Genomic DNA, 62,549 nt, shown 5'->3' with positions numbered 1-62,549 from the left:
GTCTCATCCTGTTCTTGGTGAGTTGAAAGCTTAAGGTTACTTTTCAGTTCAGATTTTCTTTTATATGTTTCTCTACATTCAAGGCAGGAAGGATCTTCCTCCATCTCGCTCTGCACATCTAGTGTTCCCCCAATGCAGTCCTGGCAGAAGTTGTAGCTACATGGCAGAGCTACAGGATCAGTATAAATGCTCAGGCAGATGGAGCAGGTAAGATCATCTCTTAGATCAGCAGCCGCCATTGCTGAAAGCAGGAAGAAAAGGAATGAAAATAGAAATTTCTGCTGTCACTCAGAAACTGGTGGGACTTGTTTTTCCTCATCCCAGATAAAGGGTAAGGGGTATTTCTTCTACAAGTGGATTCACTGTCACAAGAACTGCCATCAGAGTCAGACTGTTAATGGAATATTCCTCAGGGTTAAAATGTACAAAGTGTTCCTGCAGCAAATGTGCTGTTTATACCTTGTATACAAAAATCTCTCAATTTGTCAATGTTTGGCCAAGCAGGAGATTTAGCGCTCTAGTGAGCAGTAGTTGACCAGTGTCTTTAAATTGAACTGAGGTGCAAGATGTAATGAAAAAGGCACCAGCACAGTACTGTACCAGCACATTCATGGTCACTTTGAACCACTGATTAGTGGAAACAGGTCTGGACTGGGAATTAAAATAGGCCCTGGCGTTTCAGGTACACAGAGGCTCAATCAGTCTACACAGAGGCCCAAACAGCCCCTCTAGCATTTGCAAGAACCCACAGATTGCCAGTCCGGGCCTGAGTGGCAACACTGGCAAATGGAACCAAGCCAAAGATGCCTCCGAGATCCCATGGCAATGCTCATGTACTTTGGTAAACAAAATGGAAATGGATAGGAAATTTTGCATTTGCATTTAGCAGTCATTACAAAATCTCATGCAAAGGTGCCAGAAGATTGAAAGAATAAAAAAATGTTTAAAAAAAACGTTGTTATTCTGATCAGTGCCATTTCAGCCATGAGCCACCATGGGAGGCAAAACCCCACACCTGGTGACTGTATTTGCTGACTTTTTATTATTTTTTAACCAGACCTTTGGCTCTTTACTTGTTGAGACAAAACTGTGCCCTTTACACCAGTACATTTGCCACCTGTTACTCACTGGATGTAAATGTGAGCTGGGGTGATTGGGACATCATTAGTTCTGCCCCCAATTTAACCTTTATTTGTATGTACCAACCCCCTTGTCCATTTCTCATCCCCCCCCCCAATAAGGTTTTATGCCCATGCTTACAGAGGAATGTATTGCTTGGCTATAAAAATCAAAAAAAGTTTCCTTTAATCGCTCAGCACAGCTATACCCGCATATATTATACCTGTGCCCAGGACAGTGCCATCCTTCCATATATCTATTCACACTGCCAAACCCCCACCCTCCTCCACTGCTACTGGATCTATAATATCTGTTTTATATTAATCTGGTACTTGGCACTGCCCATCTTTACCCAGTCTGTACTTTCTTCTGCACCCTGTGGTGTTTATACAAATGGCCTGTAGATGTCACTGTGCTCAGACTTATACTGTGCATACTTCCTGTCACTGTTATACTCTACTCATCCTCGGCTACCCTAAACATAACAAATTGACGACAAAATGGCTCTTCTACCTCTGCAGCAGCCTGCACCTTTTCTTCCAAACCCTGGTGAGCCAACCATACCTTTTACTGCTTGGATCCGTATGTTTGAAAATTACATTATTGCTGCTGACCAAGGGGAGATTTCTGCTGCTAGAAAGCTTTACTTATTCACTGCCTGGGAGCAGAGGGACTGCATATATTCTATACATTACCTGATGAGACTTATGAAACTGCTCTTACTGCTATAAAGAACTTTTTCGTGCCAAGAGTAAATGTGGTTGCTGAAACTAAGATATAAATTCCGCCAACGTGGACAATGTAATGGCGAATCCACAGAACAATTTGTAGCAGCTTTGAGAGAGCTGGTTGTTACCTATGAGTTTGGGACTCTAACAGATGAAATACTAAGAGACCAAATAGTGGAAAAAACAAACTCACTTCGCATTAGAGAGAGACTGCTCCTAGAGCAGGATTTAACCCCTTGCAAAGGCTATTACAGTTGCTAACCAAATTGAAACAGCAGTGGCAGAGGCTAAAACTCTCAGTCAGGGAACTGCTGGGAATGTACAGATTGTGAATTCAACACTGTTGCCTAATAATGCACAGTGCAAAGGAACGGGATTCACCTACACTGCAAAACCATACAGCAAATACAAATAGAAAGTACTGTTTTCGCTGTGGTTCAACACAACACTCTGGCTTATTGTTGCCCCTTATTCCAGATATTTCCCTCCACATCCCGGGGTATTAGTGGAATAAGCAAAGCAGATAATACGAACTGTCCAACCTGCGACCTTGCAGTACTACAACTTATACTGCTCCTGGACAGCCTTTGCTCTGTATTTTGCACATTTCTACACTATGTACCCAGCCCCCCAAAATTAGATAACTGCCAATAACATTATGGTCTGAAACAGGAACACTCACAGAGGCTACATTCTCATGCGCTAGAGCCAGACTCAGCCCACTTCTTCCTGAATTAGAAGTCTCAGCGAACAGCTAGTCCTATGGGAATACTGGGATTTGGGGGAGGAGCTGTTTGAATAAAGCTGGTTGAAAATGAGGCAAGTTGCAATTGCACTCTCTGCACTAGCGATGCATCCCGCCCAACCCGGACCTACTCCTGCGCAAGAATGGAAAGCGATGGGAATAGGGTTGCCACCTGGCCGGTATTTTACCGGCCTGGTTGGTAAAAATGATGGTTAATCCCAATGTTATTAATAGGGAAAAAAGCTAAATGTTTAGGAAAGCCGGTATTTTTTTCCAGAAAAGGTGGCGCCCCTGGTTGTGTATCCAAAAATTATTAACTGGACAGGCCCCCAAAGGGATGACTCTTTGTTTCATTTATTCACCAGAGCTTGGGGGCCAATAACTGGATTATAAATCAGGCCCATGCTATAAAGGAGTAGTTATTCCCTTACATGTTCCATTACTGCACTTAGCCACAGGGATTTTCCACCTACCGAATCAGACTTTAATCCAAATTATGTCCACCAAACGTACTAATAGAATGTGAGTGCAGTCGAAAGTTGTCCATTGATAATTACCATTTATTATTGTGTTGCACAACATTTCTTTATTGTTGCTTTGTTCAACAAAAACAATTTTAGCTCCCCTTTAATATGGATAAACCTATCCCATTAAAGGGGACCTGTCACTTTAAAGTAGAACTAAACCCCCCAATAAGAAAGCCCCACCTACTAGCCTAGATCGCCCCCCTCCCTGCATCCTCCCACCCCCAAGACAGTAATCACTTATCGGTGCAGAGTAGTGATTTTAGTTCTCCTTTAAGAAATAATTCCAAATCCTAATTTATGATGTGAGTCAAACAAAATAAACTTCACTTGCAATTTACACTGTTATTAAGGCAAGCTTTGCATCATGCCAAAATCTTATGTGCCAGAATGGGACACTTGATGCCCATGCCCTGGCTACATTATTACATGGTGAGGAGGGAGGGGGAATGCGGGGGTGCACTGGCATTTAGGATATGCGGAAAGGAAAGTGAAAGTAATTGCCCGCCCTGCCTCTATGCCTAAGGCAATATATGATTGACAGCTGAGACTTTTAAACAAGTTTATAACCAGTATGGATGTTTTAATAAAAAAAAAAAAGAATTTGGATTTCATGTTTAATTTGAAAAGAACTTTAATTATACAGCTTTTTATGTCTAGGTGACAGGTCTCCTTTAAATGCCTCAAAAATACAGTGAGTACTCTCCACTACACATTAACAATATAGGACTGATTCCAATCGCAAGAGGCTAATGGCAAGCAAAGCAAATTGCACTGTACTCCTGTGTTTGTTATGCCAAGTTGTAGCACCTACATTTACTATAAGGCAGAGGGGCTAAGCAAAGAGGAATTTGGAGATGTCCCTGAGATACAAGTCAATACATATGTGTCCATATAAGGGCAGGTTACTTGCCAGCATATAACATGCGAGGGAATACATGAGATCAGAATGATTAACATTGTGCCCCAGAATTCTGCCAGAAAATGGATGTCATACAAGGAAGTCCATGGAGATTTTGACCATGATGTGAAATGCACAAGCCGACCTGCCCTGTGTCTCATAGGGGCAAATTCACTAACCTCTGAAAATTCGGCAGCACCGGCTTTGCTCACATTGCAACACTTCATCAGGTATAGATTCGCAATGGACAACGCTAATTCACTAAAATCCTAAGTTGCATCCAAGGCGCTGAACTCTGGGGAAGTTGCGCTAGCGTTACTGCACCATGCGAAGCAAAGTTGTGCTAGTGTTGGCTAAGTGTGGAAGTTAAAGTTGAATGGATGTATATGTTGCAGCAAATACTTTACACTACACAAGCCCAGGGAACCTTAATAAAATAAAATAGAGTTGTTATGATGCCCTACACATGTGCCCAGTGTATAGTTTATGTGCCATTTGTTTGGAAATGAATGGGGGAGCTCAGGTACCCTGAAAATTTTTTTACAGACTTTTGCAGCCTATCACCCTGGAAAAGTAAAAGACTACAGCGTTTTTTGGGACTTTGCAATTCACCTGGTCTGAGCTGGCGAAGGCAAGTCTGGCGGAACAGGCAACGTTCAGTAAAAGACGCATCTTAGTGAATTTGCGAAGTGACGCTCTTTCGCCAGAACGAAACTTCGCCTGGCGTAAGAGTGCAAAGTAGCACTATAGTCTATCTCCTTCGCTAGCGAAGTAAAGGCTGTGCCCGTTAGTAAATTGGCGAAGTCCCAAAATGACGTCACATTTCTAAGTTTAACATCTTTAAAGAAATGTCCTCTATGGGTTGAAAGGTTCCCTGGTAAGTGTGTTTAAAACCAGACTTAGGTCCCACGGAGGGATCTGGGGTCTAACAACTGGTGCAAGTTTTTTGGCCCCCTGGAAGAACTTCTTAACCAGTGTATTTTGAGACCATGGCACTTTAGAGAAATAGGAAATGGCTGTCATCTGACCCCTGAGGGTGGAAATACTTAATTTAAACTCTAAAGCTTTCTGTAAAAACTCCACAAGCTGAACCCCTGAAGTGGATTGACTTTAGCTTCCTCACACCACTTGCCAAATTTTTCCCAAGTGATGAAATACTTTTGTAAGGTGTTAGGTTTCCTTGCTGCCAATAGATAAATAAAGAGCCACGCCATCAAGGCCCATCTGCCCGGGTGAGGATAGATTACCTCGCCCTGTGTCATCAGATCCTGTCGATTGGAAAGTCTGAGCGGGAAGTCCTTTGATAGGAGCAGTATTTGTGAAAACCAGGGCCTCTTCGGCCACCAAGGTGTCACCAGAACTATTTACGCATGATCCTCTTTTATCTTCCTCAGAACTCATGGGATCAGAGGCACAGGAGGGAATACATATGCCCTGCGAAATTTCCATTGGATGGAAAATGCATCCATCATCCAAGCATCTTGATCAGCTGTCCAGAAGACATACTTCGGTAATTTCGTGTTCGCTCTCGTTGCCATAAGATCGAGACAGAACGGACCCCATTTCTATAGGATTACCTTGAAGACTGATTGATGGAGTTCCCATTCCCCAGATTGGGGCATAGCGCTGCTCAGTCTGTCTGCTATCACATTGTGGACTCCTGGAATGTATTCCGCTTTCAGTTCTTTCAAGTTCTTTTCTGCCCATGAAAATATATGTATGGTCAAGTCCTACAGACCTCTTGATCCTTGCCTGTTCAGATATCTGACCGAAGTCATATTGTCTGATCTGATCAGAACTGACTTGTTAAGAAGATGTCAGGTCCGTGAAGAGCGCCAGCCGGCGTGTCCGTCTTCAGCATCCAAGATGGCGGTGCCCATGGCTCACACTTGGGTATTTGCGGTGCCAGCGCATTGACGCAATGATGTCACGCGCATGTCATGCGCATGTCACGAAATTTGAACTGAAAAGGCCATCCGGGTCACAGGTTCAATGCCCGATTATAGGTTTTGCCTTGTACACTCCTGGGTGTTCTATTTCCTGGACTTTGACCTTGCCTGTATTTTGATTCTGCTATATATCTGCCTGCCTTTTGAACTTTGCCTGGACTTTTGACTACGATTCTGCCTGATCCCAAACTGTACTACGAACTTGGACTACCCCTTGGGCTTCCTCCTCAGTCTGGACTACTCCCCGCTGGGAGCTGATAGGCCCCCGTGACAGAAGATGACTCTTGAATGTTAACAGTCCCAGGAACACTGCCTTCAGCTCTTTCCATCTGAAAGATTTGGGGATTTCCGATAGATCCCACCTGCCCTGAGTCTCGAACCCCAGTATGTGGGCCCCCCAGCCCCACTTGCTGGCATCTGTGGTCAGCACCACCCATTGTGGCTGACTCAAAGACACTGGGTGTCGAAGGTTTACAGCTTTTGTCCACCAATTCAGGGACTGAACTGTAGTCGGCTCCAGCAGGATCTGTTGGTGAGGTCGGAGGTAATTGTGATCCCATTTGGTCAAAAATTCATATTGTAGCATTCTGGTGTGAACTTGGGCCCACTTCACACAGTCTATTGTGGAAATCAATTTCCCTATTATTCTCTGGCAGCTTACCGCTGTCTGCGTAGTTCTGGCTTGGAACTTATTTACTGAGTTTTGAATATCCTGAATCCTTCTCTCTGGGAGACTTAGATTGAAGTTCTCTGTGTCGATGATTACTCCCAGAAACTCTAGCCGTTGGGCCGGAATCACAATACTTTTCTCCCAGTTCACTATCCATCCAAATTTTTTGAGATAACCAGACACTTCTGTCAGATGAACTTCGAGAACCTCTTTCGACTGGGCTTTAATAAGGATATCGTCTAAATAAGCGAACAACTGAACACCCTGGAGCCTTAGATTTGCTATGATGGGTGCCAAGACTTTTGTGAATAACCTGGGAGCTGTGGCCAGCCCAAATGGAAGGACGGCATACTGATAATATTCGTTCAGAATCTTGAACCCTAGAAACTTCCTGTGAGATCTCTTCGCTGGAATGTGCCAATAAGCGTCTTTTATATCTTCACTATCTTCACGATCACTAGCCAGTCGCCTGGATCCACACACTGAGTGATTGATTTAAGGGTTTCCATCTTGAAAGAAGGAACTTCCAACTGTCTGTTCACTCTTCTGAGGTTGAGGATAACTCTGAATTCTCCATTCTGCTTCTGTCTGAGAAAAAGATGGGAATATATTCCTGAGAACTTTTGCTCTTGAGGGACCTTTGATATCATCTTGTTTTTCAGCAAGTCCCGAATGATAGATCTTAGTGCTGAAGAACTCTTCGCGGATCTCCGCTTGTCTGAAGAGATGTAGTGGTGAGGAAGATTTTTCAGAAGCTTTAGTTTGTAAGCTTTCGAGATTACGTCTAATACCCATTTGTCTGGGCAAACTCGAGCCCACATTGCACTGAATCTTGTCAATCTTCTCCCTACGTACAATGGGGCTCCCACACCTTCATGCTCTAGGCTTTTTGGATTTAACATTGGTAGGAATGTCGCGGACTGTTCGCCGGCGAACTTGTTCGCGCGAACATCGGCTGTTCGCGCTCGCCGAATGTTCGCGAACGTCGCGCGACGTTCGCCATTTTGGGTTCGCCTTACCTGGCGCTTTTTTTTGACCTCTCACCCCAGACCAGCAGATACATGGCAGCCAATCAGGAAGCTCTCCCTCCTGGACCACCCCCACACCCCCTGGACCACTCCCCTTCCATATATAAACTGAAGCCCTGCAGCGTTTTTTCATTCTGCCTGTGTGTGCTTGCAAGAGCTAGTGTAGGGAGAGAGCTGTTACTGATTTCACTGATTTCTTTGAGGGACAGTTGATAGTAAGTTTGCTGGCTAGTAATCTACTTGATACTGCTCTGTATTGGAGGGACAGAAGTCTGCAGGGATTTGAGGGACATTTTAGGGTAGCTTTGCTGGCTAGTAATCTACCTTCTACTGCAGTGCTCTGTATGTAGCTGCCTGCTGTGGGCACTGATCTCTTCTGATCTCATCTGCTGACTGCTGTAATAACCCAATAGTCCTTGTAAAGACTGCTTTTATTTTCTTTTTTGTTGTTTTACTTTGCTACTTTAACAGCCAAGTGCTATTAGTCTAGCAGTGTTGGGGATTGGGACTGGTGTGCTACTGTGCTGCTCCTAGTAGTTCAGCAGCACCAACCCGAGAAAATTTTTTTTTTTTAATATACATATATTTTTTTTTTTATTTTACTTATCTTACTGTTCTTTAAGGTGTCCAGTGCTGTTTGCTGTTCTTCATAGTAGTGCACCAATAGTAGTGCACTTGCAGGCATTATTTGCCCAGTGGCCATCTAGCTGTGTGAGCTTTTTCACATTCTGTCTAAATATCAATAATAATACCGTCTCCAGAAACACCACCTGAGTGACGTTTTTCAAGCAGCAATAATATATTCCGTATCCACCACTGCTGTAATGTATACGTTGACCTTGCAGGCATTATTTGCCCAGTGTGTTCTTCATTTTCAAACCACTGCCACTTAGCTGTGTGAGCTTTTTCACATTCTGTCTAAATATCAATAATAATACCGTCTCCAGAAACACCACCTGAGTGACGTTTTTCAAGCAGCAATAATATATTCCGTATCCACCACTGCTGTAGTGTATACGTTGACCTTGCAGGCATTATTTGCCCAGTGTGTTCTTCATTTTCAAACCACTGCCACTTAGCTGTGTGAGCTTTTTCACATTCTGTCTAAAAATCAATAATAATACCGTCTCCAGAAACACCACCTGAGTGACGTTTTTCAAGCAGCAATAATATATTCCGTATCCACCACTGCTGTAGTGTATACGTTGACCTTGCAGGCATTATTTGCCCAGTGTGTTCTTCATTTTCAAACCACTGCCACTTAGCTGTGTGAGCTTTTTCACATTCTGTCTAAATATCAATAATAATACCGTCTCCAGAAACACCACCTGAGTTGTTGTTGTTTTTGTTTTAAAAATAATGCCAGGCAAAGGCAGGCCGCCACGCAGAGGCACTAGGGGCCGTGCTGCTATGCTATCCTGTGGCCCTAGGAAATTGCCCAGTTTTAAAAAGGCAATGACCCTGAACTCCCAAAATGCTGAAGAGGTAGTTGACTGGCTTACACAGCACACCCCATCCTCTACCGTTTCTAACTTTACCACAACATCCTCCTCATCCTCCACTGCTATGGGCACCCCACGTAACACTTCCTCCACCACCGGCGCCCCTTCTTCACTGGAGTCAGAGGAGTTATTTTCACATGAGTTTCTTGAACTGAGTGATGCGCAACCATTATTGGCAGAAGAAGATGAAGGAGATGAGGACGTTACACCAGATTTAATTCTGGCAGAGAACACAACAGAGATGGACATAATGAGTGATGACGAGGAGGTCCCCGCTGCTGCTTCCTTCTGTGAGCTGTTAGAAGAAATTGATGCATCTGAGGAGAATGATGATGAGGAGATTGATGTTTTGTGGGTGCCCAGTAGAAGAGAGCAAGAGGAGGATAGTTCAGATGGAGAGACGGAGAGTCAGAGAGGCAGGAGGAGAATAAGACTTAGAAGAAGCAGGGAGGACAGCTCGCAGGGAACAGTAGGGCAACAACATGTATCGGCACCTGTGGTCAGCCGGCCAACGCACCCGCCATTGCCGCCAACGCCGCCAACTTCTACTGTTACCGCCAGATTGCCAGCTTCAAAAAGGTCAGCAGTGTGGGATTTTTTTAATGTGTGTGCCTCTGACAAAAGCGTTGTAATTTGCAATGAGTGCAGTCAGAAACTGAGTCTTGGGAAGCCCAACAGCCACATAGGTACAACTTCTATGCGAAGGCACATGAACGGCAAGCACAAAGCACTTTGGGAGCAATACCTCAAAGGCAACAGGCAAACTAAAAGCCACCCTCCTTCTGGTCCAGCATCTTACTGCTCTACCTCTGCTGTCCTTGACCCGTCTGAACCACCCTCCACTCCGCCTTCCACCTTGACCACCAGTTCCCATTCCCAGTCATCTGCCCCCAGCCAAGTTTCTGTGAGGGCCATGTTTGAGCGTAAGAAGCCAATGTCTGCGAGTCACCCCCTTGCCCGGCGTCTGACAGCTGGCTTGTCTGCACTCTTAGCCCGCCAGCTTTTACCATACCAGCTGGTGGACTCTGAGGCCTTCCGCAAATTTGTAGCAATTGGGACACCGCAGTGGAAGGTACCCAGCCGCAATTTTTTTTCAAAAAAGGGAATACCACACCTGTACCACCATGTGCAGAGCCAAGTCACCGCATCTCTGTCACTTAGTGTTGGGCCAAAGGTCCATATGACTACTGACGCATGGTCCTCCAAGCATGGTCAGGGCAGGTATGTCACCTACACTGCCCACTGGGTGAACTTGGTCATGGCTGGGAAGCAGGAAATGTGTGGCTCAACAACGACAGTGGAGTTGGTGTCACCGCCACGGATTGCACGCGGTTCTGCCACCACCTCTACTCCTCCTTCGCTCTCTACCTCGTCTTCTTCCTCTTCTTCGTCCTCTGCTGCTGAGTCCTCCTCCTCCACACCTGTGCACCCCCAGCTCCCCCTAGGCTATTCGACGTGCCAGGTACGCCGTTGTCATGCTGTCTTGGGGATGACGTGCCTGGAAAGCAAAAACCATACCGGATCTGTACTCCTGTCATCTCTGCAGTCACAGGCCGATCGGTGGCTGACCCCACACCAACTGAAGATCGGAAAAGTGGTGTGTGACAATGGAAGCAATCTGTTGGCAGCACTGAGACTGGGCAATTTAACACATGTGCCCTGCATGGCACATGTTCTGAATTTAATAGTACAACGTTTTGTCTCAAAGTACCCAGGATTCCAGGACGTTCTCAGGCAGTCCAGGAAGGTGTCGGCCCATTTCAGACGTTCCTATACAGCCATGGCACGCCTTGCTGACATTCAGCAGCGGTACAACATGCCAGTCAGGCGTTTGATTTGCGACAGCCAGACTCGCTGGAATTCAACGCTCCTCATGTTGGAACGTCTGCTGCAACAACAAAGAGCCGTCAACGAATACCTGTTTGAACTGGGTGGTAGGACTGGATCTGCAGAGCTGGGGATTTTTTTCCCCTGTTACTGGGTGCTTATGCGCGATGCCTGCAGGCTCATGCGCCCTTTTGAAGAGGTTACAAATATGGTCAGTCGCACCGAAGGCACCATCAGCGACCTAATACCCTTTGCTTTCTTCCTGGAGCGTGCCGTGCGACGAGTGACAGATGAGGCTGTAGACCAGCGTGACGAGGAGCAGGAAGCGCACGATTTCTGGTCGGAATCACCAGAACGAACCCAGGCACCTGCTGCAACGCAGGGAGAGGTGTCAGAAGTGGAGTCAGAGGAGGAAGGTGGCTTTGTGGAGGAGGAGGACCAACAGGAGCAGGCTTCCCAGGGGGCTAGTGGTGACCTTTTGGGGACCCCTGGTCTTGTACGTGGCTGGGGGGAGGAGACCGTGGATGATGCAGTCCTTGATAACGAGGAAGCGGAGATGGATACCTCTGCATCCAACCTTGTGAGAATGGGGTATTTCATGCTGTCATGCCTGTTGAAGGACCCCCGTATCAAGAGGCTTAAGGAGAAGGACCTGTACTGGGTCGCGACTCTACTAGACCCTCGGTACAAGCATAAAGTGGCAGAAATGTTACCAACATACCACAAGTCTGAAAGGATGCTGCATTTACAAACCAGCCTGCAAAACATGTTGTACAATGCTTTTAAGGGTGATGTCACTTCAGGAACTCATCAACATTCCAGGGGCAGAGGTGCCAGTAATCCTGCCACGAGCGCACCTGCAAGGACAATGCACTTTGGCCACTCTGTAACGTCAGACATGCAAATGTTTTTTGTCCAAGGCAGCGGCAGAACCCTTCTGGATCCACCCTCAAAGAACGCCTCGACCGGCAGGTAGCGGACTACCTGGCATTAACTGCAGATATCGACACTCTGAGGAGCGATGAACCCCTGGACTACTGGGTGCGCAGGCTTGATCTGTGGCCAGAGCTGTCACAATTTGCCATGAACCTCTTGTCTTGCCCCGCCTCAAGTGTCCTCTCAGAAAGGACCTTCAGTGCAGCAGGAGGGATTGTAACTGAGAAGAGAACTCGCCTAGGTCACAAAAGTGTGGATTACCAGACCTTTATTAAAATGAATGAGGGGTGGATCTCGGAGGGTTACTGCACGCCGGAAGACTTGTTCTGAGTTTCTGATTCTGACTCCCCATGCAGCTGTCCTTCTCTGCACGCCTCATGACTCCACATACAGCTGTCCTTTAGCGTCCTCCTCCCTCCACCACCGTTACAAACTAGGGTGCAAACCCTACTGGTTTAATTTGAATCCAGGTAAATCCTGAGTTTTTCTGGCCTCTGTGCTTCAGTGGCTGCGACCAAAAAAAACAGAATATTTTCAGCATTTATATGGCATATTTTTTCTGGCCTCTGTGCTGCAGTGGCTGCGACCAAAAAAAACAGAATATTTTCAGCATTTATATGGCATATTTTTTCTGGCCTCTGTGCTTCAGTGGCTGTGACAAAAAAATGAATATTTTCAGCATTTATATGGCATATTTTTTCTGGCCTCTGTGCTTCAGTGGCTGCGACCAAAAAAAACAGAATATTTTCAGCATTTATATGGCATATTTTTTCTGGCCTCTGTGCTTCAGTGGCTGCGACCAAAAAAAACAGAATATTTTCAGCATTTATATGGCATATTTTTTCTGGCCTCTGTGCTTCAGTGTCTGCGACAAAAAAAAATTTATATTGTTAGCATTTATATGGCATATTTTTCCTGGCCTCTGTGCTGCAGTGGCTGCGACAAAAAAAAATTAATATTGTTTGCATTTATATGGCATATTTTTTCTGGCCTCTGTGCTGCAGTGGCTGCGACAAAAAAAAATTAATATTGTTTGCATTTATATGGCATATTTTTTCTGGCCTCTGTGCTGCAGTGGCTGCCACAAAAAAAAATTAATATTTTCAGCATTTATATGGCATATTGTTTCTGGACTTTTGGTTCAGTGGCTGCGACAAAAAAAACATAATTTTTCAGGAAAGTACACATGCCTAATTTTTCAGGGTTCTGCAACAGTGGCAAAATCGCATCTTTTATGGTCACCGCAGGTGATCAATAAAGTAGACCAAAACTGGGCCCACACTGCAGAATCAGTGTTTTTTGGTTCACTTCACTGTACATTGAATTACCTCTGCCTGACCGTGCACGTGCGCACAAGCACGGTGACTGCTAAACACACCACTACAGAAATATTGCCACCAACAGGACGAACATCCTGGAGGTGACAAGCAACTAGTAATTAAAAACTATTATTTGCTCACTTGACGGTATCATTCATTAAAGCTCTTTGTGTCTTTTTGCGTTGCAGTAAGCACCGCGTTTCGTCTTTGCGTGTGAACAGGCTGTAACCTTTACACGACTTGATTGGCATGTAGACGCCGGACGTTTTAAAGCATTTTATTACACAGGTTTAGAAATGTAGTGTGATTTCTGCCCTTTACAGCACAAAACGCAGCGCTGTGTCAACAATGTATTTTTTAGAAACATTTTTGCCCTTGATCCCCCTCTGACATGCCACTGTCCAGGTCGTTGCACCCTTTAAACAACTTTAAAATCATTTTTCTGGCCAGAAATGTCTTTTCTAGCTTTTAAAATTCACCTTCCCATTGAAGTCTATGGGGTTCGCGACGTTCGCGAACCGTTCGCATTTTTGACGCAAGTTCGCGAATATGTTCGCGAACTTTTTTCCGACGTTCGCTACATCCCTAAACATTGGAACCCCAATCCCTTCTTTTACCCTGAAAGGACTGATTTCTGTTCTTCCACTGTCTAGAAAAAGATTTTCCGGGCTTGTACTGCCTGGCATCTATGTAGGAATCTTTAAAATACCTAGCCGGGTTGTCTCTACGTTCTTGCGGCAGAAAGGAAGACTTCCCTGTTGATACTTTAGAAATAATTTGATCCAGGTCTGAACCAAATAAAAAATTTCCCTTGAATGGAAGACTGCATAGTAAGTTATGCTTAGACTGGGAATCCGCGTGCCATTGTCTCAAGAATAATCCTCTTCTCCCCACAACAGGCCCATGGATCTAGCCACCAGTGTTATCGATTCCAGAGAAGCATCTGCAGCAAATTCATTAGCAACTTTCACATCTTAAAATAATTCAATTATCAGTGCCAGCCTTAATCACTTCCTCCAATTCCTGAAGCCATATCTTATTGGCCGTAGTGACTGAGGTAATTGCAATCGATGACTTACATGCTGCACCACCTGCCACATAGACTCTTTTCAATGCTCCACCTTGTCGCCTTTCCATTGCATCCTTAAGAGATACTCCTTCATCTACCGGAAGGGTAGTTTTTCTGGCAACCCTTGTTATGGCTGCATCTACTTTAGGAGGATTTTCCCATGGCTTAGACAAATCCACCGGGAAGGGAAATCATTTTTTGAACCTTCTAGGGTTCTACTTGTTTTCTGTCCGGATTTTCCCTTCAGACTGGATAGTCGACTTGATAACATCATGAACTGGGAATAGATATAAACATTTTATCTTGCTTAGCAGGAGATTTGTTTTGATCTTCTAAATCCAAAGTTGTCATAATTGCTTTAATGAGAGGTTTCACCATATCAGTATTGAAAGAAGAATCCCCATCATCAACTATATCCTCATCAGAGATTTCTCCTTCGGAACTCGACCAAGCCCTGGAAGATTCAGTTCTAACTGGAGTAGGCCAATCCAGACTACTTCTGCCCCCTGCAAAGGAAGATATGCTAGTGGTCTGACCTAAGTTTTTCAAAACATTATCCGTAACTTGCGACTTCATGGAAGTCACTGATTGGTTCATTGTTTCTTTCATCCAATTAATCATGTGGAAACTTGCATTGGAACCACTCCAGAAGCTTCCTGCAGACATTTAGCGCACAATCTTCTATCTGGAAGAACTCCTATTAAGAAAAAGGGCACATATTACTAATAGCAGTCCAAGATTTTTTTTTTTTAAACTTCTCCTTGTCTTGAATCCTGTGTTCACCTCTTAAAAAGAACACTCACTCCCTTGAGCCTGAGTGAGAACTTCTAGAGCTCATCATGCAGATAGGGATACACTCCAGCAGTTATCCAGTATTAAGTGAAGACGAACCTAAAATATTCCATAGCAAATTATAAATACCTGTCCAAGGAGGGTCCCTGCAGGCTCAGCATTAGTAGTCAGGAAAACATATACTTACAACAGTTCCCTCCTGACAGCACAAATGGAACAGAAACACCTTACCAGATTAGCAGCCAACAGGGGGAGAAGAAGGAACCTCTTTTAAGTCTGGGCGCTAAGCCTCAGGCGCCATTTCGCCAAGCACGTCACTGCTGGGTTTTCGCTACTGCACATGCGTCAACACGCCGGCGCCATCTTGGAGGCTGAATACTCTGAGTCTTATCGCACATGGTGCCAGAACAGGCTTTTGCGACTTACAGCGCCGGCGGCACACATGGCCCTAGCCTACACAGCTTTCCCAAGGACACCCACAAGGAACACCTCGGTCCTGGGACATCAGAAGGGGAGAGGTACCCATCTGGAACTAACAGGGTGAGCGACAGGAGGAAGATGGTGGCCAGGAGGCGGAAGCAGGATTTTTATGTTGTATTTCCTGTCCCATTGTATGTTGGGAGGGGATTAACCCGTTGTTGCCCACTGCCATGTGTAAGGAACAGGAAATAGTCCTTGTCTTCAGACTGACACCAGGCTCCTCCTTCTAAACTCCCTGCCATATTGTACAGCTCCTCAGTTCAGTGGATCTCTCTTTACTCCCTGCTGCTGGATTGGGAGGCATAGCTCCTCTCTCCCAGGGGGCAGTTACTGTGTAGTTGCTGTGTAGGGCAGGAATCAGCCCCGGACCCATGTGACTGTCAGATACCCAACAGCCCCATACCTCCCAACATTTGTGATTAAAAAAGAGGGACAGAAGGTTCTGCCGCGCGCAGCGCGCGCAAAATTTTTTTGGCCACGCCCACTTTATGGCCACTCCCCCATAAGTCACGCCCATTTAACAAAAACATTCACAAAAATGCAGCTTGGTATGTTTGTTACCCTTTAGATAAGACTCTATTCACTCCTTTATCCTGCCTGCAGGGCCGTAACTATAGAGGAAGCAGACCCTGCAGCTGCAGGGGGCCCAGGATTTATAGGGCCCCATGAGGCCCTAATTCATATACAATTATAATAATACTTGGTAAAACACAAATTCTAAACGTTTTCAGGGCCTGAAAAATAATTTGCTATGGGGCCCAGTAATATCTAGTTACGCCACTGCCTGCCTGCATACCTTGCTAAGATCTACCCCTCCAATTACGTTACTCAGCCTTCAAGTCTCAGTGTCTCTGTGAAACTCAATGAAAAAACAATATAACAGCACTGTCAGTGGTCAGAATATCAGATTCAAGAGTTAAGCTGTCAAAGAAACAGTTATATAGGCAAACAAGAGCCACTTCCCTAAAGCCACAGACCTAGGCACATGCCTTTAAGTGCCTATATATTAAAGAGGGATGTTCACCTTCAAATTCACTGTTCGTATGATGTAGAGAGGGATATTCTCAAACAATTTGCAATTGGTTTTAATTATTTTATTTGTTTGTTTTGAGTTATTTAGCTTTTTATTCAGCAGCTCTGCAGTTTCCAATTTCATCAGTCTGGTTGCTAGGATCCAAATTCCCCTAGCAACCATGCACTGATTTGACTAAGAGACTGGAATATGAGTAGGAGAGGCCTGAATAGAAAGATGAGTAATAAAAAGTAGCAATAACAATAAATGTGTAGCTTTACAGAACATTTGTTTTTAGATAGGGTCAGTGACCTGACCCCCATTTGAAAGCTGGAAAGAGTCAGAAAAAGCAGGTATTTAATTAAAAAAAACATAGAATATAAATAATGAAGACCAATTGAAAAGTTGCTTAGAATTAGCCATTCTGTAAAATACTTAAAGTTAACTTATAGGTGAAACACACATTTAATGCAGCCCTGGTAGCACTGCAGCTACATGCTAGGCAGGCAAATCATGGCTAATGATAACTGTAGAAAAATTATGATTAAAGAATGTTTCATAAAAAAAGCTACCTTTTTCCTCAATTTAACCACCTAAATACAGTCTAGTGAAATGAGATTAAATACTTCTTTCTGTGCTCCTCCACGCCCCCCCCCCCTTCCCCACACACAACTTCAGCTCTCTCCTGCTTCAACTCCCCAGACACTGAAAAAACAGACCACTAAATCTGCATTTTGACATACCCTTCTGGGGGGCGAGAGTCAAAGAAGAAGGCATGTGATGCGACTGTTCTGCCTTCATACACGTTCTCACAGTGTGCAATCCAACATTCAGCTTAACCATCCCTGTCTTCCAAATAAGCAGACCGTCTTGTAATCTAACTTGTTTATTGATAACAGGTTGTTTGACTGTAAGTGGTCAGTTGCAATTAGTAAACAGGAGCATCGATGTATGTGTGTCGATGCATGTTCATGTGGTAAAACAGATATGCTGGCTGTGGGGTAGTGGAGATTTAAGAAGCAGGAATGCTAGGAGAGCTATGCAAATGTGCTGTAAACAGTATGGTGTCTCCCTTCTCCTTCCCAGAATGCACTAGCCACCCACAATGCACTGTAGTTGCATAATTAAGAACTTTATTTATACAAATGTAAGAAACATAGGTTGCAGTGGATTTCTACTGCTGCTAGATGGCGCTGTTACGTAACTAGCTATACAGATTCTAGCTTGTTGAAGTAGTAATGATTCTTCAACCCTTGATGTGGGGCAGAACACTCCCCGTCTGGCGTCAACAGATGTCACTACTTGTCTTCTCAGGTGAAAACAACAACACGAGCTCTGTTGTTGGTCTGAGGAATAGTTTGCACTCGCCAAGCTTACAGATTTTGACCTCGGCCTTACGTACATTCCCATCCTTGCTTGGAAAAGTGTTGGTGATGAGGCCCAGTGGCCACTCATTCCGATGTGATTGGTGGTCTTTCATGAGCACGACATCCCCAGGTCTGATGTTCGGCTTGTTAGTTTGCCACTTCCTTCTCGACTGCAAGGTAGAGACATACTCTTTTCTCCATTTGTCCCAGAAGACATTAGAAAGACTTTGCACCTGCCTCCATTGACGTCTATACAGGTCTTTTTCAGTAAATTCTCCAGATGGAGCACTCAGGGTGCTGGTCTTCTGTGTGAGTAACATGGCAGGGGTAAGGATCATCAAATCTTCAGGGTCACTGGAAAGGGTAGTCAACGGTCTTGCGTTCATGATGGCTGAGACTTCTGCCAAGAATGTGACCAGACTTTCGTGTGTGAGTCTCGTACTCCCTACCTGCGAGAAGATGGAATCCAAGATTTTCCTTGCTATCCCTATCATCCTTTCCCAGACGCCGCCCATGTGGGAGGAATGCGGTGGATTAAAGGTCCATGTGCATCCTTGCTCATTTAGGTATCTGTCCACCTTGGCCGTATCCAAATTGGAAGGAATTTGGAGTTCTTTTACTGCTCCAACGAAATTTGTGCCTCTATCTGAACGAATACATTTCACAGGTCCTCTAATGGCGATAAACCGTCGGAATGCATTTATGAAGCTGGAAGCATCCATAGATTCGATCACTTCTATATGGACTGCCCTACTGGACATGCAAGTAAACATGACTGCCCAACGCTTTGCACCGGTGTGAACACCTCTTGTGTGCCTGGTAGCCACTGACCAAGGGCCGAACACGTCCAAGCCAACGTTAGTGAAGGGAGGATCTGTGCTGAGTCTTTCAGCTGGGAGACTGGCCATTTTTGGGTTCTGAGACACACCACGAAGTTTGCGACAGGTAATGCAGTTGAAAATGACCTGGCTTACACGTCTCTTCGCTCCAACAATCCATAGTCCAGTGACTCGTAGATTCCCTTCGGTAAACATTCGGCCTTGGTGTTTTGTTTGAAGATGGTGATGTCGTATGAGTAGGGTCGCGACATGGTGATGTCCCGGAATTACTATAGGGTGTTTTTCTCTGAAGTCTACTTTGGCTTCCTGAAGGCGGCCTCCTATTCTCATCAACCCACCTTGGTCAATGACGGGATCAAGTCTTCTCAAAGCGCTGTCTTTAGAGACTGTTTGGCCTTTCCTGAGGTATTCTATCTCCTTAGTGTAACATTCATGTTGAATTGTGTGGATTATTATGTCCTTGGACCTCTCCAGATTGGAAGCTGTAAAGGCGCTCTTGCAGTGATGCCAACCTTTACAAGGTTTCTGACTCACAGGTAATGTAGATGTGTAGGACTTAGCTATATGAATCAAGATGGCTATCGCACGGACCAGAGACATCCAGGTGGAGAACCTGCTGAAACGATGGGATTCGAGTTGACGATCTGAAGTCACTGTGTTAAGAACAGACACTTCGGGTCGGATCTCCTCATCTGCGTCTGGGTCTATCAATTCAAATGTGTCACATCCGATGTTGCAAGCCGTTGAACGGTACAGGAACGCAGGACCTGTGAACCATGTTGTGGCTTTCAGGTGGCAGGCTGCGACGGATCTGGTTGCGTAGTCTGTGGGATTATGTTGTGTAGGCACGTAGTGCCACTGTTGAGGACTAGTGGATCTCCTGATCCTCAGCACTCGATTGGAGACGTAGACATAAAATGTTCTGAAATTTTCTTTCATCTCTGGTGTCTTCTGAAGTTTGTGCTTGAGGGAGATAAATCTGTTATAGACAAGTTCTTTGTTGTCAGGTAAGCGTTGTCTCTGGGGTCTAAATGGTAAAGGCGCGACCCAGCTTTTTGAATTGTCCTTTGTCATTCCTTGATCCATGATCTCCAAGAACAGTCTGTCTTCTATGGACATTGCGACCTTGTTGTCTTCTCTTGACCTATGGAAAACTGTACACCCTAAGTGATCTCGTTCACCATCGCAGGCATGGTCTTCGCTGGAAGGATCCATGAAGGGACAAGGGACAGGATCTCTATGTGGCATTTCTTTTATCAGGAAACTGTTCTGACATGGTTGGAATAAGGAAGGACGTCTACTTTCAAGTGTGTTGGTGAGCATGCTGTTGACAGAGATCGGCTTGTGTGCTCCACCTAGACAGACATCTCCTATGATGACCCACCCTAGGTCAAGTCTCTGGGCGTATGGAGCGTTTTGGGAACCGTTAATCTGTCCTCTAGCCTTGTGAACATGTAGTATGTCTCTTCCTAGGAGTAAGGCTATTGGTGCTTCTGGATCCAGTTCTGGTATCTGGTGAGCTATACGCTTCAGGTGGGGGTGGTATGCTGCTACTTCTGGTGTAGGTATCTCAGAACGGTTGTCAGGAATTTGGTTGCACTCCAGTATGGTTGGCAGTGACAAGCAGGTCTGCCCATCTATGGACTCTACCTTGTATCCCGTTGCCTTCCTCCCCGCCGTCTCCACTGTACCTGCACATGTCCTTAAGGAGTAGGGAGAACCGGGTCCTGTGATGTTGAAGGTGTCAAAAAAGGTGGATTTTGCTAAAGACCGGTTGCTTTGATCGTCTAAGATTGCGTATGCCTTGATCGCCTTATCTCTGTGACTGGCCGGGTAAACTCTGACAAGGCAGATTTTCGAGCAGGACTTTCCTCCTACCACTCCTTTACAGATCTCGGTACACTGAGAAGTGACTACTGTGTTGGTTTTGTCAGTGTCTATCTGCTTCTTTTCATGATCCTCTGTTTGGTGTACTGCCTGAGAGGGTGGCCCAGGGTGTAAAGCCATATTGTGTTCTGTACTACCACATTCTGAGCATGACACACTGACCTCACAGTTCCTGGCAAAGTGTGATGTTGTAGTGCAGCACCTGAAGCAGATGTTGTTGTCTTTGAGGAACTGTTTGCGGTCTTCTAAAGTCTTTTCTCTGAAGGCTCTGCATTTTAGTAAAGAATGTGGTTTCTTGTGCAGGGGGCATTCTTTGTTAAGATCTCTGTGTCCGTTCCCTTCTTGAGAAGACTTAGACGGCTTGTATGGAGAACCTGTGGAGGCAATGTTAGTTTTATGGACTGCCACTGGTGTTTTATGAGGTCTGACACCAGGGGTAGTGGGGCATGACATTGTGAGATCAAAACTGGGATCATTTCTGATTCTTGCCTGTTCACTGACAAAGTTTACAAACACCTCGAAGGGGGGAAATGGTACATTATGAACCCGTTTATAAGTAGAACCATGTGTGACCCACTTCTCTTGTAGGTTATGAGGGAGTTTTTGAACAATAGGATTGACCCCTCTGGCGGTGTCTAGGAAAGCTAGCCCTGGTAGATCTCCTTCTTCTTGAGCAACCTGTACCTCTCTTAACAAGTCACTGAGCTCTCTGAGCTTCTGGTAACCCCTACCCACTATTCTGGGAAAGTTATCAATCCTTTTGAACAAAGCATTTTCAATGGCTTCTATGGACCCGTAACACTCATCAAGTCTTTCCCACACCATCTTTAGGCCTCTGTCAGGATAGTTTATGTTAATGTCTCTGATTCTTTTGGCGTGTTCAACGGACTCGCTTCCAAGCCACTTTACCAGGAGGTCTAACTCTTCCTGATGGGAAAGGTCTAAGTCTCTTATGGCATTTTGGAAGGAGGCTCGCCATGACCTGTAGTTCTCGGCCTGATCGGTGAACTTTGCAAGTCCCTTGGTAACCAGCTCCCGTTTAGCAAAGAACTTAGCAAAGTCCATGATGGCCCAGTTAGCATTAGTAAAATCCGGTGTGCTGTTATGCTGCACGTGTGGTGTATTACCATGCCTTTTAAGAGCTTCTGGCTTAGAGCAGTCAGTATAATGCCGTTCTGATGCAAAAGGTGTCCCTTTAATTTTGGGCAAAGGTTGTAGTCTCTGCTCCATAGGGCGGTAGTTGTCAGCATCGTTTGGTCGCATATCGTCCTGCCTAAGGTACTGTGGTTCAAGGTAAGATCTTTGGCACTCTTTATAAGCTGGCTGATGTCCTGGCTCATAGTTGCCCTCTGTCTTGGGGTGTTTCTCAGATCCGGAAAACTCCAGGGCTTCCAGGTATTCTGCTTTGGCTATTGCGGCTGCCGCTTCCTTCTCTGCGGCTAGTCTTTCTAGCGACGCTTGCAGATCTACTCGTTCCTTTTCTAATGATGCCCTCTCTTTCTTTAGTTGCATCTCTTGTGCAGCGAAGGAAGACTTTACTTTTGCAGCTTCAGCTTCTGCACGTGCGAGAGCAGCCATTTCTTTTATGGAGGATTTGCTAGAGCAGCTTGCTCGTGATCTGGTTTTGTATGATGATGCTCGGCTAACAGACATTGTGCCCGTTCTGCCGGCCGCTTAATGTCTCTTTGTGGACTCAGTCTATATAGGACCGGGCTTCAGCGTGGTCTGGATCGTGTTGAGCTGCACTCTCACTTCTTGTCACTGACCGTGTGGCAGACGCTGCAATCGTATACGCAGAACCGCGTGTGTGATGGCAGCTCCGTTTGATCACATCCACTATCGTTGCTGACCAGCATCTGTTTTACTGTTCTGCCTTCATACACGTTCTCACAGTGTGCAATCCAACATTCAGCTTAACCATCCCTGTCTTCCAAATAAGCAGACCGTCTTGTAATCTAACTTGTTTATTGATAACAGGTTGTTTGACTGTAAGTGGTCAGTTGCAATTAGTAAACAGGAGCATCGATGTATGTGTGTCGATGCATGTTCATGTGGTAAAACAGATATGCTGGCTGTGGGGTAGTGGAGATTTAAGAAGCAGGAATGCTAGGAGAGCTATGCAAATGTGCTGTAAACAGTATGGTGTCTCCCTTCTCCTTCCCAGAATGCACTAGCCACCCACAATGCACTGTAGTTGCATAATTAAGAACTTTATTTATACAAATGTAAGAAACATAGGTTGCAGTGGATTTCTACTGCTGCTAGATGGCGCTGTTACGTAACTAGCTATACAGATTCTAGCTTGTTGAAGTAGTAATGATTCTTCAACCCTTGATGTGGGGCAGAACAGCGACTGTGTTGAGAATGTGACTCATTTCTGAACCAGCAGCGTTGGGGAAGGATCGGGCACTAAAGTTTTCCAGTGCACAAGAGCGCATGCAGGCTGTAAAATGATATGTGCTCCTCGTGCAGAGCAATCCCCCACGCGCTGTGCTGCAGGAAAAAAACCTACAAATACTCCCGCCCAATTCCAAACCACTGGCTGCGCTCCCTCCTCAGCTCACTGCCCTCTCTTCTCCGCGTCTCATGAGATTTATGACGTCACCGAAGTCTCTTCTCGCGAGACTTCGGCGAAAAACACAGGAAGAGCGAGAGAGACACAGGGATGCGGGACATTTGAGTCCACTATCCGGGACAGCGGGACAGACAGCCAAAAACGGGACTGTCCCGCGGAAAACGGGACGGTTGGGGGGTATGCAGCCCCCTTGCACTGGTTACACACACACTCACAGTAGAGATACAGCAATGTTAGAGCAAAAGGAGAGAGTAAGTATTGGGCCAATCAGAAGTAACTGCAGGATAGGGTTGCCACCTTTTTCTGGAAAAAAAATACTGGCCTTCCTTTATATTTTTCGCCTTTTCCCTATTAATAACATTGGGATCAACCATCAATTTTACCGGCCAGGTGGCAACCCTACTGCAGGAAGAGGAACTTGCACAGGAAGGGTCAATATTATCTCAGTTCAGATGCTTCCATATCCAGGGTTGCCAGGTCTAATTTTCAAAACCAGCCAAAGTCAGCTACAAAACCAGCCCAAAACTAGCCAAGAAGCTCTTCAAAAGTAACCCAAAAATAGAATAATATGTGCAGTGAAAAAAAGTCTAAAACATGAAAATATGACAACTTTTTTAAATTTCTTATTGTTTCGATATTTTTCTATGAAGCAAAATGGGACAGATTTGCCTGTCACCAGGGGCATACATAAAGAGAGGGCAGGAAGTATAAGGGCCCCATAAGGTCCTAATACATATAGGGTTGCCAACTTTGTAAAAATATTTTACCGTAAGCGGGGGGCGGGAACTAAAGGGGCGGAGCTGCTATGCAAAAAGGGGCAGAGCTACGACGCAAAAGGGGCATGGCCACATCGTCAAGGGCAAGATGAGGGAAAAAATTACGCAAAAAGGGCGGAGCCGCAACAAAAAAGGGGCGGGGAGGGCAAGATGAGGAAAAAAAGGTACATTTCCGCCCGAGAACAAGGCCTTTTCTTAAGGGCATTACAAATTACCGGCAGCTACATTGCCGGTAAATTTGTAATACCGGCCCTGGCCCTGGCAGGTGTTTTACCGCCAGTGGCAACCCTAAATACATATACAATTTCAATAAATATTGGTAAAAAAACCTCTGGACATTTTGGTGGGTTTTTGCCCCAAAATTTTCTGAAATTGAGGAAAGTCACTGGAAAATGTGTGAATGCATAAGGGGGGCAGGAGACAGAGCCCAAAATCTGGCAAATCCTGATTTCTAAACATGTCAGTCTCATTGCATGCTGGGTAATGTAGTCTTAAATTAAACTTCGCAATTGGAAATTTGTTCAACAAAAACTACATTACCCAACATGCATTTGGGAAATGCAGGCTTGGGGATGGTTTCCAAAGTACAAACCAGCCAAAAGCCGAAATCCGTACCTTGGCTAGTTTGTTCTTTCAAAACCCTCATGGCCTTTAAATTAGAAGCCCAATTATTTGGCTGGAAAACCATCAACCTGACAACCCTGTCTTTCACAATAACAAAGGAAGTGGCCGGCCTGGGGGCGGGGTTACTGGAAACTTTAATATATAAATAGGAAGCTGCACACTGATAGTGGGCGGGGCCAGTTGACAAGGGATGGTGGTAGTTATAGTCCCACCACTACACAGCGTAGCACAGTAATGACATAGAGCGATACAGTAGTTAGTAGTCCATATCTCTACGGCCCCGCCCCACTTTGACTCAGGAGACATGCGCGGCTGATCAAAGCGGCGCTGCGCATGCGCTGGACAGGTTAAAGGCGAGGGTGGGAGAGAGAGTTGGTTCCTCCCAGTTGTTGTTGTCACTGATTTTACTGCTTGGGAAGATGTAACCAGGACTGCAAAGCGGTGAGTCCGTCGTCGCCGTGACTCTCACTGTCATATTGGGATCACGATTACAAGTGGAACCTGTGGGATTGGGGGGGGGCCCTGTTACTGGAAGACTGGGAACACAGGACTGACTGGGAGGGGCCTCCGACTGTAAACAGCAGGCTCGCGGGGGGAGGGGATATGTACTGTCAGAACCGCATTTTTGCTAACCAATCCCTTCCACCTTGTCTGCGATACAATCCCAGCCTTCCTGCGGCCTTATCTAGATTACCTATTTATATTCTATTGGCCAGTCAAGGTGCTGCCGAAGTGAGTTCGAATGGATTCGGAGCAGAACCACGTGACAATGTGCCTGTCGCCCGACTGGCATTTTGGTCACGTGTGTGACTCACTGGAGGGTTCCACTTGGGCAGGTATCCTACCTGTCCTCATCCCCCTCGTTTCCTGATAGTTACCACGTTTTGTACCCCCAGACTCCCCTCCCCTTATCCCCCTGACCAAAAACCACTTGAAGAATTGAGCCCCATTTGGAGAGAGTAATCATGTCTTTAGAGAAACAACCCCAACATTAGTTTAATTGCAATTGATCTCTGCACTCACTCCAGCTCATTAATATCCTTCTTAAAGGGGTTGTGCACCTTTGAGTTAACTGTTAGTAGGATGTAGAGAGGGATGTTCTGAGACAATTTGTAGTTGGTTTTCATTTTTTAATATTTGTGGGGTTTTAAGTTATTTTATTCAGCTGCTTTCCAGTTTGCAATTTCAGCAATCTGGTTGCTAGCGTCCAAATGACCCTAGCAACCATGCATTGATTATAAAAAGAGACTGGAATATGAACAGGAGAGGCCTGAATAGAAAGACGAGGAATAAAAAGTAGCAATAACAATAAATTTGTAGCCTTGGGGCAGAGACGCACGCTCAGATTCGGGGAGATTTAGTCGCCTGGCAATAAATCGCCTTTTCTTTGGGGCGACTAATCTCCCCGAACTGCCTCCTGGCGGATAGAGTGTAAATCACTGGCAGGATGGCACTCGGAGTGCTTTATTCTCCGAAGTTTCCTCGGGAGGCGACTTCGGAAAACGAAGCGCACCGATTGCCATCTATATTCTAGCTGGCGGGAGGCAGTTCGGGGAAATTAGTCGCCCTGAAGAAGAGATTTGTCGATGGGCGACTAATCTCCCTGAATCTGAGCATGTGTCTCTGCCCTTACAGAGCATTTGTTTTTAGATGGGGTCAGTGACTCCTATTTGAAAGCTGGAAAGAGTCAGAAGAATAAAATTCAAATACTGTAAAAAAAAACAATGAAGACCAATTAAAAAGTTGCTTAGAATTGGCCATTTTATAACATACTAAAAGTTTAATTTATAGGTGAACCACCCCTTTAAAGGAGAAGGAAAGTCATCCTGCACTTGGCGGTGCCAAATGCTAGGTGCCCCCAAGTGATTGTATTGACTTACCTGAAACCCCCGGGCTGGTGCTCCTATCAGCAGAAAACTGCACTGGCCTGGGGTTATATCAGTGAGCACCACAGAGAGATCGTCTTCTGCTTTCTTCGCATGGCTGCTCATGTGCAGTAGAACGAAAAGCCGAACTTTAACTAAAAAGTGGCCTATTTCGTTCAACTGCTCATGCATTTGCCCCCGGAAATTTGAAGCTGGAAGAGGATCCGTAGTGCCCATTGGTATAACCCCAGTCTGGTGCAGTTTTCTGCTGATAGGAGCTGCCGCCCTGGGTTTCCAGTAAGTCAATACAATAACTTGGGGTGCCTAACATTTGGCACCCCCAAGTGCAGGATCACTTTCCTTTCTCCTTAAAGGACTAGAGCCCACAGCTGCACTGCATCCTTACCAGGGACCTATAAAGTGGCAAATTTATTTTTCATCCCTCAAGTTAATGCCATTTTTTTATGCAAGAAAGTACTTTTATTTGCTTTAGTAGCCACTGAATTACACTGCCTAGAGTTACTCGGCTTGTTATCTACAAAATCCCCAGTGCCTTCTCGATTAAAGGAACAGTACCATCAAAAAATTAAGTGTCATAAAGTAATGAAAATGTTATGTACTGTTTTTCTGTACTGGTTAAACTGTTTGCTTCAGAAACACAACTATACTTGATCTAAACAAGCTGCTGTATAGCCATGGGGCATTCAAAGCTAAATAGAGAAAAGGCACAGGATACATAGCAGATAACAGATAAGCTCAGTAGTAACAATTTGATTCTTCGGAACTTATCTGCTGTGTATCCTGTGCTTGAATGGCTGCCCCCATGACTACACAGCAACTTGTTTATATAAACTATAGTTGTCTTTCTGAAGCAAAAACACTTAATTGTACCTGTGCAGGGCAACACTATATTATATTGTAATTCATTTAAAACACTTTTTAATTTTTTGGAGTTACTGTTTCTTTAAGTATATCCTCAACACTCTACCACTAAGGTCTATATGCACTGGGGGGGACAGGGGTTGCATTGTATTTATCGAACTGGCTTGGAATACACATACCAGATTTCTGTAACTGAGAGTTGATGGGGATATATATAAAATATATACCTGTAACAGTGTTATATGAGCTGTATGCAGGTATAATCAATAGTGGAGCTAAGGTAAAGAGGTGGAGCTAAAAGTTTGTAATGGGGTTACTGGATGAAGTTGGGGTCAGACCGCTTCACTGATAAGACGGATGGCTATTTTCCAATAAAATTAGATTGATTTTTGGATGTTATCTCTGCATTTTCCCAGACTTGAAATTTCAACATTGGCCTAAACACTTGCAGATATGGGGGGAGCAGTGAGCGCTGGCCAGGACAATGATGAGTTAATTGACAACCTAAAGGAGGCTCAGTATATTCGGACGGAGGCAGTGGAAAAGGCTTTCCGAGCCATTGACCGCGCAGATTATTACCTGGAGGAGTTCAAGCAGAACGCATATAGAGACTTGGCCTGGAAACATGGCAACATCCACCTGTCAGCCCCCTGCATCTACTCCGAGGTGATGGAGGCACTTGATTTGCAGCCGGGACTGTCCTTTCTAAACCTGGGCAGTGGAACGGGCTACCTGAACACTATGGCGGGGCTTATACTGGGTGAGTGTGGGCAATATACTCCTCTGAATGGATTTGCTCAACTTTGGGACAAATCAAGCAGCACAAGTAACTATTCCCCCAAATCTTAACCTAACTGGCCACTAGTTTGGACCCTCAGTTACTGCTCTATGCCTCCCTGGGCAGCTGCTCCACGGTTTCCGAAGCATTTTATAAATCCAAATGTAGCTTCTCTTTTGTGTGCAGAAATATCTGTTGCAGTCGCATTATGGGGCAAATTCACTAAGCGCCTAACGCTAGCGTGAATTCGCTAGCGTTGGGCATTTTCGTTACTTCGCAAATTCACTAACGGACGCTGGTTTAATTTCATGAGTGTTACTTCGCACCCTTACGCCTGGCAAATTTGCGCAACGGACGTAAGCGCAATAGAGTAGATAGGGATTGCTTCAAAAAAAGTTTTCTTTATTATGGGTGATAGGCTGAAAAAGATCAAAATTTTTTTTGGGGCTCCCCTCCTTCCCCCCTACATTTCCTAACTCATGGCAACTTAACTATACAGTGGGCACATGTGTAGGGCAAAATAAAAATTTTATTTGATGTTTTGAAGGTTTCCCAAGCTTGTGTACTGCTGCTACGAATACTTCCATTAAAATTTGAATTTGGCGCCATATGCAAATTACCTATCGCTAGCGTAACTTCGCTTTGCTTGGCGTATTAACGCTAGCGTAACTTTGAAACCTTAACGCTACCCCTGAGCACAACTACGATTTTTAATGAATGTCCGACTATATGTCTATCCAACAAGACCAAGGAAGCACTGAAGCAGCCATTCCAATCCAGCAGTTCTAGTTCAGCCAGGACAGATTGGGTGCCAGACAAAAGCACCTATTGGCTACTGGCTTTATACCAGTATTTTAATTTACTGATAGAATTACCTTTGATTTCCGCCTAGTGGCTAAGGTGTTGTTTAAAGGGATACTGTCATGGGAAAACATGTTTTTTTTTTTTTTTGTTTTTTTTTTCAAAACGCATCAGTTAATAGATAACCACTCCCTGGTTGATCTAAAAACAACACTCAATAGTAAAAGCCAAGTCTCACTGAGACACATTCAGTTACATTAAGTAGGAGCAATAACAGCCTGCCAGAAAGTAGTTCCAACCTAAAGCTGGCCATAGACGCAAAGATCCGATCGTACGAATCAACGTACGATCGGATTTTCCCATCTCCCGACCCTCCACTTACCATTCAGATCAAAGTTTTACCATTCCGATCAAATAAAGTAGTTAAAGAACAGATCAGCCAATGTACTACCTCTGACAGCAATCGTACAATAGTTATGTCCAACCAAAGCTAGTGACAGTCTCCCACTGAAAATCGTACAATTGGCAATACACGCAGAGATATTATCGGCAGGCGACAGAAATTTTCTAACCTGTCCAATCGACTAAACGACCGATCTCCGCCGGACGAAAAATGTCGGGACTCTCCACACACGGTCCGAAAATCGTACAAATCCACGATTTGTGCGATCGGATTGTTGCGTCTATGACCAGCTTAAAGTGCAGGCACAAGTCACATGACTGGGGCAGCTGGGAAACTAACAAAATGTCTAGCCACTTGTCAGATTTCAAAATTGAATATAAAAAATCTGTTTGCTCTTTTGAGAATTGGATTACAGTGCAGAATTCTGCTGGAGTAGCACTATTAACTGATGCGTTTTGAAAAAGAACATGTTTTCCCATGACAGTATCCCTTTAACTAAAACCCCCAAAAAACCCACAGATGGAAAACAAGCTGCCCATTGCAGTTTTTTCAGAACACACAAAGTCACAGGTTTGTCAGCCCTTCCCTTGATACTCGGCTTTTTATTCTGTTTGGGAACAGGGCCCTTTGGCATCAACCATGGAGTAGAAATCCACGCTGACGTGATTGAATACGCCAAGGAGAAGCTGGACCTGTTTGTGCACACCAGCGACAGCTTTGACAGGTATGATCATGTCACTGCTTAATCTGTATGGAGCTTAAGATGGCCATAGACATTACATTTCCAGGAAAGATCATTCATTTCAATACACACGTGTAAAGCTGAATCGTCAGATATACAGGTACAAACAATAGAATTCTATCTGATGATTCAGCACTAACAATGGCCGATGTTCAGGTTCCTTCAAAGGCGCCCGATCAGGCCATCCTGATCGACAAGCCGACTGATATCCAAGTCTTCTGCTGTTATCGGTCGGCTCATTGCCCATCATACACGCACCGAAAATTAGTTTTGCACGATACTATCGTTGCATCTATGGCCATCTTTAGAGAAGGCTGCCATACACTTTACCCTCATGCCATTTACTCTTTCCCATGTGTGCAGATTTGATTTCTGTGAACCTTCCTTTGTTGCTGGGAACTGCCTGGACATTGCTTTGGACTGTATGTATGACCGAGTATACTGTGGCGCTGGGGTGCAGAAGGAACATAAGGAGTATATGAAGAATCTGATCAAGGTTGGCGGGATCCTTGTTTTGCCATTGGAGGAAAAGGTAAACGCAGACCTTCATCCAACAGGTTAAACTACACTCTGCTTTGACCCACTTCCTCCTCCTTCACCTTGTGGTCTTGTCGCACCCATACGTAGTTTTCGAGCACTACCCTAATGTGGACACACATCACATACTGCTCCATAGAGGCTGCACTGTGACTCATGGGGGACGTGTCTTCTGTTAAGTTCTGCTGATAGGTAATAGAATGCAACAAGACAAAAGTAAGGCTAGTAGCTAAGTAGTAGCAATTCCAAATGGAACACATGTCTCCATACATATATACACATTTACAGATGTACCCACCCATCTTTAAAACCAATCACAATTGAGCAGGACTCTTATTGCATAAATAGCTCATTAGAGCATTCCAAACAGACCCGCTCAAATAAGAGCTATTAACTGTTTCCAAACCATGTTTTGGGGTAAAAAGTATGAGAATAAATACATAAAGTGCATCAAAGTATATATTTCATTACACAAAGCAAGTTACATCAAATATAAGTAAAGTAAAAATCCAATAAACTTCCTGTTTATGTGATCTAGTTATAATATCTCCTCCCCTTATGCCTGTTTTAACCTGTTCTATTGCTTGTACTGAAAAATATTTAATATTCCCATTATTGAATTCCATGAAGTGCCTGGTGATATTGGTTTTATTGCAGTACCTGATATTACTTATCTGATTGATGTGTTGCCTAATTCGTTCTTTGAGAGACCATGTAGTACACCCCACATATTGTTTGTTGCACTTGCCGCAGGTGATCAAATAGATTACACCTATGCTATTGCAGTTCATAAATTGTTTGAGACTATATGTTTTATCTGTAACCGTAGGATCTATCATCAATTCAGATCTACAGTTACAGATAAAACTATATTAATATGATGTAATAAACCATTTTTTTAAAAAAATGTATCTAGAGATTTTTTTTTTATTTATTTATTTTTTTTGAATTAGTAGTTTTACCTCGGTTCGGTCACTAGTGGTCTCTATCATGCTATAGCATCTACTATATATTTACATAGTTCTGTGATCCAACCTTTTTTTGTGTATGAATAGTAGCTGGGTGGGCCACATACAACAGAGCCCCAGAATGCTGCCAGCAAGCTTAATATTAACTTCTTTTTGTATTTTAGCTCACCAAGATCACGCGCACTGGGCCGTCCTCCTGGGAAACCAAAAAAATCCTGGCTGTGTCCTTTGCTCCCCTCATACAGCCTGACCATGTGGAATCCGCAAAGTCGAAGAGCCTGCAGCTACGTGAGTGATATATTCCATATCGGCACTGTCTCCCGAGATCCCTTTTCTCTTAATTAACAAAGAGTTAAGACACATTCCCATGTGAAATACTTAAGCCTCCGTACATACGTCCTTATGTACGTACATATTCTATTTTACAGGAATGGGACCTGTTATCCAGAATATTGAGGACCTGGTGGTTTTTGGATAACTAATCTTTTTGTAAATTGAATCTTCATGCATTAAGTCTAAAAATTAAAATATACGCTTGTTTTGTCTCCAGTAAGGATTAGTTAGTTTCTTAGTTTGGATCACTTTATTTTATTTTATTTTTTTAATTTATTTATTATTATTACAGACAAAAATAAATTATTTTTAAAAATTGTTTGGATAAAATTAAGTCTATGGGAAAAGGGCCCTCTTATAATTCTGAGCTTTCTGGATAACCGGTTTCCCCATAATGGATACTAATACCTTTATACATAGTAATACCCTGCAGATAAACGGGAATGTACAATGTGTAATGATTTCTTTCTTTTCAGCCCTGCCGAATATCCGCTCTCTCCAGGATCTCTCTCGCATCACCATCAGGAGGCACATTAAAAAGATCGTAAACCAAGTTCCAAATGGCCGGGGGGATGGGGTGATGAAGAACCCACCGCGCTACAAGAGGAAACGACTGCGCAGACGCCCCTTGCAGACTGTGGTTTATCTGGAAGAAGGTGGATTCGCATGCAGGATCCAGAATTCCTTTGATGATAATAACAACTGTGAAGGTGCAGGCAACTGTGAAGGTGCAGGGGATGATCTGGCAGAGAAGGAAGAGCAGGGGGTTAGTGAAACCAAGCCAAACCCTCCTGTTAACTTTCTTCGGGAGAAAATTCTGTGCCTCCCCCTTCCTGTGCCCCTGAAGTACTATCTGCTATATTACAGAGAGAAGTGAAGGTCCATGCTCACTGTAGTCTGGGGGTCACCGTTTCAGAGGCACTTAGAGCAGCACATTGGCAACACCCGCAACTCGCTCCCCTGGGTGCTACTTGTTGCTTTTCTTTATTCCAAATCCTGATGCACCGGTTGCTGCTTTCACTCTTGAGAAGACTGAGTGTCCTATAACTTGCCGAGGACGGAATTTCAGTGATTTTTTTTTGGGGCTTTGGATCCAATTGGGTTTTCCCACCAGAAAACCCATGATGTGCCTGTTACTGTACTGAACATGTCCAGCTTTCTGAGATTGTGCCGTTGCTTTGCAAGCTCTCTAGGATGTATTTAATAGGTCCTGCATGTAAACACCAGGCCAGGTTTAGGTGACGGGTGTGTATTGTGGTAAAACCGGGCCCATATACGTGGTGTGCTTTTTAACAACACAAGGCTAGGCAGCAAATAGTGACCATTCTATCTTGGCATTTATCTTTTTTTTTTTTGCTCATTTATAGAGAATCTATCCTCTGTTCTGGAGTTTGCAGATAAAGGAATCTTCTGTTATCTTTATGGTGAAGGGGAATAATGATGCTCATTCAGTATAGACCTGCTGTTGGAATGAGGGGATGCTCCGTATGATGAGGGGGTACTCAGTGTTCTAGAGTATTTGGGTCTCCCTTGCTGTGTTGTGCCTTATTTATGGTTGCTATGAGGGGTGGGCAAGTCCAGACTGAGCTCCAAAACACACTCTGACATTGCAAATACACAGAAGCCCAAACTGCCCCCCATAGGCCCATTAAATATCGACCGTTTGGCATCTCAGAGCAGCCCCTCTTGCATTTGCCAGTTCGGGGGGTGCCCACAGCATTCCAATCCTTGGTGAAGTTTTTCATAGAGGTTTCCAGACACTGTCACCCCTCTGAGTGGATACATTGCCAGGATAATTTAAAGGAACACGTATTATAAAATATCAGGAAAAATGTTCTGTCAGTCCATGTTTTTCAGTGAGTTCTAGTCTAAATCTCTCGCTCAATTAACAGTATTTGAAAATTCCGAGATTTAATGCTTTGTATCCACTGGAAGAGGTAGAGCTCCTGTCCTGATACATTTAATGCAATGAGGAACTGTTATGCTCCTTTGCTGTGACTACGGGGGGCCAGATCCTGCTATATACACACACACCTCCTTGGTGTAAATACCAAATTGTGATCAGTCTTGAGGAAATCTCCCAAACCCTACTGGTGTTATCATGTTTTGACATTGTTCTAGGAGCAACACAGCCTGATACCCTACAGGCACTCATTTTGCCCCTCCAAAAATAAATCTTCAAAGAAAATTCCTATACCAACTTCTTCCATTAAAGTGTATCCTGAAATTGCAGCCTTGCTCAGACTGTTGAGTTTGTGTTCAATATATTAATCGGTGTGCAAAATATAATATAGATTTGAATTTCTTTCTTGTTTGTAGTTGTCTGAAGTAAATAAACAGCCATTTTTTTTTTCATATAATCTCTGACTTTTTTTTTTTTTTGTCTTGAAATAAAAAATCTAGTTTTGGCAAATATGTCTTGTGTAATGACTAGGGATCAGTGCAGAGGTAGCACATACTAGGGAAGCACCGAATCCACAGTTTTGGATTTGGCCGAACTCCTAAATCCTTTGTTAAAGATTCGACCGAATCCTAATGCAAATTCGGGGTTCGGCCGGGCAGAAGGATCCTGGTGAAAGGCCTAATCCCGAACCGAATCCTGGATCGTCTTGAGCCCAGAACATAGTGGTGCCGCAAAGTAGTAAAGGTTAATTAGGGAAATCTTTAGAGTGATAGCACTTTGCCTCTTTATTGTAAAGGTATTGGGTATCGGGTACAGAATTATGGTGACAGGAGGGCATTATATATACATTATTTGGCTGCCATATATTAAATCCAGCCCTAGTTAAAATGTAATAATATGGATGTGCCTGTTGCATTATATGGTGCCGACAAAAAAGCAGTCATCTCCTTCAAACAGTACAATGAGGGTACAGGTATGGGATCCGTTATCCGGAAACCTGTTATTCAGAAAACTCTGAATTACTGGAAGGCCGACTCCATTTTATCCAAATAATCCAAATTATAAAAAATTATTTCCTTTTTCTCTGTAATACTAAAACAGTAGCTTGTATTTGAACCAAACTAAGATATAATTAATTCTTATTGGAAGCAAAATCCAGCCTATTGGGTTTATTTAATGTTTACATGGTTTGCTAGTAGATTTTTAAGTTATGAAGATCCGCATTAGGGATGCACCGAATCCAGGATTCGGTTCGGGATTCAGCCAAGATTCGGCCTTTTTCAGCAGGATTCGTATTCGGCCGAATCTTTCTGCCCGGCTGAACCGAATCCTAATTTGCATATGCAAATTAGGGATGGGGAGGGAAATCACGTGACTTTTCGTCACAAAACAAGGAAGTAAATTTTTTCCCCCTTCCCACCCCTAATTTGCATATGCAAATTAGGGTTCGGGTTCGGTATTCGGCTGAATCTTTCACAAAGGATTCGGGGGTTCGGCCGAATCCAAAATAGTGGATTCGGTGCATCCCTAATCCGCATCTGTTATCTGGAAAACCCCAGGTCCCAATCATTCTGGATAACCGATTCCACGCCTGTATATGGTTACTAACACGGTAAAATCCCTGCAACTTGACCCTTCCCTGGGATACTGGGTCTTGGTGCAATGGTACCACACGATTAGTAGGGGGGCAAAGTACTTGGTACCTGCCTAGAATATATTGCAGGGTGATAAGGTATATATTGAGCTATTAAGGTTCTCCGTGTATAAACTCTTCCCCCTATCCGTTATTTTCTATTCCTGGTTAGATTTGTATTTGTTGGGCCAAGCAAATAACTCTGAAATTTACATTCAAACTGGCAGTTTAGTTTAAATCTTATCTTGTACTAATCCATTCTGTAGACCCTGGAAACTTCACCATTTATAGCTGTTACTGCTCAAGTGACCTGTAATTGAACAATAGGTTATTCGAACCTTAATATCTGAAATGTATTTTTTTTTTTTTTTTTTACAATTTTTTTTTTTTCCTCTTCAGTAGCCCCTTCAGTATTGCTGTCTTTTTGCTAGGCTTATTCACCCTATCAACAAGGCATTGCTTTGTATCAGAGTGGGACGGAATTGAGCAATAACTAAGTAATGTGTGAAAAATGCAAATCTCACATTTTCATTTTTTTCTGATTTGCACCTGTAAAAACACACAAATTGTATTTCCTGGAGCCTGCACAGCCCTAGGCACCAGATCTCCACCTGTCCCCTCTCAACTGCTGCCCTGCTGGGACCCCACTATGATTAGGTATAGCCCTGCTTGCCATGGAAAAAGCCCTCTGTACCTACAGCAAATGCAAGTAACGGTTTATTAAGAGAAAAGTGCCGTTTGTATGTTTGCATTATTTTTCCTGGCCAAGTAATTCTTCCTTCCTCCTGTACCCAGAAATACCCCACCCTGGAGGCAAACAGGACCCATGTATTCCATTAGAGATGTGATGCATCACATGGTAAATCTGTAACAAAGAAATATAAAATATTGGTATTAATTCTGCCGCTGTTCTTGTGTACTGACTGCAAATATATATGATAAAGAGAGCGATACTGTAGATAGACGGACAGATAGAGAGGTGTGTGCGTATTCCACTACAATAAACTACTACTCTGTGTAAAACTTGATTATTCAAACTTATGATAGCATACAGTTCCCACAAGACATATCACATTCATAGTCCTATACTCATCTGATTGGTATCTTTTCATACAGGTTTGAGACCTCGTATCCAGAACGCTCAGGACCTGGAGTTTTCCGGTTTTCTCTAATTTGTATCTTCGTACCTTAATTCTACAAGAAAATAATTTAAGACATTAAATAAACACAATAGACTGATTTTGCTTCCAGTAACGATTAATTATATCTTTGGATCAAGTACGAGGTACTGTTTCATTAGATGGAGACAGCAGGACAAGATGAAGACAGCAGGACAAGATGGAGGAAGTAGGGCAAGATACCAACAGTAGGGTTAAGATTGATCAAGATAGCAAGACAAATATTTTATAACGTTATTGCACAAACAGTAGCCCATCCGATATTGTCAAAGTGCCACTACAATGGGTGTTGTAATTGTAAAAACAGATAAAGAGCCTTGCGTTGTCTCCGGCGCGATCACAACTAAAGGCAGTCCTGTTTGTGTTTTTTTTTCCTCTTTAGTATGACCATCACATCGCTAGACCTTCAGCTCATCTTGTTATCAGAGTTGGATTTACAGACTCTGGTAAAAGATTAATCGGTAATCAGAAAGTTCCAGGCAGCTGATAAAAAGGGCCAATGTACAACTCTGACTCACCTCACCCAAGGGAGACACACACCCAAGAAAACGAATTCATTTCAAATACCCTCATACCGTTCTGTCAGTTAAAGTGAATGTAATGCCGCCCTATATGATTATTTTGCTATACAAAGACATACACATCTAAGTCCTATGATGACACATGTATCCCTATCTTTCAGAGCTTACAGTCTGTGAGATGCATAGAGCACAAGTATGAGGAATCTCTGTTGCCTACCTTGTTTTCCTTTCTAAATGAGTCCTACGGGCCACTTGTTTTTCTGAAATGAGTATCATGGTTCTGTAGGGCAGCAGGTTGGGTCGCATTCCTAACGCATCTGCTTCTGGAGGAACGTAAAGAACGTCAGTCCTCGCTTTCTATTTGTGCAGCTAACAAGGAAGTTCTGCAGGTGAAAAATTGCTTTCTTCTCTCTCTCTCCTTTTCCTGGAGAACAAAGTTTACTGAGTCAGCTGCAAGGAGGTACATTCTGGAAGTGCCTATGTTTCTTGTTGGCTAATGGTGGCTAGGAGTTAGTTTTGTAGGAGAACTTTCCCTACATTATGGAGTCCTATCTAAGGGAACACTTAAACTGCATGAATTGCCTTTGGGACAGGATCTGGCCTCCTGGAAACCCTGCGGTAAATGAAACCATAATTGACTCAGTGGTTCAGGATTTTAATACCTCAAGGACAGACATAGTCACAGCCCTGTACAGTTTTGATGCCCGGAGTACAGATGAGCTGACAATTCAGCAGGGTGAAGAGCTGTGCAAGTTGAGTGATGAAGGTGACTACATCTTGGCCAGGAAACTAACAGGCAGTATGGAAAGTGGGTTGGTTCCAGCATCCTACGTAGCTCAGTCCAGTCTTCCAGGTGGTCACAACACCATCCAGGAACTGTGAGTATATAAAGCAGAGCCTCCAAGATGCCACTTTTGCTTTTCTCAGGAGCGGGTAAAGAAAGCAAGAACTGGGAATGCTAACTTCAGAATGCTCATTTCAAATGATCTAAGGATGTAGTGGGTAGTCTTCAGGGACCCCAAGGCCTTGGACTATAATGACGGAAGGGATAGATCCAATGATAGCTGTAGATCTATTGTCTACTGACTTGAGTGTTCATCAGCTCTTCCTACTGATATTAGTGCTATTCCTTTTCCTTTCCCTGGCATAAATATGCCATCAGCCTTGCTGCTGGTAATTCCTCTCCATCTACAGCTATCCTGTTTTCATTCTAGCTGCATATTCCTCTCCATCTACAGCTATCCTATTCTCCTTCCAGCTACCGGTACAGTAATTGTCACCCTCCAACTACAGCTATCCTCCCCTTCCTGCTGCTAATTTCCCTCCACCTACAGCTACCCTGCTCTCTTTATTGCTGATAATTGTATTCCATCTACAGCTATCCTGTTCTTCCAGCTATTACCCACCAAATACAGCAATCCTGCTCTGTTTCCTGCTACCAATTCCACTCCACCTACAGCTATCCTGATCTCTTTTCAGCTAACTTTTACCATCCATCTGCAGCTATCCCCTGCTGCTGCTAATCCTGCTCTCCTTCCTACTACTAATTTCCCTCCATCTAACTATCCTGCTCTCCTTCCTGCTGCTAATTCCTCTCCGCCTATGACCAAGTGTCCTGCTCTCCTTCCTTCTGCTATTTCTCCCCCATCTACACTATCTTGCTTTCCTTCCTTCTACCAATTCCCTTCTTTCTATAGCTATCCTGCTCAACCTCCTTCTGCCAGTTCCTCTCCATCTACATCCTGGTATCCTGCTTTCTTGCCTAATCCCAATTTTTCTTTTTCAACAGCTAAGTATCATGGAAGTTGTAGCAGGGGGTCAGTATATTGGAATTTATGTATCCTGTACCATAATGTGACATTATCTCTCCCATTGTTGTTATTACAGCTGGTACTTTGACGTCGCAAATCGCAATGATGCTGAAAGGCTGCTCTTGAGCCCTCCAAATGCTCATGGCTCTTTCCTTGTGCGCTCCAGTTATAGCACCCCTGGACAGTACTCACTATCTGGTGCGTTATTTCTCTCTCTCTGTGGGAACCCCCACATTTTTTTCTTTCTTTCTGTATATCCATTTTTTCTTTGAAAACCAAACACTCCAACCAGGTTGAAGAGTATAAAGGGCCTAGTGGGTGTCATGACTGATATGCAGCTTTAATTGGGGCATGTACACATGAGTACTATTAGCACTTCAATGTTCATTTGTGAGTACAGGTTGTGGGGAGCTCAAATGCCTTATTCTTTACAAAGGGGTGAAATGGAGTTTCTCCAGGTGCACTTAGATGTAACAAGATGTGCTCAAATGCCACAGGCTTAATTTGGATGCATCTACCTGCACCCAACATTTAGAGGGGAAGTTTGACTGTATAATAATATTGTTATTTTAGTTTAATTATGTCAATTCTCCCCTAATCATATGAACTGAAACTTTCTGTATTTTTTTTTTTTGTTTTTCCCACTCTCAGTGCGCAGTGAGGACAAAGTCACCCACTTCTGCATCAATGTTAGTGCCAGGGGCGAGTTTTATATTCAGAATGAAAAATGCTTTGACTCCATTAAAGAGCTTATTAACTTCTATAAAGTAAACTGGAAACTCATCAAAAGTCCTTTGCTCATGCCTTGTGTCTGGGTGAGTATAAAGCGTGAGAGAGTGGGTTCTTACTCCTTTACACAGTTAATAATATATAAAGATGTGCATTTTGTGCAGTTTGAAGACATTTTTGTGCTTGTGTAAGCACCGATAGCAACCAATGAGCAATTCATTTTAATTTTTCTAAAATAAATTGGGAAATTACATCAAACATTTAATTGGTGGTCATTTAGCACCTATTTATGTTAATCAGCCCCAGTGTATTCATTCTGAGGGGAAGGGATAAAGGGAAACCAGTCAATCACTAGAAAGGAATGTAGGACCCAGTGAAAGATGGGAAAGATACAGTGAAAGAAAATGTATAACCCAGAGAAAGGGATGGAGGATCCAGAGAAACATATGCAAAATCCAGAGAGAGAGAGAGAGAGAGATGTACAGGAGGACCCAGAAACAGGGCTATAGGACCCCGAAACAGAGATGTAGTAATGTAGAACCAAGAGAATGGGATGGAAGATCCAGAGAAAGAAAATGCATGACCCAGAGAAAGGGATGAGGGATGTAGAGAAACATATAGAAGATCCAAAGAAAGGGATGGAAAGTGGACCCAAAGACAGGGATGTATGACCCAGAGACATGGATGTAGAACCCAGAGAAAGGGATGGAAGATCCAGAGAAAGAAAATTTATGAACCAGAGAAAGGGAAGGAGGATGTAGAGAAAATATAAAAGAACCAGAGAAAAGGGTGTAGGAAGAGAAAAGATATTTAGGACAAGGCCTGTACTGAAAGGTATGATGCTGGTTTGTTTGAATGTAGACTGTAATGTACCCCCAGAAAAGCATAAAATGAAGAGTCTGTTGTTGAGTTACTTTTGGAAGGTATTTTTGGATTTCAATGTCACTGATAATAGAAGAGGGAAATCATTATCACCTCAGATTTCATTATAGACGTTCTTCTAGGTTGCCTATCAAAGAGACCAGTGGGAAAGGCCACGCAGTGAGTTCATTCGGATTAAGAAACTGGGAGCAGGGAATTTTGGAGAAGTTTGGGAAGGCCTCTGGAATAACAAAGATAAAGTTGCCATAAAGACCTTCAAACACGGTTAGTGCTTATTACCTAGAGAGTTTCTTGCTCTTCTACATCACAAGATTTGTAATTCTGTATTACTAAAGGCATGTCGTAGAGTTTATTAACTAAGAGAAAGGAGGGCTCATTTATCAATTTGACAGACATTGCTGGAGTCATAAGGGCTACAAAATTGCACGTCTTAGGTCATCACTATGGGTGCAACATATCCCTATACTGTTCCCCACTGTGCTTTGCACCTGTTGGCTCTCCCTAGACTGCAAATTTGTATGATGTAGGACAGGGGTCCCCAACCTTTTTCACCAGTAAGCTACATTCAGATATAAAAAGATTTGGGGAGCAACACAAGCATGAAAAAGGTCCTGAGTGATGTCAATAAGGGTTGTGGCAGCCCCTATGTGGACTGGTAGTCTACATGAGGCTCTGTTTGGCATTACACCTGGTTTTTATGTAACCAAAACTTGCTTCCAAGCCTGGAATTAAAAAATAAGCACCTGCTTTGAGGCCATGGAGAGCAACATCCATATGAAAAAAGGGGAGCAACATGTTGCTCACGAGCTACTGGTTGGGGATCACTGATTTAGGGGATGCCCAAAGGATGCTCACTAGACCTCCATGTAAGAATACAGCTCTACCAAAACAAAGTCAGCACTGGAATTCGGGAGTGCAAAGACCTGTGCCTATGATTCTTAGCATGGTACAATTGGAAAGTGCAAAAAATAATGCACCACCACCTAGGAGAGTGGTCAATGAACAAACTGCTGATCTGCTTTTGATTTTCTTTTAAAAATGAGAACAGGTGCAGAATAAATATAGATGTGGGATGGGATTTTATGTACAGTATAAGTGCAATACTACTCATGTATTTAAGTACAGTAAGTCCAAATGGGGGTGATTATATTTATGCCACCCTTGATCTTGCAGACAACATCAATGAGAGTGATTTTAAGAAGGAGGTTGATGCTCTCAAGAGCTTGTGTCACAGGAACCTGATCCAACTTTATGCAGTTTGCTCAGTAGGAGAACCGGTCTATATAGTCACTGAGCTCATGTCGAAAGGAAGCCTTCTGCAGTTCCTGCAAGGTCAGTGCAAACTTCTTCAGTGGTTTCCCTATGGAAAAACAAGATGGTTTCCATTCCACATGTTAGATAAGGTGGTTTCCATTCTGCTTGTCCTGAGTTATGTAACAAGATGACTTCCCTCTCACTTACCATCTGTACAGTAAAAAGTTGGCTTCCATCTCACTTTCCCTCTATAGAGTTCCCTCATTTTGGGGGACACAGGGAGAGGTGCGTAGTGTATAGAACAATCTGCAAGCACCTAACACTTTAAATACCCCTAGGGCTTAGAACCTCTGAAATATATTGACATTGTCCATCTCTACAGCAGTAAAACATTTCAACCCCCCAGTTTCAGTCAAAGAGGAGCAAATACTTTCTTCCCTGCTTCTGCCTACCTTCAGCCAAGCACCTAGACATGCCCATGCCACAGATGGAGCACCCAACTGGCCTTTTCTCTTTCTCTCCTTACATGACTACTGCAGGAGAAGCCATTTTTTGTTGCCATGTGAGCAAGTACAGCCAATGGGACCATTATAAGTACAAAGAAACATAAGTAAGTTGCTTGTGACAGAAATATGTGCATCAGTTTAGGGGTGTGGGAGATTTTTTGAGAACATATTTCTCCAGGGACCTGTCACAGGGCAATGGCGATGAATGGGAACCTTAAAAAAGGGGCTTGGAGAAAGTTCCATAAGAGCAAAAAGAGAGAGTGAATGAGGGTTAAGAATTGATATATTATGGATGATAAACCAGAGCCAGAAAGTGACTTAAGATTCTGCATTTGGAAAATATGGTTATTTTTTAAAACAATAAACATGTGTTATGTGCCATGGTGCCACTACAGACCTTACACACTTTCAGTTTTCTATTTGTGCAGGTAATGAAGGACGTCATTTAACAGATGCTAATTTCATGCACATCATCTCTCAGGTGGCAGACGGGATGGTGTATCTGGAGAGCAAGCATGTAGTGCATCGAGACTTAGCCACTCGCAATGTGCTTGTGGGGGAGAAATTGGTGTGCAAGATTGCGGATTTTGGGTTAGCCAGACTACTCAAGGTCAGTCACCATAGCCTCAGCCAAGCAAAGTAAAGGTTGCTCATTGTACAGTCTAGTAGAAAACAGAATGCCCCTGAGCCAAAGTTGACTTTTTGTAAGGGAGTCCTAACAATGTATGGAGTTGTGGGGTGGGGCTATAGAAGACAGAGGCTAGCCAATCAGGGGTGCTATTGCCATTGAGAAATTGGAATTTGGGGATATTGAACTCTCTTCACTAACTAATACAGCCCTCTTCGTTCCACTTACTGCTACTGTTGCTATTGTTGGATGAAGGGTGAGCTAGTCAATACTGAAGCTTAGAGCCAAGTATATAACAGCTTTACAGAATCCAGAATTAAAAACAAAGCAACAGTAAAATATTTTTATCTTCACTTATAACTTCACTTATTTTTATCTTCACAAATAACGACACAGTGGCCAGTTAAAGAATTATATCGGTTATGTTGTGGTGGAACCAATTTCAGTTCTATCACTTTTCTAGCACCTTATTCATCAATTGTTTTCTCCTGCATATCTTTTCATTTTCAGCTGTAAAATTTATATTTTTAAAAATTTTTAGGACGACTTATACTCACTGCAAGTTAACATGAAGATCCCAATTAAGTGGACAGCCCCCGAGGTTATAACACACGGAAAATACTCCACAAAGTCTGACATTTGGTCGTATGGCATTGTGATGTATGAAGTCTTTATGTTGGGAGAGATGCCCTACCCAGGTGAGCACCAAAATAACAAGGGAACTCCCATATTCACACAGTAAATTGTATCCTTCATTCTTGTTTACAGACTTATTTTTTGGGGTGAAAGAAAATTGTCTTTTTTTTCTAAAATTGTATTTATTCTGAAAAATTGTTCCAAGGTTCCTGGGCAGCACTTACACAACTCTCTCTCTAACTGGCCTTCCGGCTGGGCCAATTTAGTTTAAAACAAGGTTACAGATAAATAGAAATATTGGTGTCACCCTGCTATAGTTCCAGGGGTGCCCAGGGCACAATTAATCACTCACCCCAAAACTCACATTAAATTGGCTTCAGGCTGGCCCCTTTAGCTCATAACAAGGTTACAGATATATAAAAACATTCGAGTAACAATCACCCTGCTACAGGTCCAGGGGTACCCAGGGCACAAATAAGCACTCACCCCAAATCTCACCCTAACTGGCCTTCAGGCTGGGCCCCCTTAGCTCTTAACAAGGTCACAAATATATAGAAACATTGGGGGTTAGTCACTCTACTATAGTTCCATGGGTTCCCAGGGCACAAATAAGTACTCACCTTACTGGCCTTCGGGTTGCGTCCTCTTTAAATTCCATCGTATACAACAAATTTGCTTAAATGAAAAACAATTAAAATTTCTATACCTTAAGCAACTGGTTTCTATGCTTATCCTCAGGAATGAATAACCAAGAAGTGATAGCTGAAGTCATCTCAGGATACAGACTTCCAAAGCCAGATCGATGTAGCTCAGATGTTTACAAGTTGATGATGGAATGTTGGCAGGAAAAACCTAGCCAAAGGCCGAGCTTCTATGAAGTTGTGGAGAAACTGACTCCAATCCAGCGTAGCATCCGATGAAAATCATGGTGTATCTAATCAGGCTGCAATTTGTGGACTGCCTACATTATAAAACAGTATGTACGCTTAAAACTGAAAGTTGTATTCTAGGAGAAATACTCACACCCACGAATAATATATAAAAGAGAGTAGGGAAGGGGAAAAAAATAAAGTTCTCATTTTAGGAGAAGACAATGCACATCTGATGACCTACGGCATTCATTAAAACAAAATTACATTGTCAAGACAATGACTCAAAAAAATGTTTTTCTGGAGTTTGCATCCTTACTTCTGCTTGCTAAACTAGGCTCTAGGGTTCAGTAACAGCTGGAAAGTCAAGCATGTGTTGCACCATTTGGTTTAGCACCCGACAGATGTTGCATTTGGTTTCTTCTTTTTATTTTGCATTGTCAATACCCACTACCTATAGGCTGTGTTTTGGCTAGTGTTTCAGTCATGATCTGGAATTCATATAAAGTATGGGAGTTGGCTCCAGCCATGAGACAGTAACAGGCCCGGACTGGCAATCTGTGTGTTCTGGCAAATGCCAGAGGGGCAGCTATCAGGTGCCATAGAAAGTCACTATTAAGTGGGCTGCTGGGACCTGTTTGGGCTTCTTTGTACTTGGAATGCTAGGGCCTATTTTGGACAGTAATATGGGCTACAATTTTCTAGCATTAAGAGCATAATGATGAATGACATCTAAAAGCACAGATACAAAGCACAGAGGTATTGCTGATTCGAGAGAGGGAAGAGGCAGGAGAGCAGAGGTTCAGCCCTGTACATGGAATTCTGTACTGCTGCCAATCAGACAAAAATTTAGGAGCAAATTATAAGGATGATGAGATGCAGAAAGGAACATGAATTGCACACAGGGTGTTTAGTAGAGCAAAGAACACACACCACATTCAGGGGGTATTTAGACTCACACCATGCTTGCATAAATTCTAGATATAATTCTCGGGGTGTGCTATTTATATAAGTGACTAAACTACAGAGACACTGGTAGTAAATCTGCCTGGAAACTGGCACAGTTAGTAAAATTAAAAATAAATATGCACATTTTATTAGAATATGCTGTTTTTCACACAATCTTACTATATTCACACAGGTGCTTTATAACATAGAGAATGCACCAGCTTTTAGATGCCAATGACTTGTTGCTAATTCACATCCTTATAAAAACAGACTGTCGGGCTCCCAAGAGCAGGTCTCTGGTTCTTTATTTATCATTAATAATACAATACAACTATTTAACAAAGAATTATAGTGTTTTGAACCATTTTTGGGTTGCATTATGTATTTGCTTTTATACCATGACTGTAGAAATTGCCTCCTTCCTCTGAAATGCCTATATCTCATTTTATCAGTGTTTCTGACTGTGAAGCAGAATGTTAGGATATCACTATTTTCAAATAAAGACATATATTATTTCTAAAATGAGATTTCTTGTTTATTCTTTTGCCAGTGCAAAAAAGGTTAGGTAAAGTATCCTATGTAGCAAGCAATATAAAGGGGAATTATTGCCCCAGAAGGGTTATTAAAGGGAACAGGCCGCGTTTGATGGTTGAGGGCAACAGTGCAGATTGGGACTAACACAATTTTTTTAAATATACAAACTATTTACCCAAGGGGATCGGTCACAATTCCTCCCTCTACCAACAAAGATATTTGTAGGTCTAGGGCAGGGGTCCCCAACTTTTTTTACCCATGAGCCATGTTAAAATGTAAAAAAAATTTTGGAGCAACACCAGTATGCAAAAAGTTCCTGGGGTGCAAAATAAGTGCTGTGATTGACTATTAGTAGCTCCTATGTGGACTTGCAGCATACAAAAGACTCTGTTTGGAAGTACACATGGTTTTTATGTAACTAAAACTTGCTTCCAAGCCAGGATTTAAAAAAAAAACAAGCACCTGTGTTGAGGCCTGGGTCGGAGAGCAACATGTTACTCGTGAGCCACTGGTTGGGGATCACTGGTCTAGGGAGATGAGTTATTGCAGCAGGATGAAATAAATGTGCAGCACCTGGTTATCCAGAGTTGCCCTTCTTTTATCTGGGGTACAACCAAGCTGCGACAGAACACCTCTCCGCTGTGCTTCCCTGGAGTCTCCCCTAGCCGAGGCAGGGAACTCTCTCCAGCAGCTAATTTGATTGCCAACCACAGATAGGGACGCCTATTGCGGTAAGTCTGCAAGATGCAATTGATGTTTATTCGTTAATTTCAACTCTATAACCTTAATTTGTTTATGGAGCTGAAGAGGACTGTGTCCTGCTAACTCATGGAATATATAAAGTAGGCTCTGCCCTGTTAACTTGTGGAACTGACTAAGAAGGACACCACTAGGTGGCTCTGTACAGCTAATTTGTGGATTGCTAAGGGAATGTGATAATCTACACGTGGAGCTCAGATGGGATCTGCATGTCCCCATTTCCCAATCATTTTTACTGTGTGACCCCTGTTAATAAAGGGTGGTGATTTCCAGTTTAGGGGACCCCCCCATAAAAAAAGAACATCTAAAACATCTGGTTTATTTCCCCACCAGTGTCCACACCACAAGATATATTATGAGGGGGGACTGTGATTCTTTATGTGAGGGTCACCAGATAATTTTTTTAATGCTGTGACCATGGGAGTGAAAGATTCAGATTATAAGCATTGCTCCTCATTTAAAAACAGGCCGTGCTGCTGAAGATAAGTGTAAAAATGCACCTAGTAGTTAACACCTCACCAGTGTAGTGCAACCTCTCAACTTGAGCCAGAAGACTTGCACTGCAATATTTTCCTCACCTGCACACAGAACTATAGGAGGTTACTATCCATCTACAAATCCAAAGGCCTATGGTACTGAAACTAAGGGGAAGTTTTCCTGATGAAGGACCGAAAATCTCTGTATAGTTTTCAGGATTAAGACCATGTAAAATCTTCCATGTACATACTGTACATGGCCAAGAAGATTCTGATCATGATCTGTCCTGAGAAAATGTCAGCAAAATACTGACTGTTGTCTGTGATTTAAACCAATAACTCTTGGCGCTTGGAAAAGGGACACCTACAGTGATTGTACCGTACAATGTGTGGGGTGATAGATATGGGGAGGGGAGTATTATTACTGTTTATGGGGGAATTGTCTGGGAATCAGCTGGGGCAATATGGCAGAGTTTGCTAATATTTTCATTGTTTGAACTTATGGAAGCCTTCATATTTCTATGATGACGCTTTTGAGGGACCGTTAGTCCTGTAAAGCAGCTTCTCGCTGCAGGAGCAAACTCAAGGCCAAAGAGCAAGGCTGGGTATTATTAACTTTCTATTACTGCTTTTTAGATTTTGGTGGGGCTCCAATATAAGAAAGGGAAAAGAACAGGCCATCAGCCTTCAAACACTAAGGGGGTTATTTATCAAGGTCCGAACTTATCTCAATATTGGCTGCTACAAACCCCGATCTAAGCCACTCGTGTTTTTAATGCTTATGAGTTTTTACCCAATTTTCACGTGTTTTTTGGACTTTTCACCCGAAACCTTCGATTTTTGCCCTAAACCTCTGAAAACTTCGGGGTATGGCACGAGACCCAGCACACATCAATAAAATCATTGGGACTTCTTCCATTGACTTATATGCAACCTCGACAGGTCTGAGATGCCGGGATTTCAGATTTGGAGTTTTCCACTCTCGGGATAATAAATTCCGAAAAATTTGTGATTTTTTAAAAGTCAGATTTTATAAAAAAAGATCACAAATTTTTCATGATTTTTGCATTCGGGGCTTAGTAAATAACCCCCTAACATTTCACCACTTTTTGAGCAAGTTCACTTGTGTTGGACTTACTCCTACTAGATTACTGAAAATAGAGTTCTACAGAGTTCTCCAAAGTAGTTTACCAGCTCTCTACTCACTTGCCATAGAATTTTAGGGCGATATTTATCAAAGGGCGAAAAACAAAGAAAACCTTATGGACACCCTTCGAATATAATGCCTGTAATCATATTGTCATTGTTTATCAACTGAGTCAACATTTTGTGTGTGGGGGGGAGATGCTGTAGATCAGAAATAAATTAAAATGCCCCCTGTGCCCTCAGATAGAGTCACTACCCTGTTTAGGGGTATCAGGGAACAGGTGGAAGCCCTGGAGAAGAAAGTCAAGATCTCCAGGCAGAAAGTTTACATTTTCCTTCAGGTCTTTGATCTAATCCACCAACTGGCGGTTTACTCATGCCTGTTTATTACTAATATATACCGACTAGTATATTTTTGTATCATCAAGCAAAAATCCAATACCCACATCAAGCTACAATTCAAGTTTGTAGTAGTCACCTTCCTAGAATTTGTACTCCTTTCAATAGCTCCATCATTTAGCCAAAATCTATAATACACATGGTTATATGAAAAACAAGCTTTGAGCTCCACTTAGCTGCTTGTTTTTGTATTTGCAGCTACATAGTTAAAGGGAATGTCAACCTAATAAAAGAAAACATAATTCAAAGCAACTTTGCTATATACATTAATTACACGGTTTTTAAGTTGTATGTATATGTATTGTATGTTGAAGGCAGTGTTTGTCCTTTCTATTCTCTGCACTGTTGGCTCAGACTGTTGATACAATGTAAGACATGGCAGCTGATTATCAGGCCTGTCTTTTCTGGGGAACTAAGACTTTTGCAACATTGTTTAAAAAGTAACAACCAGGAGTTAAGCACATGCTGCTTTCAATAGTAATAGTATTTGCTAGTAACTCTAAAAGCACTGAAAATGTATAATGGAAAGTTGCTTAGAATTATGTTTTTTTTATTAGGCAAACTTTTAGTTTGGGTCTGAGTTACCCTTTAAATAGACACATATATACATACATACAGGTCTGTACTGAGAGTCAAAATAGGATCTGTCATTTCAGATACACAGAGGCCCAAACAGACCACACAGCAGCCCAAATCAGCTCCCCACCAGCCCAAGAAATAATGACTGTCATGGCATCTTACAGCAGCCCTTCTGGCATTTGCCAGAACCCACAGATTGCCATTCCGGACCTGCATACATATAGATACACAAAACTAAATGTAGCCAGAGAAACAACCCCAACCTCGAAAATCTTTCCCAATATTTTCTTGTTTTGTCCCCTCTCCCAGTTTAGTTGCCCGTCTCTGCACTCTCTACAGCTCATTAATATCCTTCTTAAGGATTACACTGCACACTCAAAGTGAGGCCTTAGCAGGAACATATAAAGAGGCAAAACTATGTTTTTATCCCTCAAGTTAATGCTGTTTTTATGCAAGACAGCATTTTATTTGCTTTAGTGGCCGCTGAGTAACACTGCATAGAGTTTCACAGCTTGTTATCCACTGATACCTCCAAATCCTTCTCAATTAATACAGATACCCCCAACACATTACCCTTAGTGTATAACTCGCATTAATGTTATTTCTACCCAAGTTTACAACTTTGTATTTATCAATATTGAACCTCATTTGCCAGTTTTCTGGCTAGTTTTCCAGTTTAGTCAAATCTCTCTGCAAATTAGCAGTATCCTGCATGGAACTTATAGTTTGCACAATTTAGTGTCATCAGCAAAAATAAAGGCAATGCATACAGTGCCCACCTTAATGTCGTTAGCAGTGATTTGAACTGTTTAATTTTTCTGAAAATTCATGAAATGGCTATAATTTGCCAAAATGCATTGAAGTCGATGGGAGACAGCATTAATTTCGCTCATCACGAGTCGTTAATAAACTCCTTGCTTTCATAAATCACTCTGATACCAAGGGTCCCCCTTACTTGCTTAATCTTTTAATTATTTCTATATTTAAAAATTCATTTGGGGTTTGTTTTTACTGCATTGCCCTTTTTGTTTGCTACATTTTCATCGCATTCCCTGAGACAGTCACTACTTATTGGGCTGGTGGGGGACTGTTTGGGCCTCTGTGTCCCTGAAATGCCAGGGCTTATTTTGACTCCCAGTCAGGGCCAGATTTTGAGTCGCGGCACCCAAGGCCGCATGGTCCCAGCGCCGGCTTCTTCTGTTGCGCACACCCCCGTGGCTACATGGTCCTAGCGCCGGCTGCGCAAAGCGGCATCAAGCTTGCTTTCGATCACAGGAGCACTGTGGGGGCTTTGAGTCCCCAGTGCCCCTCAGGGTTGCGGCTGGGTTGCATGCCGTCCCTAAATTTTGGCCACCATAGGCCCGGGCCAATGTGGCCTCACCACAAATCTGGGCCTGCTCCCAGTCCCATCCTGGCAGCAGGCTTAACTTTACTAATTATACTACCTAAAATGCCATCCTCCAAAATTTGCCAAAGCCACATTCTCTCCCTTCAAGCCCCGACATAAATATATGGCCTGGTAGGGGCCATCGCTCCATACATGTCAATTTTATGCTATGCTCTGTCTTTACTCTAAGCCAAATTGAATGTATTGGCGCACCACTTGGCTGTATACCAATGCATGGCAGCATGATCCACACCAGCTTGACCTCTCTATGCTGTCCCTATTCTAAACCACACCATGTGACTCGACCTCCCTACACTGTTCCTCCAATGAATGCATAGCACAATATCAACACCTATGAGCAGTAGCCTCCACCGCCCCAACACAATGGTAAAGCCTCTATATATGTCCCATGAATATCCTTGCCATTGTGTCCTCAATATTATCCCTGCTTCCTTCTCCGGTTCCTTAAAGGGATACTGTCATGGCAAAACATTATTTTTCAAAATGAATCAGTTAATAGTGCTGCTCCAGCAGAATTCTGCACTGAAATTCATTTCTCAAAAGAGCAAACAGATTTTTTTATATTCAATTTTGAAATCTGACATGGGGCTAGACATATTGTCAATTTCCCAGCTGCCCCAAGTCATGTGACTTGTGATCTAAACTTCAATCACTCTTTACTGCTTTATTGCAAGTTGGAGTGATATCACCCCCTCCTCCCCCCCCCCCCAGCAGCCAAGGTAACCAGATAGCAGCTCCCTAACACAAGATAACAGCTGCCTGGTAGATCTAAGAACAGCACTCAATAGTAAAAACCCATGTCTCACTGAGACACATTCAGTTACTTTGAGAAGGAAAAACAGCAGCCTGCCAGAAAGCATTTCTCTCCTAAAGTGCAGGCACAAGTCACATGACTGGGGGCAGCTGGGAAATTGACAAAATGTCTAGCCCCATGACAGATTTCAAAATTGAATATAAAAAAATCTGTTTGCTCTTTTGAGAAATGGATTTCAGTGCAGAATTCTGCCGGAGTAGCTCTATTAACTGATGTGTTTTGAAAAAAAACATGTTTTCCGATGACAGTATCCCTTTAATCAAAGCATGAATGGGTATATTTCCCTCTTTGTAGCAAAATCTACCAACACGACTGATATAAAAATTACCTGGCAGTGCCTCAAGGGGACACAACTTTGCAAAATGTACTGTAAATGAGTTGCAGGTATTCACAGGCCCACCCAGTTAATATGAAACCTACTGGGTTATTACTGTGAATTGTTTTACTGCCATTAATTCCCCTGTGAGGAGCAACTGAAGCAAGAGATCACATTTTAAATAACATATTAACATTTATAAACTTTGCCCAGGATAGAACCATTATTGGAGGATGGTAGAATGGATTTTCACTTAAACAATTTATAGTTTTACAGTTCCTTTAAGTTTCCCCGGCGATTTCTTACTTCCTTGTCCCGGGGCCACAAGTCCTGTTTGCCTGGCACTTTGCACCTTAATGGAAACAATAAATACTACTGAGGCACAGAGATAAGATTTCTAAGGTATAACAAAAAAAAACACGGTTTCTTTTCAGTTTCTGTATTTCTTTAAACCAGACTTTGCTATAAGTAGAAAAGGGATTCTTTGGCCCTCAAAATCAGCTTGTGGGCCACACATCAGACAGTGTAAAATGTTCTACTGAGTTTTATTAAAGGGATACTGTCATGGGAAAACATGTTTTTTCCAAAACGCATCAGTTAATAGTGCTGCTCCAGCAGAATTCTGCACTGAAATTCATTTCTAAAAAGAGCAAAAAGATTTTTTTTATATTCAGTTTTGAAATCTGACATGAGGCTAGACATATTGTCAGTTTCCCAGCTGCCCCCAGTCATGTGACTTGTGCCTGCACTTGAGGATGGAACTGCTTTCTGGCAGGCTGTTATTTCTCCTTCTTAATGTAACTGAACCAGTCTCAGTGGAACTTGGCTTTTACTATTGAGTGCTGTTCTTATATCTTCCAGGGAGCTGTGTTGTGGGAGCTGCTATCTGGTTACATTCCCATTGTTCTGTTGTTAGGCTGCTGGGGGGAAAAGGGAGGGGTGATATCACGCCAACTTGCAGTACAGCAGTAAAGAGTGACTGAAGTTTATCAGAGCACAAGTCACATGACTGGGGGCAGCTGGGAAATTGACAATATGTCTAGCCCCATGTCATGTCTCTCAATTGAATATAGAAAAATCTGTTTGCTCTTTTGAAAAATGATCTGCTGGAGCAGAACTATTAACTGATGTGTTTTGAAAAAAACATGTTTTCCCGTGACAGTATCCCTTTAAAAAAAGCAAACATGCGTCTGCAAGCAAAGGCCCAAGCTCCTTGTAGACGGTTCTTCCACGGTTATGTTGTGCAATGTTATCTGAGTTGTTTTCACGTGGATAAGGGACCTTGGTCACTCATTTCTTTTTGGCCCCACAGAAGCAGCCGTTGGATTCAGTAGAAAGTGCCTAGTAGATTTTCATTTTCTACACTTTTTTATTATAACAACTGTGACCCCTCACAAACAATTCTGCCTCAGGCCCCCTAGCCCTATGCTGTTACCAAAAAGCGCTCCTTTCATACCTGCAGAAAATGTGAATAAACATTTTATTATAGCAAAGTATGTCCTTATTCACACAGTTCCACTACTTCTTTTTTTCTTTGCTCATAAATCACCTTCCCCAGGACACACAACATATTTCATTGGTTACTCACTCCCTGCTGCCAAATGGCAATTAAAGTGTGGCGCATCATAAGGCAAATCTGCAAAAAGAATGTGAAATTAAAGGACCTTTTTTTTAACCCAGTGAAAAAATAAAACTGCAGCAAAAAAAACACATTGCTAAACCTACGGCTCCTGTTCTTATCAGAGTTAGATTTCACTCTGGTTAATCAGAAATCAGAATATTCTAGGCGGCAGATAAAGGGCCAATGTACAATTCACTTGCACCCTACAAAGAGGGAGGCACTCACCCTACAGAGCTAATTACCTCTTAATTTCCACCCACCCTGACTGAATAAACGATTGGATAAACTTTTTTCTGTTTGTATTCGTATTTCTAAATATATACGTAGCGCTATAGTAAATTGAGTGGCACCGTCTCTACTAAGAGCTTACCCTAATATATATTTGTGCTCCGGATAAGACCTTTCTCTCAGGGTGAAGCCCTCGCAATGGTGTGGAGGCAGGGTGTAATGCAACTGTAATAAAGTGCTATGCAGAATAATTGGGCACCAGTGCTTCTTTATGCATAACCAGAAAATAGTTTATTCTACATAGGAGTTCATAGAAATCAACAGGAACATAGAGCACAGAGGATAGCATATACTCACAAGCAGCAATGAACAGCTCAGTCCCTATAGTCAAGGGAACATACATAGCAGCAATTGAAGGTAAACCCAGCTTTCCACCTTTTCCCTAAGTGGAACCCAGGGGAATCTCTACATCCCTAAATCTATACCCTTAGTCTCTACTTTTGGGCAATTAGTAACCCGGGATCTTAATCCCTCTAAATAACATGTCTGTCACTCCTAGAGTGGCCTATTACAGAGTATAGCTTATCCTTTACTAGGCCTAATGTACCTAGGTTTCACTACCCATTCCCTTCCTGCTTGCTCAGGTAAGGGCTAAAGCAATGGACCCTGAGCACATGGTTACCCAGACCTTATACTATAGCACAGTGCCATCTACTGGACACTTGAGAACTCCAGGGGCATAGCTTAAGGCAAAATACAGGAATAGGTCCCTCAGTGTTTTAGGACCCATTTAGGCATCTATAACACTAGGGGACTGCTAGCTAAATAATACTGGGAGACTAATTAACCAGTTCCCTACATATAGTGTTATCTATAATCTCCTAATGAACTCTTAAATCTATTCATGACCATTAGGGGTGATGTTTTTTTTTTAAATATGTCTTTATTGAAAAAAAAATTTTTTATAACAAATAAAATAAATAAACAAATACAAAGGAATTTGGAATTACGAAAAGAAAAGAATGATGGATAAATCCATCATTAGTATATTTCGAACATACACACTCGATAGCCAGAGTACAGGTCTCCACTTAACGGTTCGTTGTAAAGCATACTAAGGTATTATACTACACAACATTATTTCTCTCATACATATCATTGAAAAAAGAAAAGAAAAAACGATTAAGAATACCTTGTTCTTAACATCTGATTTATGTGGTGGCTCCTGGGGGGCGTTCGTGAGTTTTGTTCCTGTAGTAGGAGATTTTGGATATGCTGGTCTGTTTCTTGGACAATAGTATTGTTGAGTAATTGTTCTGTATCATACCACGTAGTGTATCTAAACATATATCGTTAGATGTCTAGTATGAATTGGGAGCGATTGAATGTAACTCATCCATGTCGAAAAGAATTTGTCAGTAAATTGTTCTTTGTTTGTAGTGGATTCCACCCAATCCATGTGAAATATATGGTGTAGTTTTTGTTTGACCAGAGACAATGGGGTGCAGATGGGGAAAGCCAATGGTGTAGAATGGTTTTCCGAGTTGCAGCCATTAACCTTTCTGCCAGCTGCCTTTCAGAGCGTGAAAGTTTCAGGTGTGGAGGGGGTATCCCAAAAATTGCCCATGTTAGCGCAAAAACATTTGCTTGTTGAGTCAGAGACTTCCAGTATATCTGAACTTCCCCCCATAATTGTTGAATGTTAGAGCATAGCCAAAGACAGTGCACAAGATCAGCCCGGGGTTGATGACATCTTCGGCAATTATCCGAATTTAGAGTACCCATATGATGCCTCCTAAGGGGAGTGAGATAAGAGCCATGCAATATCTGTAAAGCCATTTCTTGATATTTGCTAACAGAAATAGCTTGCATTGTTTTTGCGTGATATTGAAGTATTTGGGAGGCCTCTGTTTGTGGGATTACAGAAGTCCATCTGAGTAAAAATGTGTCCTGTGCTTCAGTCGACAATGCGGTCCTAATAAAGCTGTAAATCTGGGAAATATTTCTAACTGTATTATATCTGGGCCACAGTATATTTATTAGGTTATCTTTATCTGTCGTGGAAAGATGTCTCAACACTTTCGTGGCATAATGGATAATTTGGTTCTGGAGAAGCTTGTCTTTGGGTAATACAGTGAAAGTGTCACCAACAATTTTTAGATTTCGATTATGCCATTCCACTAGATTTTTATTATGTTTCCCCATCGGAAATGTTGGATTATCGAGCCAGGACAGAGTAACAAGGTGTTAATTTAAACCTGCGCCTCACTGAATTCCATGTTCTATAAGTATATATATATATATATATATATAAGTGTCTATAAACAAGGGGTGTTCACGCATATCCTGTGGAATATCCTTTAATGGAGAATGAAAAAGAAAGTTAAGGGAGAGACCTCCTGTTAAGAGTTGGTCAAGCTCTGTTGAGGCATATATGTTTCTATTATACATCCAGCGAAACGTAGTAATGCTGCCTCATTATATTCCCGAATATTTGGAAAGTTAACCCCACCCAAGGCTTTAATCTGTTGTAATTTGAATAAACTTATCCTTGGACGTTTCTGTTTCCAGATGAAAGTTCGTAACATTTTAAGTAATCTTTTGTAGTCGGATGGTTTTATGCTGTAAGGTAGCATTTGTAGTTGATAGAGCAATTTAGGAAATAAAATCATTTTGATTAGGTGAATTCTCCCCAAAAAGGTTAGGTTTAGTGAGTCCCATTTATTTAGATCTTGTTGAATATTGTCAATAGTATGTCTAATATTGAGTGAGTAAAGCTCTGTATGTTTGTTCGCCAGTTTAATACCCAGGTACGTTATGTAGGATTGTGCCCTCTTAAAGGGGAATTCAGTATTCCCAATTGTTGTAATCCCCGGGCCACCAAGTTCCAATGCTTCAGATTTATTGAGATTTATCCGGAAGCCTGCAAAAGTACTGAATACCTGTATAGTATCTAGAAACTTAGCCAGTTCTATGTGAGGGTGATGAATAAACAGCAAAATATCATCCGCAAAGGCTGTTATTTTATGTCTAATATGTCCAAATGGTATGCCTGCAAATGTTTCATTTAAAAGCAGATGTTTTATAAGAGGGTCTAATGCAATGTTGAATAGTAAAGGCGAAAGAGGGCAACCCTGTCTAGTCCCTTGTTGAATTTCGAATGATTCTGAATTGTAGCCATTAACTGTTATAAAAGTCTGAGGAGCATCATATAAAGTTTTGATTAGGTTAAGCATATGAATTCCAAAATGTTGGAATTTTAAAAGTCTACGAATGTGTGCATGGGAGATCCTATCAAAGGCCTTATCAGCATCTAAGTTTAGCAGTAATCCCTGTCTTCTTTTTTCTAGGTTACACTGATATATTGTGGCGATAGCTTGTCTGATAACCCGAACCGGATGCCTGTCCTTGAGGAAGTCCATCTGATTGGAGGTAAGTATATGGGGAAGAATTTTTTGTAATCTAGTAGCCATTATTTTCGTCATAACTTTGAGGTCTTGATTTAATAACGATATTGGTCTATATGAAGATGGATCAGTAGGGTCCCTACCTTCCTTATGTAGTAAAATAATTCTGGCATCAGCCGCTTTTTCCCATAATGGGTTACCTTGTAGTATATTGTATAGTGACGTAAGCAAAGGAGTCATTTCTGGTAATAATAGTTTATAAAATTCCGCCCCTAATCCATCTGGACCTGGGGATCTGCCGTTTTTAAATTTTGTGACAGTCAATGAGACTTCTGTTTCAGTTATAGGTGCATCTAAGATTTCCCTATCTTGGACTGTAAGTTTGTTTAGATGGGCTTCCTGCAGAAATTTGAGACCGGGCTCAGAAAAATCAGGAACTCTTTGGTAAAGCGTTTTGAAATGTTTCGTCATCAATGTGGCAATGTCAGACCTATCACGTGCCCACCCAGTGGATGTTTTAAGTTTCTGAATTAAGTTTGCTGTCTCTTGACTATATTAGCTAATAATTTACCTGATCTGTTTCCCCAGCGATAGAATCTGTTTGCCGTATGACTTAATCTGTTGCATTTGCTCTGTCAATAAAGTATTAAAAAGAGCCTTCGTTTCTGCGTATTTTTTTTTTGCAGTAGATGAATTAGTAAATTTGAAGGATTTATAAGAATGGGTGAGCTTGTTTTGTAGTAATTTGTACCTTTCATCAAACGACTTTTTTTTATCATCGATATAATTAGCCCAATGTTGTGTAATGTAAGTTCTAAAATCGTCGTTATGGTACAGATATGCTGGAAATCTCCAATTAGAAGAAAAAGGTTGTGGATTAAATAATTTCAATGTCATTCTCATAGGTGCATGATCTGAGATGTCTATATTACCTATGCTGGAGTCTTCTATCGATGTGAGAAGGTGAATAGAGAGAAAAAAGTAATCAATTCTCGAATGAGAGTTATCTCTAGTGTCAGGGTATAAATATCTGTAGAGATCTTTTAATAAAAGATGGTTACAGAAGGTGTGAAGTGGTTTGATACGTCTCAAGTAGTGATGGGCGAATTTGCGCCGTTTCGCTTTGCTGAAAAATTCGTGAATTTCGGGAAACGGCGAAAAATTCGCGAAACGCCGCCGGCGTCTTGTTTTTGATGCTGGCGCCCGTTTTTTTGATGCCGGCGCCCGTTTTTGACGGCGGCGTCTGTTTTTTCGAAAAAACATTTTTGACGCCGGCAAATTTTTGCCGCGAATTTTCGCGGGTGTTTGCCAAATTTATTCACTGGTGGCGAATCTCGCAAATTTGCCGGGAATTCGCGCCTGGCGAATGAATTCGCCCATCACTAGTCTCAAGGTGTGAATGAGAGATGACCATATACGGGTCATTCACTGTGTTGATGTCTCCACCAAGAATTACATTCGAAGCCCCCCAGGAGTCCAACCCCTGAAGCAATTCTGTAAAAAAAGATTATCTTTTGGAGCGTATACGTTTACAAGGGTATAGTTTGTCCCATGAATATCCAAGTCCATAATCAGGTATCTGCCTAATTTATCTTTATAAATTTTTCCCCTCCTGCAATTTAAAGAAGTATTTATTACAATTGCTACCCCTCTGGATTTTGATGTATAGGAAGCAGCCGTTAGTGAACCTATCCACCTATCCTTCATGGAAATAGTATCTTGTCTACGCCAATGTGTTTCCTGAAGAAATGCAACATGTGCTTTCTCTCTCTTAAGATGATCAAGTACCTTACGTCTTTTAAGAGGTGTATTTAGTCCCCCAACGTTCCATGAAATAATTTTTATACTTTCAAGGTTTTTATCAGAAGTATAATCCGTATTATCACTGCTAGCTGCCATTTTAATTTATCCAGACCAGGGTCGGGACCTAGGAAAAATATGGGGAAGTATGTTGTGTGTAGATAGATTTTAGATTCCAAATTCCAAAACATAACATAAAAAATACAATAACAAAAATATTTACATGACAGTGTAACTAGCTGTCACTGATATATCACACCCGTGGTCCCGCTATGTATTAGAATAATATAATTAAATTAGCAAAAGAGAACAAGGCAAGTAGTAGATTTTTCCACCTCGTAGTCCATAATTTAAGACATTCCAAATTGTCTCCTCTGTTAACCGATGTGTAACATATTAAACGTAACTGATTAATTTGTGTAAACTATAGCGGAGACAAGAGAGTCACCTTAAGAAAGGGAAACTATATTTCCCGTAACCTTTAAACAAAGCTAGTATGTTAAGCCTTTTATCTCGTTTATCCCATTAAAAACAGAATAGGTAAGATAACGTGTCACATTCAAAGTCACAATCATTGTATCTGAAGGTCAGCTTGTCCCATTGAAGGTGAAATTCAGCATAAAGACACCCCAGTCAGAGATCCCACTCGTCTGAAAATTCTTGGGTTTTTGTAATACAAGTTACATAGTCTTGTAGATATCGAGTCCAGCAACATACATCCCATAATTGCCCTCAGAGAGGGATCAAGCTGGATCGTTACGGACCAATATACGTAGTTTCCAGGTTCCAGAAAGAGATAGCAAGAAAAAATTAGTAAAACTTTTGTAAGCAAAAAATTATGGTAAAAGGGTCCATATCCAACAAGGTGAATCATATGTGGGGAATGGTCTTGTGTCCCCCGGGGTTGAAAAAGCAAACGTCGTAGACATTTTGGTAGATGAACAGATTCGGGCTATGTCAATCCCAAAATGTCTGTGCCAGTGAGAAAAATGTCTATCAAAAGTTGGATGGCTATGGTTGAAAAGGCGGAAAGCCGACAATAACTTGTCAACAAACTTGAAGATGAGTAATATTCCCTTTAGAAGTAAGATCAGCCGTCTTGGAATGATGAGCGTTTAAGTATTCCAATGCTTTGTCTGGATCTTTAAAGAACTGTGGTTTTCCATCTGTTTTGCTGAAAACTTTTAGTTTGGCTGGATACAGCAAAGAAAATTTATAGCCAGAGGAATAGAGAGATTTACATATGGGTGAGAATTCACGCCTCTTTGCTGACACTGATGCCGAGTAGTCCTGAAAAAGAGAAATTTTATGTCCATCAAATTGCAAATCCTTTGTTTTCCGATATGCTTCGAGGACTTTGCTCTTATCGGCAAAATTAAGGATGCGAAAAATAACTTGTCTCGGTCTATTCGCCCCTTCTTTCAAAGGCAGGCCGATTCTATGGTAGCGCTCCATTTGAAATGGGGAAGGTGAGAGAGGTAGTTGGAGCTCACGGGGTAGCCAGTCAGTTAAAAGATCTTCCAGATCCTTGCCTTTGATGGTTTCTGGGACCCCTATAAGTCTCAAGTTGTTTCGTCAGTCGTTGGGGGTGGTGTGTAACTTGTTGCAAGACCTCAGTTAAAGATTCCTTAGTTTTTGGTCAAGCAGGGGACCAAGGATATGGACCAGATCTTCTGCGGTAGTGGGATTATCCACCTAAGAGTGTTGTGAATCAGATTCCACCTGCATTTGTTCAGTAGATTTTTTGTTATCTTTTGGTTTAGTTCTGTTTGGCCTTTGTGGTTTAGTTGTAGGTTGGCCGAGAAATGTATCCATGTCCCTGTTGGAAGTGAGGGAGATTTTGAATTAATGAGCTCCAACTAAAATGTCCTGCTCAATATTCAAAATGGGAATTGGTGTAGTAGTATATTGATGGTGTGACACAGTTCACTTGTAAGGCAAGACCTCGGGTGTGTGTTAGGTAGGTATTTACATATTCTTCGTCGAGTCCAGGGGTGCGCGCTATAGACTCTTTATCTAGTCTCTATTTTATAAACAGAATTAGCAGCCCGATGAGCAACAGTTTATGCGGTTCCGCCTCCACTGTAATCCCCAATGCAAGATAAAGCCTTTAAAGTATGGCTGTTGATATCACTATAACTGCCATATAAAGTTGCCCGTGGCAGATTAGCTGTGTCTCAGTATCTTTGTATGTATGGACTATGTCCAGGCTATGTCCCCTGTAAGGACTTCAGTGCCTGCTGTGTGTGTAACACCTTGGTTACATGCAGTGGAGTAGGAGTGGTCGGGAGCTCTTACTAAAAAGCGGCCATCTCTTGGGCCCGCCCCCCAGAAGTCCTAGGGATGATGTTTAATGTAACCCTAAGGAGTCTCTTCCACCCATATAAATATACAGAGAAGGAATGTTCTGGGCAAACAATAAGCTATACCCTCATACTGTACTGTACTGTACTGTCTGTTAAAGTAAATATAACTTCCCCCAATTTAAATGACTCTAAAGCAGATAAGAAGATGAGGAGTTAAAATGTCCACTAGTGGATGTCATAAGAGATATAATATTTTTTTATGGGGGGCTTCACAAACAGACCCTACTGTACAATAAACAAGTCAATTCCCAAGAATTCATGATACATATACACAGTCCCACAGAGCTTTCAGTAAATAAATAACAGAAATTCATTTTCTTATCTGAAACCTTGGGACCACTCTTTTTCAGGAAAAGGATATCATTGTGATGTAGAGAAGCAGGTTGGGTCACATTTCTGACACACCTCCAATTGGAGGAACATGAGGAACTTCAGCCCCGGCTTTCTATTTGTGCAGCCAATGAGGAAGTTCTGTAGGTAAAAAATAACTTTCTACTCTCTCTCTGTGTGTTTCAAAGTATAGAACCCATTGAATCAGCTGCAAGGAGGCTCATTCTGGAGGTACCTAGTTCTCTCTGGCTGATGGTGGCCAGGACTTTTTGCAGAAGAACTTTCCCTGCATCATGGAGTCCTTCCTAAGGAAACGGCTAAATTGTATGAATTGCCTTTGGGACATGATCTGGCCTCCTCCAAGCACCAATGACAGTATATTTGTTATCACGCCTCAGAGCAGTTTCATCTCCACAACAGACACAGTCAGAGTCCTGTATAGTTTTAATGCCCGGAGTACAAATGAGCTGACAATTAAACAGGGTGAAGTCTTGTGTAAGTTGAGTGATGAAGGTGACTACATCATGGCCAGAAAACTAACAGGCAGTATGGAAAGTGGGTTAGTTCCAAGATCCTACGTGACTCAGTCCAGTCTTCCAGATGGTCACTACTCCATCCAGGAACCGTGAGTATATGAATTGCAGCACAGCGGATGTGTTTGAGGCATGTGAAGGATGGGGCAGATTTATTTGCAGATTTGATTTGCTGCCTAAAGGCAAAGGGGTGCAAACATATTTCAACTGTTTATGCCATGCTTCCGTTTAAATAATGCCACCAATCAGTGGTTACAGTCTTTTAAGCACTGTTACTTCATCTGCCTACCGCTGCTAATTCCTTATACAGCCAAGTATTCCCTTAATCTACAGTTACTCTTCCTGCTGCCAATTCTC

The 62,549-nt window shown here is 42.6% G+C and overlaps 3 protein-coding genes and 1 pseudogene across 4 annotated transcripts in view; 3 read left to right on the top strand and 1 right to left on the bottom strand.

Moving 5' to 3' along the window:
- LOC108702038 overlaps positions 1-5,418 on the bottom strand; it is a 6,978-nt pseudogene extending 1,560 nt beyond the window's left edge.
- A 19,438-nt stretch (positions 5,419-24,856) lies between these two features.
- Positions 24,857-34,338, top strand: pcmtd2.L (protein-L-isoaspartate (D-aspartate) O-methyltransferase domain containing 2 L homeolog). 2 transcript variants are annotated; one of them, XM_018234012.2, is made up of 6 exons: positions 24,857-25,110; positions 27,833-28,176; positions 30,020-30,122; positions 30,504-30,672; positions 31,810-31,933; positions 32,455-34,333. In XM_018234012.2, exons 2-6 carry the CDS (start codon positions 27,870-27,872, stop codon positions 32,853-32,855), a joined length of 1,104 nt encoding a protein of 367 aa, XP_018089501.1. In that variant the 5' UTR covers positions 24,857-25,110; positions 27,833-27,869; the 3' UTR covers positions 32,856-34,333.
- Positions 34,339-37,157: 2,819 nt separating this feature from the next.
- On the top strand, positions 37,158-45,973 carry LOC108702043 (tyrosine-protein kinase Srms). Its single transcript, XM_018237051.2, has 8 exons — positions 37,158-38,091; positions 39,101-39,222; positions 39,676-39,839; positions 40,758-40,899; positions 41,809-41,967; positions 42,824-43,005; positions 43,565-43,721; positions 44,398-45,973. The coding sequence occupies exons 1-8, from the start codon at positions 37,754-37,756 to the stop codon at positions 44,577-44,579; spliced, it is 1,446 nt and encodes a 481-aa protein (XP_018092540.1). The 5' UTR covers positions 37,158-37,753; the 3' UTR covers positions 44,580-45,973.
- Positions 45,974-62,003: 16,030 nt separating this feature from the next.
- LOC108701781 (tyrosine-protein kinase Srms) overlaps positions 62,004-62,549 on the top strand; it is a 9,393-nt gene continuing 8,847 nt past the window's right edge. The window contains exon 1 of the mRNA XM_018236805.1: positions 62,004-62,284. Within this exon, the coding sequence (XP_018092294.1) occupies positions 62,004-62,284 (281 nt within the window). The remainder of the gene's footprint in view (positions 62,285-62,549) is intronic.

This window comes from Xenopus laevis, chromosome 9_10L (genome assembly GCF_017654675.1).
Source record: "Xenopus laevis strain J_2021 chromosome 9_10L, Xenopus_laevis_v10.1, whole genome shotgun sequence".
NCBI lineage: Eukaryota > Metazoa > Chordata > Amphibia > Anura > Pipidae > Xenopus > Xenopus laevis.
Note: the sequence above shows the minus strand (reverse complement) of the source record. Positions and strands in the feature narration are given on the sequence as shown.

Excerpts from the sequence above, each read along its gene's own strand:
- pcmtd2.L (XM_018234012.2), top strand. The coding sequence starts at position 27,870 with ATGGGGGGAGCAGTGAGCGCTGGCCAGGACAATGATGAGTTAATTGAC. Across the intron at positions 28,177-30,019 it reads TATGGCGGGGCTTATACTGG|GGCCCTTTGGCATCAACCAT; the intron begins GTGAGTGTGGGC and ends GTTTGGGAACAG. Across the intron at positions 30,673-31,809 it reads TTTTGCCATTGGAGGAAAAG|CTCACCAAGATCACGCGCAC; the intron begins GTAAACGCAGAC and ends TTTGTATTTTAG.
- LOC108702043 (XM_018237051.2), top strand. The coding sequence starts at position 37,754 with ATGGAGTCCTATCTAAGGGAACACTTAAACTGCATGAATTGCCTTTGG. Across the intron at positions 39,840-40,757 it reads TGCTCATGCCTTGTGTCTGG|GTTGCCTATCAAAGAGACCA; the intron begins GTGAGTATAAAG and ends ACGTTCTTCTAG. Across the intron at positions 43,006-43,564 it reads GGTTAGCCAGACTACTCAAG|GACGACTTATACTCACTGCA; the intron begins GTCAGTCACCAT and ends AAAAATTTTTAG.